General features: G+C 30.6%; 2 protein-coding genes across 2 annotated transcripts; both read left to right on the forward strand.

The window, feature by feature from the left end:
- Window positions 1–403: 403 nt before the first annotated feature.
- On the forward strand, window positions 404–28,371 carry LOC134691608 (scavenger receptor cysteine-rich type 1 protein M130-like). The gene is made up of 17 exons (XM_063552175.1): window positions 404–472; window positions 1,690–1,813; window positions 2,607–2,785; window positions 4,339–4,509; window positions 5,952–6,125; window positions 6,611–6,784; window positions 8,580–8,610; window positions 9,215–9,283; window positions 10,220–10,371; window positions 22,465–22,588; window positions 23,012–23,187; window positions 23,697–23,867; window positions 25,046–25,216; window positions 25,567–25,740; window positions 26,561–26,686; window positions 27,647–27,668; window positions 28,151–28,371. The coding sequence occupies exons 1-17, from the start codon at window positions 409–411 to the stop codon at window positions 28,293–28,295; spliced, it is 2,247 nt and encodes a 748-aa protein (XP_063408245.1). The 5' UTR covers window positions 404–408; the 3' UTR covers window positions 28,296–28,371.
- Window positions 5,955–12,738, forward strand: LOC134690674 (netrin receptor UNC5A-like). The gene is made up of 7 exons (XM_063550670.1): window positions 5,955–6,125; window positions 6,611–6,784; window positions 8,287–8,412; window positions 8,580–8,610; window positions 9,215–9,283; window positions 9,726–9,794; window positions 10,220–12,738. Exons 1-7 carry the CDS (start codon window positions 5,978–5,980, stop codon window positions 10,386–10,388), a joined length of 786 nt encoding a protein of 261 aa, XP_063406740.1. The 5' UTR covers window positions 5,955–5,977; the 3' UTR covers window positions 10,389–12,738.
- Window positions 28,372–72,089: the final 43,718 nt, after the last annotated feature.

The raw sequence follows: 72,089 nt of genomic DNA on the forward strand, positions 1-72,089 counted from the left end.
CCGTATTTGCCATTGCGTTGTCAATGGTTTTCATTTTAAAGAATTTAAATGTCCTTTTGTCTTTTTTTGCCTTTCTTTCACATGAATAACATTCTGATTATTGACTATTGCAAACAATAGATATTTAAAATCACTCCGGGGAGACCCCTTCCATTTCTAAGTTAGTCTGTATAAAAGTTGCATTTTAGTGTATTATATGCTTTCCTGATTTGCCTACGCAGCAATGCTTGTTTAAGTTGACACAATGTGAATGCCATCAATTGGCGACCATCCAGGATTTAACTCTACCTTGCTATTTTTTTTTAAATCCAAGTTATTTCATTTCAATATTAATAATTAATTAATTAAATATAATTTAGAAGAATATTGTTGACATGCTTCTGTGTTTCCTTTTTCTTTTGCAGAATAATGGTATTTTATAAAATAATATCTGGCGTTATTTTAGCACATTTAATTCAAGCACAGAGTTCGGGTGAGATTTGAAGTTTATTAACACTGATACCCTCTTTAAATACACATGTGTTTTTCGCGAGTTTTTATGGATTGCAAAATTTTCACAAATTCGAGCTGTTGAACAAAACTGAAATAAAATATCTAAACACGAGTTATAACGCTAAATTAACAGTCAGCACATGCAACGCATTGAAACTCATTGGTACATGTTTGCATGGACAGCTATGAGAAATAACTAAGGGCAATTTACTACCTTTTAATAGATTGTTCTGATAATTTAAAAAAAAGATTTGTTACAAATTGTTGTCATGTGTTACGGAAATTTATGATTTCCTAGCTTAAATAAATATCCCCAAATCGTGATCAATACCTAAGAATATGTCAAATATACGTATTTATTCATAATACTTGTGACAACACAAAAAAAATTCTGAAATAAGTCGTTACAATTCCGAACGCCAACACTGTGCCATTAAAAGCAACAAACAAGCACTCGTATAATCCAGTTGTAATCATTTAACACACCATACATCAACTGTTTACGAGTAGTTTACGGGGCTTACGAATTGGAATGGCTGAGTGATTAACGGGAAAAAAATCAATCCGTTGGCAATAGTATTGATATTTAAAAAATAAAATTCCTCTTTTCATGGATTACAACGAGTGTCAAAGGTTGTGACAATATAAAAAAGAAAATGTGGTATGATTGCTAATGAAACAACTCTCCACTAGAGACCAACATGACACAGAAATTAACAACAAGTTATACACAAATTTCAGCAGTAATCAATGGATGGTTCCGATTGACTATGAATTATTGGTCTGTACAGATTAGTCATAATCATCCGGAAGGGGACATACTATTCGTTACATGCTTCAATATAGTTTGGTTTTACAAATATCTATTTTAACGTTGTAAACCTTCATTGTTCATTGGTGTAGTGTGCATTGTTCAATACAAATCGTTTACAACGCTGACGTTAATTATTTGTATCGAATGAATGATGTTTAAAAAGGAAGACATCTAGGTTGGAAAGAGATAAAAGAAAAAACAGCATTGTTTTTCAATTATCATGAAATGATGATGAAAATTAAAATTGCATATCAATCTAACTGTAAAGCCAGTTTTAGTTTTAAATGTAAACATAAAAAGGTGACACAAGTTTTCACGGACTTCAAATTAGAGGAATTCGTTAAACTAACTAAGACAATTGATTGCAGTTATATTTGTTTTAGGGGATGTAAGGTTGGACAATTCAAAAAGGCTTGAAATTTATTATAATGGTGTCTGGGGTACAGTCTGTGATGATGATTTTGATGACAACGACGCTAGAGTGGTCTGTAGACAACTTGGATTTAGGTATATAAATACTGCAACTTAAATAATCCGCAAATGTTTTCACTTAGTGTATGTTAAATGTTAATGTTCTTACCTCATACCTACTCTAGTAGTTGAATACATGATAAGCGGTTATATCAAGCATATCATTATTGTAAAAAGAAAATGATATTAGTTTTAAAAGGAAATCATGTAGATTGTCAAGGAAAAATATACTTAATATTTTAAAGAAGATACGTGGTTCATTGTTCAAGTTAACAAAATTTGAAATTTAATATGTCTGTAGTTATCATTTCATCTTTCTTAAAACATGGTAATTCTATTATAAACTGTCAACGCAAGAAGGTCGTGTCATAGGTAATATATTGCATTCATTCACTTTTGATAGTATTTAAATTGTTTCTCTCTTTACGTACGTTTTGATTTTAATTTTACCTTTTCTCGCTTTTATTAAGAAAAATAATCACCAATATATACACTATCTATAGTTTTAAAGTCATTAGAAGAAACATTCACAAATAACAAAAAAATAAGAAATATCCCACTTTGCACGACGTTGTTGCTTTTTACTCTTGCCGTAAAACTGACAATATATGTCATTCCATCAATAGTGTGTAGCATCGTATTAAACGTTTAAGGAATACAATAATATCTAAAATAAAATAATGGTACATGTATGATTCGTATCATTTTTGACTGAGAAAGACCTTATTTCACTACATCTACTTCTCAATAGTTAAGGTGGATCAAAACTATTTCTGCCATATACAGTTTACATCAATTTTACATATATATACATTTTTATATTTAACAGCAATGGAATTTCATTAGGAAATGCAGTAGATGACGGCAGCGGTACAACATGGCTTGATGACATGAAGTGCACGGGAAGTGAAAGTAAATTAAAGTATTGTTCGCATGCAGGTTGGGGAGTAGAAAACTGTGAGCATTCGGAAGATGTTGGGGTTCTTTGCAACAACATTAAAAGTCCAGGTATAATGAATAATGAATAAAGTCATTTAAAATCTAGTGATCTCTGATTTTCTTTCAAAAGCATCAAACGAATCAGTAATATTTTATGTTGTGTTAGCTTAAACAACTTAGCAGACGATTATTACACCAGCAACCATATAATATTTCCTACCTCAACAGTGTTATATGAACTCACTCTCAAATGGTACGCAAACGAGCGATCAGCTAGAAACCTGGAGCTAAGGGGTCGACGTTTGTTGATTTTTTTGTACATTAATTACACTGTCAGTTTTCTCGTTTAAATTTTACCTTTGTCATTTCGGGCGCTTCAATGGCTCACTATGCGGTATGGGCTTTGCTCATTGTTGAAGGTCTTGCGGTGACCTATATCATGTATATAGCGCTATAGTTGTTTATTCATGTGTCATTTGATATCTGGTTGAGAGTTGTCTCATTGGCAGGCATACCACTTCTTCTTTTCTTATTCATATATGCATAATGTATAAACCAAGATTCAATTGTGTTTAAAGAAACAATCACCATGATAATGATTATGCTTGTAAATGATGTACTAGAGTAATTAAGTGTCCGAACCTAAATTTGAAGTGCGTCTCAATTCAAGTACAGAACATATTGATCAAGGGTTTTTATTCGCTACAAAATCTTTCTTCTCAAAAGCTTGTTATCTTGTACACCTACATATACTAACCAAATGTATGAATCTTTTACACAATTCCGTGTTTTGAGTTAAACGATTGGCTACATTACGGGGTTCCATAGTGCTTATTACTATTGGTTCTCGAGCAAGAGAAGTGTTATTCTTGCAAGGGAAACTGTGAAGTGGAAATGTAAATTTACTTTGCAACGTTCTTATAATCCGCACTATGCGTCATTTTGATCCAGTACCTACATATGTGATACAAAATGTGAAATACATGATATAGGACAATTACGAAATACTTTTCGTCAATCTGCCTCTGAAAATAAATGGTGTATAAAATTTATTACACACAGTGTTTTCATTTTGTGAAACTCTTGATGATATGCGGATACAAGATAGTCCTATCAGACTCAAAACAATGGAAGTTACTTTCTAAGGGACGTGGTATCATAATTAAAATTGGAGAATGGTCCCCAATAAGTATGATTATATAAAAATGCAATAATTATTGTGAAATAAAAATCCTTATGACACCTGTTACACTTTTGAAAGTGTATGATGCAGTATATGCTTGTCTGTTCTATATGGTTCTGATGATAATTGCATTTTGTCTACATTGGTTTGGCAATCCTATGTTTGTTTCATGTTTATTTTGATATAACTAGTATATAAAAGTAAAAAGATGTGCCATAATAGCAAACAAGACAGCTCTCAACTTGACACCAAAATGACATTAGAAATAAAAAGGCCTCGTTCATTCCGTACAATAAAAGGAAGACATCAACTGTTTAACAACTGTCACACTCAATTATTGTTAGTAGAGCTTGATGAAACATTTTTAGAAATATAACCACACAAAACTTTCATGATTTCTATAATATCGTATCTTTATTTATCGTTTGTAAATTATAAGTTAATGGTGGATGGTCAAGATGGGCACAGTGGACGACATGTAGCAGCAGCTGTAATGGCGGACTTCAGACCAGGTCACGTGGCTGCAATAACCCTTCACCTCAATATGGAGGAACATGTTGTCCTGGAGAATCATCACAGACAAAACAATGCAATAGTATCTCTTGTCCAGGTACATTGATATAACACGAGCATGATGCGTTAGAAACAATTTGAATGATCTTTGACAAATTAATATTTTCAGCGTGTTTATATGATTTATGCGTTGATGTACTTCAGAATTATTGAAAATTACCAATGACCAACTAAATGTTAAATAAATTAATCGAAAATACGTTTTAAATAGTTAATATTTGAGTTCATACGAAGTATGCTCTGACATCACAAGAGTGACCAGTTGTCAAATGTATTACAAATTTTAAAGGCATTGACATCAAAAAGAATTTTCTAAAAAAAAGAATTAGTCCATCCATGCGTGTGGTAAAACATGTCATGATACCAAACGGTATTATAATTTTACGAACAGTATGTTTAAAAACGAAAAATAGTGACTTTATTGTTCATTTTCTCCGGGTGAAACGTCATTCAGTCGAATTGTTCCTGGAAAAAACTTGTCGATTTAAGTGGCTATGTTAGTACACGGTTGTTGGAATAACCTTTATCAATTTTTGATACATACATTTGGTCGTTAGTTTTCTCGTTTGAATTGTTTTAAATTGTCTTTTCGGAACCTTTTATAGCTGACTATGCGATATGGGCTTTGCTCATTGTTTAAGGCCGTATAGTTGTTAATTTCTGTGTTATTTTGGTTTCTTAATAGGCAATCATACTACATCTTCTTCTTTTGTATTAATGGTTAATACTTAAACACCTATAATTCAACCCAGTAATATTCCTAAAATATTTATACGTTTCAGATTGGAAGTTTGATATTAAAGTATAGATTTATTTTTTGTGTTATTTCCAGGAAGGTTTCAAACACTCTTTGTATAAGAACAAAACTGCAAAAATAGCCGTAATAGATTAATATTGAGATTACATGCTACATGGATATAGTAATCAATATTGAGATTACATACTACATGTAAAAAAGAATATGTGATATGATTGCCAATGAGACAACTATCCACACAAAGACCAAAATGACACAAACATTAACAACTATAGGTAACCGTACGGCCTTCAACAATGAGCAAAGCCCATACCTTATAGTCAGCTAAAAAAGGCCCGGATACGACAATGTAAAACATTTCAAACGAGAAAGCTAACGGTCTTATTTATGTGAAAAAATGAACGAAAAACAAATATGTAACACATAAACAAACGACAACCACTGAATTACAGGCTCTTGACTTGGGACAGGCACATACATGTATATAGTTATCAATATTCAGAAATGACAGAAGGCTTAACATTAAACAAATTATGTCATAAAAGGAACATCAAATATGTCATTTTCAATATAAAGCTGCTATTTGCAGCAAAAAACTTATTCATATAAATTTTCATGTACAAAAGATGTATATACAAACTATAGTTTTTATTTTGTTATTTTATTTAGCAACATGCTTAGTTAGTGATTGCAATTTTCTGTTTTTTCATTTAATGAATCAGTTGATGGTAGTTGGAGCGATTGGTCCATGTGGAAATCTTGTAATGTAACATGTGGTGGTGGAAAGCAGTTAAGATTACGAAAGTGTGATCGGCCTGTTCCAGCATTTGGAGGTTTAAATTGCCCTTCAACTGATTCGGAATTTCGACAATGCAATACAGCAAAATGTATAAAAGGTATACAATATTTATGAGCAAAACAAGTACATATGTTGTATCTCTTGTGTTTGCATTTTGATGTGGTTTCAGTGAATGACCTTGTTTCATAACATCCGATTAATAGACATGATAATCACATTTGCCAAATAATGCGTTAAGCGGTTGTCGATTCCTGGATTCCGTCAGTACAAACTGTTTATACACACTGTTAAAAAAAATCTTACAAACATTAAATTTCTGACATAGACGCAAGTACATATCTAAGTACGTTCCTTTGTGAGTATTATAGAAGTTGAGACTTACATTCAATTTGTTAGATTTAGTTCAATTGTGGATAAGATAAATACATAATAAATGGAGAATAAAAATATCTTTTTTATTTAGTTGAGAAGTTTCTAATGAACGGGAGATAATCAAATGTTTATTATTTCCATCAATAATAATACAGGCTTTAAGTATTTGCGATATACATTTTCAATTCATTCGGAAAAACTAATTTACAGTAATTGATGGTAGTTGGTCAAAATGGACAACATGGACTGATTGCACAAGACGTTGCAATGGTGGCCTCAAGGAGAGAGTACGTAGTTGTGACAATCCTTCTCCGATAAATGGTGGATCGCATTGCAATGGTACCTCAACTGAAGCAGACCTTTGCAACACCATCTCTTGTTCAGGTAAATTTTATGGATGCAATTTCAAATTGGTGTCAAAAAAATAAATATATGATAATTAAGGTTGTATAAATATCATCATCGTAATTTATATGTACAATTAAAATATTTGCATGATTTGTCATTCATCAGTTCATATGATAAATCGATTCTTCTGTTTCTGTTTCATCGTACTCATTATAATTTTTGACTGAGACTGACAACATCAAATACACGTCACTGCATAATTTCTGATCAATATAACTAAACACATGAATGATTTAGCTGGAATAACATATGATTTCATTTTATTATTATTCATTGTTATAACACAAATCATTGGAATCAATGTATGAAATTCAAAAACTCGCAAGAGTCCATAATTGGATTAATAAAGTATTCTTATTCTTATTCTTAAATGTTGAAATACATATAATTTTACAGTTAATTAAAGTGGTTTCAATAAGTAAAAATTCAAAAATACTGAACTCCAAAAAAAAATCAAAACGAAAAGTTTATATTCAATTTTCAAAATCAAAACATCAAACACTACGTAAGTGTCTAATATTTTCCATAAACATAACATTGATAGTAAGTCCAGTTAACTGTGATAAAAAAAGACAGATGTGAAAGTATTTGCATTCGAAAAAAAAAAATCTTTTCAATAAAAGGCAATATGAACACTCGAGTGGTAAGCAATATTTCTTATTTGTTAACCTTTCGTATATTGTTATGAATTATTTGGTATATGTCTCTGACCGCTATTCCAATTGTTGAATGAATTTTCCTTTCGATCTTTTGACATGAATGTTTCAAAATTGCGATAAACTTGGTAACAAACATTATAAAATACGTTTCAATTTAGATTGCAAATGGTAAAAAGCACATATCTTTCTGTATGATTTATCATGTTTTGTAACAGACAATGGTATTGAATAATGAAACGGTCAATGAATCATTGTTCTATTATTTTGAAAATAGGTAAATGCGATTCTTGAATAAACCGACTTCTTTATATTTTGCCGAAGAATGTCTGTAAAGGCTTACTGTGGATTCGTTTATTTTCGTTGGTTCCAATTTTCGTGGATTTAGAAAAACTCGCATATTCGTGGATATTTAATTTCGTGGTTTTGCTGAAGTCTGCATTCAAACCTATAGAAAAATTACATTCGTTGAATATTTAATTTCGTGGTTTGACTGTGCCCACGAAATCCACGAAAATTGGTATCCAACGAATAATAATGAATCCACAGTATGTGATTGTATATCAGTATTTATTGTATGTTTAAATAGTATTATCTTATAAAGTTGAAACATATTCGTAATATATGATATTATAAGGACCCTTCTTGTATGAGTTTTAATGTAATATAACTTAATTACTAAACATTAGTTCGCACAATTAGTCTTTTGTTATAAAAATCGGTTAGTATGTTTAAATGAAATTATGGTAAGTTGTTTAAAATTCGATTTTTACAATTCTCAATCCCTAAATCTGATTCATTTAAATGATTTGTTTCCATAAGGTATAGAGACCAAAATGGTGTTAGCTTTACTAGTTGGAGGAGTATCTGTGGGATGTATTCTGATAACAATTGCCTTGGTGTTGCTTAGTATACATGTTGCTAGATGCACTAGAAAACAGAAAAAAGGTACTGTTATACATGTTTATATTGAGCTAATTCAATTAGTTAGTCTATTGTCCTTGTTATTTTTATACTAGTTTGATCAGAAAAGTGAAATGAATAAAAGACAGGCGTTTAACGAAGAATCGTATTAATTTCATGTAATATTTATCAATTGTATATGCATTTTGTAGAAGAGGCAGCATCTCGATTAACAGACGAAACGTAAGTAAGATTAATCTTACAAATTATAATTGGCATTGTTTTTACATACCCATCAACTGATTATAAATGTAGTGTCCGTAAATTATTCTAGACTGTTATATGGTGTTTTATGTAGCCATTTTTGTTTAAGTTACGAGTTTTGATCGAAAATGTCATAATGAATAGTTTTCCGATAATCAACATGGTAATAATAATCTGCGTAGAATTTGAAAATTGCAGTCGTAAGAGCAGAAATATTTTAAACTCTCCATATGACAAAACAGAACACTGTATGGGTTTCTTGATGTTTATTCTTTAGTTTCTATGTTGTGTCATGTGTGCTATTGTTTGTTTGTTTGCCTTTTCATTTTTAGCCATGGCGTTGTCAGTTTATTTTAGTTTATTAGTTTGACTGTCCCTTTGGTATCTTTCGTCCCTCTTTTATGATTGTGTGTTGGGTTTTGTCCACACTGAAACCATCTGATATTGTTTGAGCGCCCATCATACAATGATTAACCTTTAACGTTTAAATGCTGTTGTCACTTATTTTAATTCTTTCATGCATATGTATACATTCAATTTTTTTATTCACTCTTTTAATCTTTCATTACATTTTCTATTGAAGGGAAGAGTTGTACATATACCAAGCATCAGACCAGCCCACACAAGTAAATTCAACTTTTAAAGAAGACCCGTAAGTTGAATTTACCTCACATATATTTTGTATTTTCGCCCTTAACATATAACTTATACCTGTAAAGTTAACAAGCTCAATGTCAGTAGGATATTTAGTAATGTTATAGGTACATTTTGTTAGAATAGTAAACATGTTATATCAAATTTTCTGAGTGTGTGCAATATTGCTCTTGCTGGCAATGTGTATGACGTTAAACCTTATACAAATTTGATTAAGGCTTATCAAATGTAAAAATATTCTAGAGAAAAATTGAGAATAAAACGTTTTAATACCCTTATAATGGCATGCATTTTTTTCAGACGTTTTAACATTTTTTTTATTTGTTCATAGGTTGTTATAAAGCTATATTTTATCCATACTCAATATTATCTGTTATTCATAAATTTATCTGCACACACATTTTTTTCGATACACAATTTAATCTATAGAACTGTTTTAGGGAAGAGCTATACATATATCAAGAATCAGACCAGCCAATAAAAGCAAATACCGGCTTTAAAGAAGACACGTAAGAATCATTTTGTATTTCCTATTCTGTTCTTAAGCTTTTTTGAAATGTGATCGTTGTAAATAAGTAGTGCCATCAAGTTGATCTTTAAACTCATAGATATAGTATTATACTTCTTATTTTTTACTAGATTTGATAGAAATAGTTTTCGAATAAGTAACACAGTTATAATTGTTCTGAAAACCATTAAATAGGGGGTCGTGTGTGGACTGAAGAAACACCCACTTCGCCTTTCAAGCCGACTTAATAAAAAAAACATTGGTTCAGCATGTTCAGTGTATAGAATTAAATGAATAACTTCGAATAATAAGCATGTTTTGTATCTTTTGCTTTTTCTTTTTAATCACATAATACTACCTTATTATATGAAGATATTAAAATATTTGTCACATTCTTTAAATCTTATATATTCTTTTCTTTTATAGGGAAGAGTTGTACATATACCTAGAATCAGACAACCAGCCAACACAGTCATTCAACAATTCTGCCTACCGTCAGGATTTTAGTTCCAAGGATGTTGCTACAACAGGGGAGGATGTTGATCCATGTGATATTTATGAAAATTATGAAGAAAACTGTTATGCAAATTTTTAAGATGAAAAATGTTTATCTTAAACCGTAAGGAGTCGGTATGATTTAGACCATGACGTGTTTAGGTTAAAATCGGTTATGTTTTTGTCACTACTTTTTTTTCAAAGGCAACAATATATGGATTTGCAAACTATTTTTCCGATTTATATGACTCGAACATCTAAAAGTATAGTTGTAATCGAAAAACCTGACTATCCCTCCCTCTCTTCTGAGTTTTCAATTTTTATTTGGCCGGTATCAATGTGTATTTTTAAAGAATGCATTCGATTTTATGCTTTCCCTGAAAACGAGAGACAATGTAATTTGACAATGTTAAATTATTCTTAAGTCCTATATACAGATATATAAATGAAATGTGATTTGTCATTCATATTAACTTTGACAAATTATGTAAATGACCAGTTTAATTTATGGTGTAAAAATCAAGGAGGGTTATCAGAAGGTTATTAATCGCAATTGAAAACTGTTAATGATATACATCTGTATATTATATGTATAGAACTACATGCATATAGTGATTTTAATATATATCATGTATATTGCGGAATCTGTTGTATTACAAGAAATTTATCTACATGTATTACCTGTACTGTCGATTGTAAACTTAACAATTTCAAAATTATTAAGAATCTCATTGTAGAATATTGCCATGCTTGAGTTGACTATTTGTTAAAAAATGCTTTTATTAGTCTTGTTGATACATTGTATGAGCACCGCTGCTTAAAAAAAGGCATGTATGCAGAAACTGTATATATTGTTCATGCTTATATTTGTTTTAGCAATTATGTGTCATTGAGCTGACATAGAATATTAGCTGTAAGCTAAATGTAATGTTTCGTTTTTATATTGTAACTCGCTGAAAATACATGTACATGTAAGGAAAGCAAAAGTCTGTATAATTACTTGCAAATAGGTATAGAATAGACACAAATAGTATCAATTGTAAATATGATAGATACAAAATAGACAATTTAAAGAATTTGATTTTTTAGTGTATTTCAAAACACCAAGTCGTGTCCACCAGGAATACATGTAGTATATTGCTTTTTCAGTATTTGCTTTCCTAATGTTTTGTTGCTAGCGCAATCGAAGTGTCTTTGGTGTACGTTAAAACATGTATTGTATTTCAAATAAGATGCATGATATATCTAAAGATTTCTTGCACACATAATTTTTATTAATGTTTTAAATCATATATTTTCCGAAACACCTATGTGTTGCTGTATGAAAAGCAAGAGAGCAATTTGACTGTATTTGTACCTATCTTATTATTTAATGTACATGTAGAAGTGCTGTGCATTGATATGTTCCACCAGTAGTCAATGTTAAAGTAAGTTTTGGTACCAGCAAACGAGTTAAACCCATTGAATTCCATATGTGAGTCTCCAAAGTGAGGAGCCAGTATTGCAGTTGATGTCACGAGTTGTTGCATATCATATTTTGATTCTCGCTCATTGTTTTGTACATACAGTTGGTTGTAAGTTTGCTGGTTTGAATGGGTTTACATTTTTTTCGGATATTTTTATAAAGTACTATTTGGTAATTGGTTTGATTATTGTTAAAGGCAAACAAAGAACTGTAGATATTGACTTCTATACGATTTGGTCTTTGATCGAGAGCTGTCTGATTAGGACTCATTTTTCCTTCTTTTATATTCTCGTTTTAAAATAAAAAGAGAAGCATAAGTCCTTGGCATACTACCCCTTGGAATTTCATTGATTTGGCATGACGGTTACTGATAAAGGTTACTTTATAAAAAGCAATTCCAAATGTGCAAAATAAAATATTTGATATTCACCAAAAATATCCAATAAATACTTGATTCTGTTGTGTATTAGCTGTATATTTTCACCAACTTATCATTTTTTACTAAAATAGTCATTCCATCTAGACAGTTTTGAAAAGACAGAACATTAAGTAAACACATGCTGATTGAGTTTTTCAGTTATTTTCAAAACATATTACTGTTTTGATTGCAATTATTTAAATCCTGTCAAAATTATGTTCACATTGTTTGGAATTGAATTTTCCTGTAAAGAGAAAAAAAAACAATATTAATAGTATGAAAAAAGTGAACAATTTTGGATTTCTCCCAGGCAAAATATATACAGTTATTATTGATAACAAGAAATAATGTCTTTGGTGTATATCTTTTCAAAAAAAAATTGAGATCAATATGATTTTTGTTAGATAACCATGTATTTATAAGTGGTCCTCTATGCATTTTTTGTTGTTGTATATTATATCATAATTACAGTGACATTCATTCAATGAAGATATATGTTTGTTTTAATATTTATATGTTGTAAAATATGGTACGTACATGTATATAGTCCATGATTGAAAGCTTGAATAAAAGAGGGACAAAAGATACCAAAGGGACAGTCAAACTCGTAAATCTAAAACAAACTGACAACGCCATGGCTAGAAATGAAAAAGACAAGCAGAAAAACAATAGTACACATGACACAACATAGAAAACTAAAGAATAAACAACACGAACCCCACCAAAAACTAGGGGTGATCTCAGCATTCTCAGGTGCTCCGGAATAAACTACGCGCTCATTATAGTGTACATCTTAAAATTCATAAAATAATGAGATAAGAAACGGGGAATGTGTCAGAGGGACAACAGTATGACTGAAGAGCAAACAACAGCCCAAATACATATCAGGAGTTCATAAACTTTGCTCAGGGCTTGGAGCAACAAAAATCATGCATGAAAAATGAAATAAAACATATTGATTGATTGATTTTAGAGTATGAGTCGTACAAAAAAATGACTCGAAAGAATTATGACTTCAAGACCAAGTCTTCAACACTGTGAGAACGGTATGCATGCTGAAGCCAGCTTAAGCTGGCACTTTAAAAATGTACTAGTTCAGAGGAAATAGATGTCAATCTTAACTACGTAACATAATAATGTAAAAAACCATTACAAAACTTACAAGGTCAGTGGCTCCTGACTTGCGACAGGTACAAAAATGCAGCGGGGATAAACATCTTTTCTTTTATGAAATCTGTATCCTCTTCATATATTTATAGCCATTGTAAGATAAATAAACACAAAGCAACTCGTATAGTCAAATTCAATTTATAAAAAAGTATGATTTCGATGTCAAAATAGGTAACAGAAAAAAATAAGCAAGTGACAACGGTACATGTACATGCACTACTAGCAGTTACTTACATGTCAGCTACAGACTTTAACTGATCAACTTAATAACTGAAAGACTTATGATATCAGCATAAAATACAAGCACAATTCCGCACGATATGGTTTAAGTTTAAAACTATCATACAATTTACGAGAAGAACATAACCCGTGTCAGGCCAACAACAGCACGCTTGAGGACGAACCTTTTACATGTAGTTCATATTAATAGGGTTAAAGTATTACGTTGAATATGATACTTTATTTCTAGAAACAACAGTCGAGAAATAAACTAATGTTACGAAATATTTATCATTATGAATGATCAGTTATGAACATGGGGAAGGCTGAATCAAACTGACAACGCCAATGCAAATAATGCAACATCATCAAAAAGATAACCAAAGGTCTTCACAATCACAAACAAAATTACGCATAAAGTTGATGCAGTCCTTGACTATGCGACAGTAAATTTGGAGCAGATTTGTGGATTGTTTTTTTTGTGTTAACTTTAAAGATTTTTAGTCAAAACTTCGTACTTCGTAGACCAGACCGAGGTATACTATGTTATGACTGTTTCGGATAGAGGTAGGATATGTGAAAAAAGTATCAACGATAGCCTGTCTGGAATAACACTTCTGTCAATATGTTCGTTCATGAATATTTGCGACAGCACCAACTCTTTACAATGATTAAATGTTTTGCTAATCACAGCTAAATAAAAACATATTTTTGTTGATAGAAATACGGGTTTGTTGAAATCTTTGAAAAAAATGACTTACATCTTGGTTTTTTTAAGTAGGTACTCGTGTATCTCTTTTCTGAATTTGTGCATACAGATTAGACGTACTTAAATGAATAAATTAAATGTAGTTTGATACGCTAGGAGGAATATAAAAAACATCTAGCTACATTTAGAGAAATAAATGGCCTGCGGAAATGTAAAATTAATAATCGCAATTCAGGGAAAATCTGCACACAGATATGTATTAGATCGATCTTTGACAAGTCGCGTTATTTGCATTCACAAAACGAACCTTGTATTTCTTTGTTGATTTAAAGTAATTGAACATCTATAAATATACAAATGATGATACACTTAAAGATTGTTTAAGTGGCTTGGTTATTTCACTTAACACAACGGAAAGTGATCTTTATCTTCTTACAAATACAATAATTTCACTCCAAAACCAGTTTACAAGGAAGTAGACAATAAAATATCCATTGATAACGGGAATGTATCTAAAAATATAATATTAACTAATTTTACAATTATCAAAAGTAAGATAAATTACATAGTGAAACGTTACATATCTTTACATAAATTATTGAAAAACAAATCAATAAAAACATATATATTATATTTATCCCGTAATATCGGCCAATGAACGTTGCTAATTTCAACTACCAATTATGTATTTTTAATGCAGTTAAATCCAAGAGCTACATATACATGGAGCTGCAAAATTTTCTAATTTTTAAGGCAGCTCAATCCAAATTCAACATTGACATTGAGCTGCAAAATTTTCTTATTTTCAAGGCAGCTAAGTTCAACATATACATTGAGCTGCAAAAGTTTCTTATCATCTACATCCGATTTCACCTGGATAGATGCACGCTTGATAAAGCTAGTTGGTCTAGCGAAATATTGCGTTTATTTTCATCATGTTGTAAATATTTTAAACATTCTTATATTTAAATACTAAATAGTGTGTTAAAATTACATTGTTAGGCAATTTATAATTTTATTTGTGTAATTGAATTAATCTCTGTACTGATTAATCCACACTCCCATAGATTTGTATGTCATGTGCTGCTATTTATAGGCACTTACATTATTGTCTCCAGTAGCACGCATTACACAAGTGTTTGTGTAATCCATTCAAATCTATCGCTATCATTACAACATGGATAGCGCACAACATTTCAGGAAGCTGAGATCTTTTACTAAAAAGAAACTACAAACTGAACATCATTTATCAAACTTACAAAGCAGTTTGACTTGATGTTGTACCTATCTTATCATTTAATGTACATGTAAAAGTGTTTTGCACTGATATGTTCCACCAGTAGTCAATGTTAAAGTAAGTTTTGGTACCAGCAAACGTGTTAAACCCATTGAATTCCATGTTTGCGTCTCCAAAGAGGAGCCAGTATTTAAGTGGATGTCACGAGTTGTTACATATCATATTATGGTTCTCGCTTATTGTTTTGTACATACAATTGGTTGTAAGTTTGCTGGTTTGAATGGGTTCACGTTTTTTTTTGATATTTTTATAGCGTACTATTTGGTACTTGGTTTGATAATTGTAAAAGGCAAACAAAGAACTGTAGATATTGACTTCTATACGATTTGGTCTTTGATCGAGAGCTGTCTGATTAGGACTCATTTTTCCTACTTTTATATTCTCCGTTTTAAAATAAAAAGAGAAGCACAATTCCTTGGCATACTACCCCTCGGAATTTCACTGATTTGGCTTGACGGTTACTGATAAAGGTTACTTTATAAAAAGCAATTCCAAATGTGCAAAATAAAATATTTGATATTCACCAAAAATATCCAATAAATACTTGATTATGTTGTGTATTAGCTGTATATTTTCACCAACTTATCATTTTTACTAAAATACTCATTCCATCTAGACAGTTTTGAAAAGACAGAACATTAAGTAAACACATGCTGATTGAGTTTTTCAGTTAATTTTCAAAACATATTACTGTTCTGATTGCAATTATTTAAATCCTGTCAAAATTATGTTCACATTGTTTGGTAATTGAATTGTTCCTGTAAAGAGAAAAAAAACCAAACATGAATAGTATGAAAAAAAGTGAACAATTTTGGATTTCTCCAAGGCAAAATATATATACAGTTATTGTTTGATAACAAGAAATAATGTCTTTGGTGTATATCTTTTCACAAAATATTGAGATCAATATGATTTTTGTTAGATAACCATGTATTTATAAGTGGTCCTCTTTGCATTTTTTGTTGTTGCATTTTATATCATAATTACAGTGCCATTCATTCAATGAAGATATGTGTTTGTTTTAATATTTATATGTTGTAAAATATGGTACGTACATGTACATAGTCCATGATTGAAAAAAAAAGTGAACAATTTTGGATTTCTCCCAGGCAAAATATTTATACAGTTACTGTTTGATAACAAGAAATAATGTCTTTGGTGTATATCTTTTAAAAAAATGTTGAGATGAACATATGATTTTTGTTAGATAACCATGTATTTATAAGTGGTCCTCTATACATTTTTATGTCGATGCATTTTATGTCATGATTAATGTGACATTCATTCAATGTAGATATATGTTTTTTTAATATTTATATGTTGTTGAATATAATACGTACATGTACATAGTCCACTATTGATAGCTTGAATAAACTACGTTCAGTATAGTGTACATCTTACAATTAATAAAATAATGAAAATAGAAACAGGGAATGTGTCAGACGGGCATCAATCTAACCGAAGAGCAAACAACAGCCCAATGCAATACTCAGGGGTTGAGTTCATAAACTTTGCTCAGTACTTGGAGTACAAAGATCATGCTCGAAACTTGAAATCACACAAATTGATTGATTGATTTCAGAGTATGAGTAGTACAGAAAACTGAATCGAAAGCGTCATGACTTCAAGGCCTGGTCTTCAAAGCTGCGAGAACATTATGCATGCTGAAGACAGCTTAAGCTGGCCCTTAAAACAGATTCACTAGTTAAGGGGAAATATATGTCAACCTTAACATGTTAACTATGTAATATAATAATGTAAAACAAAAATACACAAAAAAATACAATACTAACAAAGGTCAGCGGCTCCCGACTTGCGACAGGTACTAAAATGCAACGGTGATAAACATCTATTATTTTGTGAAATCTGAATCCACTTCATATACATGTTTTGTATTGTAAAATAAACAAACACATAGCAACTCGTACAGTCAAATTCAATTTATAATGAAGTATGATTTTGATGTCAAAATAGCAACAGAAAAAAATCGAAGCCAAATAACAATGGTACATGCACATGAACTACTAACAGTTACGGACATGCCATCTCCAGACTTGAACTGATCTTCTTAATAACTGATTGACTTATGACTTCAGGATAAAAAACAAGCACAATTCCTCACGATAGGGTTTAAGCTTAAAAATATCATAAAATGTACGAATAGAACAAAACCAGTGTCAATCCAACGTACCTGTTACAAGTCGCTCATTTTAATAGGAATAAAGAATCATGTTGAATATGATGCTTTATATCTAGAAACAACAGTCGAGAAATTAACTAATGTTACGAAAATATTTATCATCATGAATAGTCAGTTATAAAACATGAAGAAGGCTGAATCAAACTGACAATGCCATGGCACATTATGAAACATCATCAACAAAAAAATCAAAGGTCTTCACAATCACAAAATAAAACGCATACAGGTGATGCAGTCCTAGACAATGCAAAAGTTAATTTGGAGCTGACTCGTTGACTGTTTTTCATATTAAACTTAATGAATTTAAGTCAAAACTTCGTACCTCGTAGATCAGACCAAGGTATACTATGTTATGACTGTTTCGAAAAGAGGTAGGATATGTAGAAAAATAGTATCAACGATAGCTTGTCTGGAATAACAGTTCTGTCAATATTTTCATTCATGAACATTTTCGACATTACTTACTCTTTACAATGACTAAGTGTTTTGCTAATCACGGCTAAATCAAATTATATTGTTTAAATGATAGCGATAAGGGATTTTTTAAATCGTTTTAAAAGATGGCTTACATCATCTTTTCTTTGAAGTAGGTACTCGTGTATCTCTTTTCTGAATAATTTACCATTGATTTATATAATTTAAACGTACTTGAATTAATAAATCAAATGTAGTTTGATACGAAATGAGGAATATGAAAAACATCTAGCTACATTTTAAAAATAAATGGCCTGCAAAAATGTAAAATTAATAATCGCGATATAGGGAAAACCTGCACACAGATTTGCAAAATTCCAGTACATTTGTAAGCTGTTTTGCTTCTAGGCTCAATACGACTGTACGAGAACCTAATTATGCTAATACATGTCAAATACACGTCTTTCATTTTATTATTTTTAATAAGTTGATGCAAATATATGTCACGTTTAACTTTGTAATGTATCTTTCTTTGGATAATTGTAAAATTAGTTAATATTCTAATCTAGAGATATTCCCGTAATCAATGGATAATTGTTTGCCTACTTCCTTGTGAAGTTGATTTGGAGTGAAATTCATTGTATTTGTAAGAAGATAGACATCACTTTCCGTTGTGTAAAGTAAAATAATCTAGTCACTTAAACAATTTATAAGTATCAACAATTGTACATTTATAGATGTTCAATTACTGTAAATCAACAACGAAAACAGGGCATTTTTTATAAATTCGAATAACGCGACTTGTCAAGAAGATGTAATGCTATTTGTATCTATCTAATGAGTTAAGCCTTTTCTACTGATTTTTTTTGTTCGTTAGTATGTTGTATACAATGTTGTACTGTTACACCACTGTCCAAGGTTAGGAGGAGGATTACAATTCTGCGAATATATTTAACCCCTCTACATTCTATATGTGTAAACCTGTCCAAAGTCAGGAGACTGTAATTTAAAGTGGTCGTCGTTTTTTGATGTGTAATAAATTATTTTTATTTTTATTTTTTGTACATTTATTAGACCATTATTCTTGCTTTTGAAAAGCTTTACATTTGTTTTTTCTATGTCTTGTATATATGACTATGTATTATGGATTAAACTTCCTGTTGCAGACATTACTCTTGTTAATTTTAGTATCATTTGGTCTCTTGTGAGAGTTGCAATGATACCACATCTTTTGTATATTTAATATAGATATCCTGAGGTAGTTAGGTTATTTCTACCGTTTCCAGATTAAGACATGATGTTCCGAAGTTACTGCAATGAATTAATCTCATTTCGCCAATAATCGAACAGTAAAGATTTAGAGAAAGATTAAAATAGTTTAAAATTTCTCCCAAATACTCATGTAATTACCACCTATACATTTCCTATATTTAATTGACACTTGATAGAAGTCGAAGTGCTCTTAAAAGTGTATATTTATAATTAGAATAAGAAATTAAAGGACCATCATATACATATTTTTCGTTATTTTGTTTATATGTTAACTGACATATTTGATAAGGAAGTGAACGACGACGGCTGCAAAATAAAAATAGTAAGTAAAAGAAGGACACACGAGATATTAAAGTAATACATCGAGAGAAAAAAACAGGCAACGCAATGGCCAAAAACACACGATACAACAATGAAAACTAAAGACCAAGCAACACGAAACTCAACCAAACTGGGGTGGGGGAGTGATCACAGGTACTCCGGAAGGGCAAGTACGGCCTTTTTGCTTTCATATTTTAAAATGTATCACAATAGGTACATTAACAAAAATATTTCGTGACACAAACCACTGAAGTGCAGGCTCTAATAATAGTAGATAATATGATATGTTACAACTAACGTTCAGTGATCAACATGAACAACGGCTTATGCGAACTTTATAAGATGGAATGATTTAAACTCAAACATATATGTTGTCATGATAGCAACCCTTTAAGCAGACTTAAACAGTATTGTGTACTGAATTGTACATAAACAAAATGATTTGTTCTGTTTAATCATTTATAAGAAAAAAGGAGAGATAGTAAAATCCTGCATTGTAGAAAACAGATATCCTTTAAATGTTTTGTCATATTTCAAGTTTTTGATGTTTCATATTAATGATATCAAAGATTATAAGACAAGATGCACTCTGTCTTTTCTTAACCAATTCAACAACGTGAGAATCATATTGATGTTATGTTGCTCACATTCATTTTATTGGAACAATAATTACTTTCTTAGAAATAGTGAATTGGAATTTCCCATTCTAAATTGATACTTGAAGTTATCAAATTTAACATATCAAAAGTTTTTCTCAATCATGAAGTTTATTATGTCTATTTTTAGGATAAGAATTATTCATTTCCTTTTCATAGAGTACAGTGAAATCAAAATAATCTACACGGAAGATGATATTAAAATATTTCTGCTATCGAGAAAGTAAGTATACTGTAATTTTGTACGTTACGTTACACAATAACAATATCTGCAAGCATACGAATTAATTTAATCAAAACGAAATTTTAAGTGTCTAATGTAATTCAACTTGTTATAAATACAATAGATATAAGAATACTCGTAAATGATCCAAGGAAATAACAAAAGTACGCACACAAATAAATAATTCATTAATCTGTTAAAGAGAAGCAAAACAACCGATTCAGTTATCGTCAACAAATTAAGGGAGCGCTTCTTTCTTATTTCGGATTAGATTGAAAATCAAATAATTGTGGAAATACAAACGATACCCAATTGCATAAATTGTATTCGGAATCGTTTCTGAGATTGGCACATTTTTTTTACATCCATGTAACATTTATGTTCAAAGCAGTGTTTTTACCTCGACTGATTTTTGTTAATGCAAACATCAATACTGTGTTTAAATTTCAAAAGAAATAATTCACAAAAAAGGTACAAGTATACAATGTATTCTGTAACAGAAAAAAAGAATAAGACTTGTATTTCATATAATGTACGATTATGATTCAGATGAATACACATTTGACTAACCAAGAAATTTGCTATAAGAAATCAAACATATCTTTTTTTTCAAAAGGCGGACTTTTTGAAATTTATTCACACGAGACGTTTCAAGTCCAGTATTTAAAAGAGAACAATGTATACGAAACCAAATAATTATGATTAATAAGGATATATATTTGGCACTGACGTTTTTTATCGTAACTTTTAAATATCATTCTTTTATTTGTCTTTATGAATGGTATTTTATTGGGTAGTCTGGTTTTGGTGATATTCGTTATATGTGACTCTGTACTTATGTATCCTGCAGTGTTTTACTATAATATTGTAATGAATTTCAGAAAAATGATTTTACTGATTGTCGTTGCTGTCTTTTTCGATGTACTTGTAATTGAAGCACTAATCAATGGTGAGTTTTATAATTTATCTCGTAACAGTTGTGTACGTATCAACTATAATTCAAATGTCATGTAATATGAATAGGCGTTAGTTGACACTACATGTACTATTTAAAAACAGAAACTTTCTGTTTAATCGTAGCCTAAAATCATATTAATCCTAATACCTGATATGATTTTTTTTTTACATTTAAATAAACGCAACGACAAAAGTAACACATTATTTTTTAGACTTTATTTTAAAGAAATAAAACCTTTATGTATGTCAATATGATAAATCAAGCATTTTTCTGTCAATTTCAGATCCCTTGTAGGCATCGAAGTGTTTTAACAAATTGTAATTTGCCAGACCGTTCGATGAAAATAAACGTATAATTTAAAACTAGGTGGTACTTGAATAAGGGTTCATATATTTCATTAGTAAGTTGTAGCTTATCACTAGTAATAAGTGCATTGTTGTGTTAGGGATACATTGTTTACAGTTATATAATCACATGACGACATCTCTTATGCATGTTATAAATATGCAAATGAAACGTCTCTTCAAACTCGGAAATAATGTGCGATTTCAAAATGTGTGTTAAGATGAATTTGCAGTAGATGGACAAATATGATGAACTACACTTATTTGATCTTTGAAAACAGTACGGAATTTTCTATGTGCCCGTTAATTTTCAAACTAATCTTTGGCATATGTGTTTCTGCTCAATTCGTTATGTTTTTCAACCAATGAGACACATACTTTTGATAAACAGGTCATATCAAATTAACAATAGCAAAAAATAACAACATCAAGCATTGAATCACATCGATGAAAGGTAACATGCGAACGAAAGATAAAACATTACAACATTTATATAATTTATACTTTTAGGTGATGTAAGATTGACAGATTCTTACAGACTTGAGATTTACTACAATTATGAATGGGGTACAGTTTGTGATGATAAATTTGATGACAACGCCGCCACAGTAGCATGCAAACAACTTGGATTCAGGTAAATACAAATGTCGCACTAGAATTGGCTTGAATTGAACTAAAATATATTTGTATGTATTATATAAAACTTTCATACTGTTGAACCCATTCAAAACGACTAGTTAAAGATGTGTATTTTCCTGTATTGAGTTAATATTTTCAGAGGAATAGTACTGATCCTTGAATAAACAATCCAAATAGTAAATAATTCTAATAAACTTTGCCTCAAGGCATAACATGATTTTCTTTATGACGGTTGTATTGTCGTGGATAAACACGTTTAGGTACATTTTGTTGTATATTTATACTTATAGCAGAAATCCATTTAGCTGATCGTTCCATTTATCTATGTTTTAATTCTAATTGTAAATGTAAAAGTTAAGTCGATGTAACAGAGAGAATGTATATGTATATGGATTGTTTTGGTTCTTTTCTTCATTAGTGGTGGTGTTTCATTAGGAAGCTTGGTGGAAGCTGGATCTGGAACCATAATGCTGGATGATTTGGAGTGCACAGGAAGTGAAAGTAGACTGTACGGTTGTCCGAGTAAACCATGGAAAGAACATGACTGTAGTCACAGTGAAGATGTAGGAGTTTTTTGCAGCAATCTTTATCCAGGTATGAGCATTCTCCGTTACTATGACATGCATAAATGTGGAATGCGACTTAAGAATTTTCAAAATATGCCATTTAGGTTGAAATCCAAAAACTAACAAACAAAAGAGGTGAACCATTTCCTAATTTGATAAAACTAGTGAAGCAAACGTTTGGTTCTTTCGTTTATCGTGAGTAAAGAAAAAAAATGACAAAACCTTTAAAGAAATTTTACCTGTTAATTCTTACCACAATATCTATAAAACTTCACTTGTTTAAATTATATCATTCAAATGCAAAAACCTGTAGATTTAAGTATTTAACCCGTATACAAATATTTTCCAAACAAATCTTGACAAGGGGACATATTTTTATAGAATTTTGTTGGTATGATTATCAACAATTTGAAGATCAGATTTAGTTGTAGTGATCTGTTTTAAGATATCGGATAATTTTGACACGTTTATACCTTTTAGCAATGTCAAATAAAATATTTTTTAATCATTGTTTCTTTGATTTTTTTTTTTTTTAAGTAAATGGTGGGTGGTCATCATGGGCACAATGGACTACATGCAGCAGAAGCTGTAATGGAGGGGTTCAAACAAGATCACACGCATGTAATAATCCATCGCCTAAATATAGAGGGTCATGCTGTCATGGAAACACACTGGAGACAAGATCATGCAATCATATCCCTTGTCCAGGTACATACGATTGATTTCTGCACATTTCTTATTTTACTGTTATTCAATATATAGAGAGAATAATTTTTATTGCAGTATTTGTGAATTTTACATTGGATCTTAAAAACTATTGATTGGTTATTGCTGGTAAAAAAATAAATTGAGTGCATGACGAATTGGAAGACTCCACGAATATTCGTGGTATTGATCAGGTGTTTTCTTATAATGATTTGCAGTACATTGCAAAACTAATGTTTTCTTCGTGTTTTATTCCTGACAAAATTCATAACATGTTTAATAAAAAAAATACTGCTTTAGGAAATAAGCTGTTTCATTTTTACTTTAAAATTATCTCAATTGAAGAAAATGCAGATTTAACATTTTTAAAAGTAATTGCACACTTTTTATCAACTTTATGAAAGGTCTCACCTAACGGAAACATATAAGAAAATAATGCAGACGTGCTTTGAATTGTGGAAGTAGTAATATAAAATAAAAAATCAAGACCGAAATTAAATCCTATGAAAATTATAAAAACAAATAAACACATGATTATCGCAGCATACATCAACGGAAATCAGATTTTCATCAGACAACGTTTATTCACCATGAAAAGTAAAAGGTTAACCATGGTACAATTTAGATTAGTAAAAGATTAAATGCTTAAATCCGGTCTGAATTTGTTCAAAATGTATATTTAGTTCATATTGCGTGGGTTTATATTACCGTAATCATGTACTCAAACCTACATGGGCAAGGAGATCTTTACAAGTCTGGAATTGAACAGCAATTGTTATATGTCGTTAAACACCAAAACTGCAGCCTACAAGCATCCTTTTAAACCACGAAATGTGGTATCCCATGATAAAAATTAAACTCACAGTACTATACCAACCGTGTGTATTAATTGGCGTTGTCTGATGTACGTAGAGAATCCTAATATGTAAAAATCAAAATAGTTCCATACATCTTATACCACCAGTATTAACTCATTTACTTCTTGTTTTTTTTAATAAACACGACAATCTTATCAACTGTTTAATAAATAGATTGGTTTTAAGTTATACAAAATCAAACAACATAATTTAGTTATTGTAAAGTAAACATATTTAATGATTACATTTTTGTATTGACACACCACAATTGTTTTTTTTTATTATAACTTAGATATCATGTTTATAATTCTATGATTTTTTAAGTTGATGGTAGATGGTCCACGTGGCAACAATGGACATCATGTAGCAGTAGCTGTGGGGTTGGGTTTCGGACCAGGATACGCCAATGCAACAATCCTTTACCTCAATCTATAGGTGTATATTGTTATGGGTCTCCATCGCAAACAACAAAATGCAAAACTGTTTCTTGTCCAGGTAAAACAACAAGGTGATACAAAACAAGCAATTGCAGCATGCTGTTCATGATATACTCATCGTAGAATACAAATTGTTGTATTCTCTCTAATAAGTTAGATCATCAAATTCTCTATTCATGTATGTCACAATGTTCATATGTTTCATGACGGAGTCTTTTGCAGCCATAAAATTCGCATGGAATTTCCCCTTTGGTATAGCCTCTTCATCCGCTTTGTTTGAACTCGGAATTATAGTTGTTTCATTGGCAATCATACCACTCCTGTTAATTTATATAAGCTTAAATGTTATTTAAACTAACCATATGTTTGCATTTTGCTCACTAGATATATTTGTAAATTGATTTGCAGTTGTTGTTGGCGAATGGTCACCATGGATGACTTGGACAGATTGTAGCAAGCCTTGCAATGGCGGTTTAAAAGAAAGATCACGTAATTGCACCAGTCAGTCTCCGTTTAATGGTGGTTTATATTGCAACGGAACTGATACAGGCGTCAAACTTTGTAACACATTATCTTGTTCAGGTGAATATGAACTTAGCAATGTAATCTTTTATCAATCATATAATGTATCTTTCTAAGATTATGTATTTGGACAGATATCTATTTTGAATTGTTCCTATTGCTTGTAAGAATCATACTTTTAAATTCTGTTTTTACTGTTTGGTCGTGTTTGTAGCTGTTGTTTTATTTCAAGCTGTTAGTACAAGACATGCCTTTCAGTATATTAGCTTGTTTTTTTTTTTATTTGTTCCGGCCAGATATTCGGAATATTCGGGTTTTATCCATGCAGTATAATCAAAATTAGGCTTGACAACGCTTCTTCTTTCATTGTATTGTGATATATTTTTTATAAAGCATTTTTTTTTTATTTAATGTTTGTATAGTTTTTTTTGGCAGAAAAAGGTATCGACATTAAACGTATGAACAATTTTGTAAAGGTTTATAACTCAAACAAAATTTGAAAGACCATTCTTTTTATTGCTTTAGAGTGTTCAGTTCTTTTGTTTATACTTTCTGATTATCAAGTTTTAAAACAAAATCATATGATTTAAAAACACAGCATCCAACATGATGTTAAACCATTTTAATAACACTTTCCAATGACTGCCATTGAAATAGTTTACGGCAGCCTTAAATTTGCTATCATTTTTAGTTGGTCTTTAGCCAAATAGAATTTTCCCATAGATGGCTGGCATGAATTACATTGATTCTAAAAATATACGATATACATTGTTCATGTGTCTTAACGCTGTTGTGTTAAATGAGTAGCACAATTAATAACTTTCTTTTTATAAAAATTGAAATAATGTACAATGGTTGAGTTATTTTTATATCTCATTAGGTATAGAGACACGCTCGGAGTTAGCTGCCATTGTTTCTGGAGTATCTGTCGGAAGCATACTGGTATCGGTAGCTTTCGTATTGATCTACATACATATGTGTGCTCGAAAGGAAACACCAAAAGAAGGTATATTTATCGTGTATTACTCAATTCAGCAATTTTAAGCTCATATACTGCATGATTTGTATACAGTCTGTTAAGTAATGAATAGTAACATCTTTTATGGAAAAACTGTTTTCCAAACATTACACATCATAATAAATTTTAGAATTCCAATTATCAGTTAAATGGTTATGTTTTTTGTTTTTGTTTTTGTGAAATAAGAGAATAATTTAAACATGCGAAACAAATATGCGTCAAGCTGACGTCATATTAGGAATTGAACGACCAGTAAAGTCATTTTGTTTCAAATAAGGCCAACTTTGATAAAACAAAAGGTCCGGAATTTCGTATTTTATATCGTCATGCACACATGAAGTTATAATACCAACGTTGTAAAGCTAGTTACAATTTGTAGATGTCGCTATATTTATGAGTCGAGACTCAAACAATGACAGCATTGTCAGATTAAGTGTGAAAGTGTAACAGAAAAAAACGAAAGAAAATACGTTGAGGTCTATGAAAGAACAAATAATTATCTTTTTTTTTACTTGACAAACCAGATGCATTTCTAAGACGAAGTGTTACTTTTAGTTATTGATTATAATTCAAATATCTTTGATTTTATTATTGTTTATTGCAACAAGCTTTGTTGTTACATAAAACAGTCAAAATGGCTTATAAGTAAACTGCAGATTCATTTTTTTAGAAAAAGGATAATTCTGTACATAAATCTGATTTCGGTGCTGATGAAAATCCTTCAGCAGATTAGATCAAGAAAAATTTAGCAAATTATCCACACCCTCTTCTGCAAGCCAAATATCCTAAGGATTAAGTTTGGAACGCATCATACTGATTTATCACGGAATAAATGTTTTGTTAGATTGCCAGTCAGCTTTTGAAATCAATATGTTTGTTGCAATTTAATTTGTGGTTTTATTAGTATATGTTACCATGTGTTTGAACATGTGATGTCTATTTTTGCAGGAATACCTACCAAAGGGAATGGGTAAGTTATGTTTATATTACATATACGTTGTATTATTTAGTCTTTAGCTTAGTTGAATAATTTAATACTACAATAGATTAGTCTGTGAGTTGGTCGAATCAGACTAATACTTGTTTACTTGTAAAAGCTTGTCTTTCACACAACAATTGCAGAAAATCTGCGTGAATACATATTTTTAGTATTTAAATTATTACCATTTGATGTTATTTATATGCTAAAAACTTATAAAAACCTATATTCTTAGGCAGTATCTATTGCTGTACAGGTTTCAAGATGATGGTTTATAACCTACAGTTGTTGAAAATCTGTTGGATTGTGGATGACCTACCAAGTTTTGTTTGATTTTGATTTCTTCCATTTGTTATAATTTATATTTATTAAAAAAATAATGGTCTTTTCTTACATTTCACATGTCTACATACTACATGTAAGAAACTATTTACGAAGATTGTTTTAATCTTCGATCATACTATATTTTACAGGGACGAAGTTTACATCTATCAAGAATCCGATCAACCATCACAAGCATTCAATAATGCCGCTTATAAGAAAAACAAGGATTTAAAGGATGCAATAAAAGATGAGGCAGATGCAGATCCGGATGATATTTATGAAATTTGTGAATAAAACAGTTATAAGACTTCACAGATATGAAAATTCGTAAACAAATACTATTGCTTATTACACAAAAGTATGACTAAATTTCCGCTGTAAAAACACTATGTACAGCGTACGTGATTTTGAAAATTCATTTGCAATTCGAAGTGTTATCAAGTTAAAAAAAACCTGTCGGTTTTGGTCAGAGAACATTTATTTTATAGTACATAAACGGTTTTGACCTTCTTTATTGTCCCTGTAGAAATGTATAGGTATAAACAAATTGTTTTTATGTGTTTGTATATAATGTAAAAAAGAGGTAATTTTGATAATTGTTGCATATACATGATATAGAATACTAAATTTAAATTCTCAGAATTTAATAAAATGTTAAAATTATGTTAAATAGTACCAAACAAGATAGTTAGGTACATTGCATTTATTAATTTCATGTTTGTATAAGGTCTGAATATTTTCTTTTATAATGCAAATCATTTGTCATATTGCTTTCGCTTATTATTGGTATATTTTGTATGATTGAAAAATATAGTTTGTTTTTGTTCTTTAAAATTCATCAAATCTAGGATTTTTTGGTTAGTGATATGTAATTACCGATGTTTATTAATGAAACGGTATATCACAGTTATAAACAGAGCATTGAAAATGTAAAATATTTAATTTGTAATGTTGTGTTTTATTAAATCAAAACAGTATTAGAATAATTCATGTTAAGCTAGGTCTAGTAAGTGCAATCATGATATTCTATTAAATACGAGATTTTTTAAACGGCTTGACAATTATTTTTCATTAGTGTTTTCCGCATTGAACTAAACATGTCTAGTAATATCGTAGTATTTTTTAAACTACAGTCGTATCGAACTTGTTTATATTATCTTAAACAATAGTTATCAAAAGTACCAGATTTATGATTTAATACGCCACACGTGTGCGTTTCCATTACATAAGACTCACCATTGACGCCCAGATCCAAATAGTAAGAAAGCCAAATAAGTACAAACTTGAAGAGTATTTATAACCCAAAATTAAAATAAAAACTTGTACCATATCACTACAAACTGCTCAGAGTCTGAATTGACCAGTTTTTGTGCTCGACCAGTAAAATCGAGCACACATTTTACTCGACTAGTCTCGACATTGTCTCGACTGGACTTAACTGTACTTAAGTGTACTCGACTAGGTCTCGACTTTACTTAATTAGTCTGAAATGGTCTTGACCAAGGCTCGACCTGTCTCGACCTGTCTCGACTAGTCTTGACTCAGTCTGAACCTGTCTCGACCTGTCTCGACTAGTCTCGACCCAGTCTGAACCAGTCTCGACCTGTCTCGACTAGTCTTGACCTTCAAATTTAGTTTTGACTGATAAAAAGAAGCCCATCTTACTAAATTAAATATTGATCTTACAAAATTCAACCTTATTAGGAAGTTTGATTACTGGCTGTGAAATAAAAAAAAAGAATTTTACAATAGGTTAATAAAAAAAAATCTTAAATAAATTCAGATAGGCATCTTTAATTTTTTTTATAATTTTTTCAAATCAACTTGGATTTTGTTCTAACTATGCAGCTATCTTAGATATATATATCAAGCTTACTGAATCCCATCTCATTTACTTTTTTGTTGTATTGCTGTAAAATTTAAGAATTAAAGTAATGTTGGTAAAAAAAGCTAGAATTGGCAATTCAGACAAAATAGAGATAGGCATCTTTAATTTTTTTAATAACTTTTTCAAATCAACTTGGATTTTCATCAAACTATGCATCTATGATCTATCTTAGATATATATCAAGCTTACTGAATCCCATTTCATTTACTTTTTTGTTGTATTGCTGTAAAATTTAAGAATTAAAGTCATGTCGGTAAAAAAAAGGTAGGATTTACAATTCTGACAAAATAGAGAAAGGCATCTTTAATTTTTTTAATAACTTTTTTCAAATCAACTTGGATTGTCATCAAACTATGCAGCTATCTTAGATATATATCAAGCTTACTAAATCCAATTTCATTTACTTTTTTGTTGTATTGCTGTGAAATTTAAGAATTAAAGTAATCTCGGTAAAAAAAAGGTAGGATTTGCAATTCAGACAAAATAGAGATAGGCATCTTTAATTTTTTTAATAACTTTTTCAAATCAACTTGGATTTTCATCAACTTATGCAGCTATCTTAGATATACATCAAGCTTACTAAATCATATTTCATTTACTTTTTGGAAAGATTAGAACTTGTTCTACATCTTTACTTAGGCACCACCCTCCCTAACAACAGGACAGGTTACCTACTGTTACTAAATGGATTCACACTAAAATATAGTTCCCTATGGTTCTCATGTATTTGCACATAATACACATATAAACTGAAAAAAATGGGTATATTATATATTGGAGCAGTTCATTCAAGAATGTATGTCGTTAAGGTATGTTGATGTGCAGGCTTTTTTAAAACATTTTGATTAGCTAAGTGGGTATTGATTCAACTAGTATGATTGACAACTGTCATTATCACTAAACAATCAGAGACAAGGTGGACCTTTAATTACAACGCCCCACCTCCTAAACTGCCAATCAAATTGACCACATTACCTATCAACCTCATTCTTACATAATTACACAAACCACTCCAATATGCATCTAATTCTTAATAAAGACCTCATAACTGAATACACAAATGTGTATATTAGATATTTGATATTTATAGGGGTGATAGATTTATTTATTGCAAATTACTTTTGATCTACATTACATAAAGTGATTCTGTAAATTATATCTGAAAGATAAATGATTAATGGATAAATAAGATCTTAAAAAAAATTAAATATGAATATATAAAAGGTATTCAAGTATGGCCTATAATTTACTTGATAAATAGCCAATAATCATCTGTAATTAATCAACAATTTAGATTAGTTCACTTTTTTTTTTATCAGGAATTGGCTTGAAACAGTTTTAAAATTTTAAAACTTTTAATTATAACTAACCATTGTTTTTTTCCCATCAATCATTACATGCATTATGTCTATTTTAGTCATTTGAATTTTTATTAAAAGTAAATATATATTTTTGCAATCAAGAAAGAATCCACATTTCAATAAAATAAGTTTTTTAATTGGTTGACGTTGAAAAAGTACATTTTCAATGCCCTGTGTTGAAAAATACTTTAAAAATTGATCAAAAGGCACTTTAAAACTTTTAATCTTCAATGCCATATAATCTCTGTTTCAACTTACAAAATGCCCAAAAACAACATTTTTCGATTTTTTTGCTGGCACTTTAAAGTTTTTATATAGCTGTTGGTCTAAATTTATGTCTTTAAAACAGATATAGTTGGTAACATTTACTAGAAATTTTTTTTTTTTTTTTTTTTAAACATGTTCAGAACAGGCAACATAATTTCCATAAAATATAAACTGCAGTTTAAATAAAATTGTGCAAATTTAGAGACCCGTATTATTTAATTTGAGCTCATTTTATCCTCATACTGAAAAAGCAAGTTTCCTTCTAAAGACAAAGGCAATTTTCAGCAATAGTGCTTTATGAATGTTAATTTTTCAGTCCACACCATACCTTAATTTGAAATAATTCAAACTACTGTTCTAATCTTTCTATGAGTGATATCCATCACTTTGATTTGTTGTATTGCTGTAAAATTTTAGAATTAAAGTAATGTTTGTAAAAAAAGCTAGAATTTGCAATTCAGACAAAATAGAGATAGGCATCTTTAATTTTTTTAATAACTTTTTCAAATCAACTTAGATTTTCATCAAACTCTATAACTATATTTGCAAAATTCTTGCTAAATATCTTACTAAACCATAAGTTGTTATTTAGTTTGGTGTATTTCTGTCAAATTTAAGAAATTTAATTAATCTACATGTACATGTAAGTCAAAAAGCTTTGATATTAAAAATATATCTTCCTTACATATAAATGATATCAATTTTTTGTTTTAAAAAAAAAGGTGTCTTTTTTAAGATTTCATAACTTTTTCAATTCAGCTTAAACAAAATAAACACCTGTTTGGTAAAACAAAAAATTAATATCATGAATTTTCATTACAATCCTTGATAACCTTTTAAAAAAAGAAATGTGTTCCAAAGTTACAGTAAAAATTTATTTTAATCAAATCTTAAAATATTTTTTTGTCAAATTTAATGACATGGCACTATACATGGTTTAATTACATCAGTACACCTGAGTTTTACAGGTAAAAAGAAAGCCCTACTTTTGTTATACTCGTGTATTACTTATCTAGAGAATTAAAAAAGCCTTGCGATTTAGATTTAACAGGATGTTGCAACTTTAAATAAATGTTATTTAGGATTTTAAACTCTCTGGAAGATGTGATCTTTTTAATAAGTTTGCCCCAAGCAAAAGGTATTGCTTTATAAATCACCACAAATCAGAAGAACTATTTTAATAATTTCTTTAATTTTTCTTTGCTTTTTGATATATTTATATGATATATATATATCAAGAGGAATAAAACATTAAAGGAATTATATAACTAATTTATATATACTTTTTCCAAAATTATGAGGAAAGATATAATTCTAATATTGTAGGTTTTTTACCTACATGTAGATTAATTAAATTCTTAAATTTGACAGAAACACACCAAACTAAATAACAACCTATATATAGCTATGGTTCAGTAAGATTGTTACATTACCAAGATAGCTTTATAGCTTGAATAAAATCCAAGTTGATTTGAAAAAAGATGTTAAAAAGTTTAAAGTGTACTATCTCTATTTTGTCAAAACTGCAAATCCTTGCATTTTTTACTCAGATTGAATTAATTCTTAAATTTGACAGCAACACACCAATCTAAATAACAACCTGGGATTCAGTAAGATTAATACATCAACAAGGTAGCTATATAGTTTGAATACATCCAAGTTGATTTAAAAAAAAATATTAAAAAAATTAAAGTGTACTATCTCTATTTTGTTTGAACTGCAAATTCTAGATTTTTTTACCTAGATTAATTAACTAAAAGCTAAATAACCTGGGATTCAGTAAGCTTGATATTTATCTAAGATAGCTGCATAGTTTGATCAAAATCCAAGTTGATTTGAAAAAGTTATTTAAAAAATTAAAGATGCCTATCTCTATTTTGTCAGAATTGCGTATTCCTACCTTTTTTTTACCCAGATGACTTTAATTCTTAAATTTTACAGCAATACAACAAAAAAGTAAATGAAATGGGATTTAGTAAGCTTGATATATATCTAAGATAGCTGCATAGTTTGATGACAATCCAATTTGATTTGAAAAAGTTATTAAAAAAATTAAAGATGCCTATCTCTATTTTGTCTGAATTGCAAATCCTACCTTTTTTATACCGAGATGACTTTAATTCTTAAATTTTACAGCAATACAACAAAAAAGTAAATGAAATGGGATTAAGTAAGCTTGATATATATCTAAGATAGCTGCATAGTTTGATGACAATCCAATTTGATTTGAAAAAGTTATTAAAAAAATTAAAGATGCCTATCTCTATTTTGTCAGAATTGCAAATCCTACCTTTTTTTTACCGAGATGACTTTAATTCTTGAATTTTACAGCAATACAACAAAAAAGTAAATGAAATGTTATTTAGTAAGCTTGATATATATCTAAGATAGCTGCATAGTTTGATGACAATCCAATTTGATTTGAAAAAAATATTAAAAAAATTAAAGATGCCTATCTCTATTTTGTCAGAATTGCAAATCCTACCTTTTTTTTACCGAGATGACTTTAATTCTTAAATTTTACAGCAATACAACAAAAAAGTAAATGAAATTTGATTTAGTAAGCTTGATATATATCTAAGATAGCTGCATAGTTTGATGACAATCCAAGTTGATTTGAAAAAGTTATTAAAAATATTAAAGATGCCTATCTCTATTTTGTCAGAATTGCAAGTCCTACCTTTTTTACCCAGATGACTTTAATTCTTAAATTTCACAGCAATACAACAAAAACGTAATAGAAATGTTATTCAGTAAGCTTGATATATATCTAAGATACATGCATAGTTTGATGACAATCCAATTTGATTTGAAAAAGTTATTAAAAAAATTAAAGACGCCTATCTGAATTTATATAAGATTTTTTTTTATTAACCTATTGTAAATTTTTTTTTTTTTTATTTCACAGCCAGTAATCAAACTACCTAATAAGGTTGAATTTTGTAAGATCAATATTTGATTTAGTTAGATGGGCTTCTTTTTACCAGTCAAAACTAAATTTGAAGGTCAAGACTAGTCGAGACAGGTCGAGACTGGTTCAGACTGGGTCGAGACTAGTTGAGACAGGTCAAGATTTGTTCAGACTGAGTCGAGACTAGTCGAGACAGGTCGAGACAGGTCGAGCCTTGGTCAAGACCATTTCAGACTAATTAAGTAAAGTCGAGACCTAGTCGAGTACACTTAAGTACAGTTAAGTCCAGTCGAGACAATGTCGAGACAAGTCGAGTAAAATGTGTGCTCGATTTTACTGCTCGAGCACAAAAACTGGTCAATTCAGACTCTGAGCAGTTTGTAGTGTATACGACAAAGGTTATCTTTAATGTGTGATTCGATCTTAAAACAGTCTATACAACTGAAAAAATCAATATTACTTGTTTAAATGGTCTTTTGTTATTGTTTATAGTTTATTTTGTTATGTTGTGTCACATACTATACATATGTACATTGAAGTGGTATGGTAATTGAAATTTGAATTGAATTGAATAAAAGTTACACAAATTTAATCATCTTCAAATAGTCTAGTTGTACCACTAAAGAAGTACACATAATGAGACTTAGACTAATTTTGTAAATCTTCTGTCATGTTCTTTCACAAACAAAAACTGAATAATTTTCGTTGCCTCTTTTAAGGTCATACTTCCATTGGAAAATGATTCCATTGATTCACAGTGCATGGAAAAACTTAGTAAACATCCATCTGAATAAATTCTACAAAAAAATGATTTCAGCGTTCGATAAACGTACTTTCCATTTCCAAATGGGAAAATGGAAATCAGGCTTTGGTAAACTTTACAGACGCCTTCGCAAGTTGGTTGACCGTTAAAGAATAGCCGATCAAGATTTGGGCAAAACTATCAACTGCTGAACGAACCCAATTCCTGTGTTATCTGTTTTCAACTTAAATAATCTTTGATATAATTTTCATTAAACCGGATTAAATTGATTCAGAAATCTATAAAAACTCGGCCATAACAACAGCAAAACTTTTTGTCCAGCAGAAACTTAAACTCAAACTGCAACTTGTATAATCTAAATGAATTTAAAAAAAGGAGCTAAACATAAATGTTTTTCCTCAAGTATAAGTAAACATTTTTAAAGAACACATCATAATGTAGCAATAATTAGTTTTGTCTTTTTGCATGCATGACGAAAACATACAATTTGAATTCAAATAATTCTTTCTTAACGCTTGGAAGAAAGTTTTCAGACGCAGATAATAATGAACCTTCCGGGATATCGTGTCAAGTGTCAAATACAAAAACCCTATTTATAATTGATGATTTTAAGCGAGAAATGATACAATATTCCTGTTATCTTACCTCATGTCGAAATAAAAACTTTCTTAAATTACTATCGATAAATCTTTCTGAACGACCACATGAACACTCCACGTGAATTTGTGTGCATAATATATTTACATTTAGAGCACAATATATTTACGAAAATCATTAACAACTTTATATCGATCACACGCAATATCATTTGTGAGCACTAAATATAATCTGAGCTCAAACAACATCATATTGTCGCATGAACTACATTGTATAGTATGTATCTGCATATATCCTAAACAAGATTTAATGAACTTAATCTACTTTCCTCTTTAATTAATATCAGTGTTTTTTTTTTAATCTTTAACATAATGGGCGAAGAACACTTGCATAACCTGTCATATTCCGAACTAGTTTCAAGAATTGTCCGAAGGAAATCGTGGATTGACATAGTTTTACAGCTAGCTTAACCTTTGTAAGGGCTTTTAACTAGTTAATGAACTGATTAATAACATTGTAATATACATTTATTTTTTTATGTGTTGTAACGCTAGTATTTTGTGGGGCCCATTGTAGCTTGATGTTCGGTGTAAGCCAAGGCTCCGTGTTGAAGACCGTACCTTGACCTATTGTTTACCTTTATAAATTGTTACTTTGATGGAGAGTTGTCTCATTGGCACCTATACCAACGAATGATTAACACATTAATAAGATAGAGAGTTTTCTAGAACCGTTCAAGAATAAAATTGAACACTGATCAAAATCTTAAGTTTAGCTATAACAAAAGTAGACCATTTTCTGTTTCTCAACGGAAGACGACAACGACATCAATTTACCATTAATAACTCCCAGTAACATTTAATAAGATACTGAAAAATTATGTATAAAATAAATATCTATTGCAGCCAGCAGTTCCCTGTTTTGTACTTGTTTCCACTCGAGTACCGTAGAAATATAGACAGAATATGTTTGTCTCTTTTAACCTTAAGTTTGACTGGCTTTCTGGTGTTTTCGGCCCTCGTTTACATTACAGCCCACGTGCATTTGTTTATTCCCACGCTTTAACGGTGGACGTGTGTATTGGTTGGTCATTTCGATCCACAATCGCCTACGTGTCTACTTGTACACGGTATGTTGTGTGCATTTGATGGACATCTTCAGTCCATGCCATTCGACGGGTCCACGTTATAGTGTGGAATTCACACCTACTGCTGTCCACGGTTGATCGGGTGTCAATCCATGAACCTAATAGTACGGTAAATTGGTTGCCATATGTTTATTGATTTGTAAATGTATTGATATACTCTTATAACACTTGTGCATGAAGTAATGTATCTGATGATCAAATATTGGAAAATTTTTGCATTGTTTTGTTGTTTTTTTTTTTGCATTTGTTTTAGCTTAATTACTTGTATACAATTAAGTTAGTATTGTTTTGGTGTAATTTGGTTTACTTTAAATGGAATTGTCCAGTTGTCGTTTTAAAACTGTTGTCGTAAATACTGACCTTGATTGATGTGTAGATAAAATAACCAAGGTGACTCATTCTTTATGTCATAAGGCGCTGAAGCCAATTAAATAATATGTGTTTGAAAAACTCATCATAGATGACGATAGTTGCCATTTTATATTTGCACCAGAAGTTCTTTATTATTTGCGGCTCTTGCCACGTGCTTACAAGTCATCAGTTGTTCACTATATGCGTTTAAACAAATTAAGTTATCCAGCAAGTCTCCGGATTTGAAGAACTGATTTGGCCACCACATAACAATTTCAAGTTTATTTGCAATTAACACATTGTGTATATGTTAAGTATGTTTAAATGAACATATGTTTTCAGAGTTTAGGAATTCATTCGTTAAAGGTTAGAAAATACAGACAACATTTAGATGTTTACGATGTGTCCTACATTTTGACTTTAGTGGAACCTTAAAAAACATTGTGCTGTGAAATTTCTTTCGACATTTTGAACGTTGATGCATAGTTGTTTATATATGAGTTTTATGATAATTTAAAGGCATTTGAATCACGGTGTTAATCGTTAAAGTAACTTTTTCAGAATGCAAAAGTTAACGATACTTCAATTATTTTGAATTTGTAGCTTTGCTAATATGTGTTGAGTATTCACAAGAATAGTCACAAATGACAGAATCATAATCGGTGTATGTGGTAGTTGAACATTTTTTGTTGCGTGCAAGGTAATACTCCAATTCTTGATAGTTTTCAACTTTTGTGTGTGCACATGTATGCACCTCATACTATCGCCCATTTGATCATTGTGATGGTAGATAAGTCAATGTTTATCTGTTTTCTTAGAAACTTCTGACGTATATTCGGGCATACAGACATGAATGAGGGTATGGAGGCAGTTATGTGTTCTTGTTTTATTTATATTCTGTCAATCGAGTAATTATTATTTAATCAGTGTTTTTTTTCTTTTGTATTCGTTTAATTATTTTTTGCTCAAATGTCTTTAATGCTCAATAATTTGGTAAACATATAGTACAGTGTATTCCATATAGAAAATTAACAACGTGCATACAAGGTAAGAAATCAAGCATATTAAGATCATGATTGAAATTGCAAGTTGTAACAGTTAAAATAATAATGTCTATATATAAGGGTGTGGGTCGATTACACAAAATGGAGAATAACGGTTATTAAAAATGAAAAGAGAAAAACATGCGAAACATATAAGAATAATTACCTTCTAGAAGTAACAATAATTTTAGAGCAGTATTTTAAGAATTAGGTAATACAAATGCTTATTATCGAAACAAATAAAGTACAGAATAAAGGAAATATAATATATATTAATAAGTTTGTTTGAAAAAAAATCCGAAGACATTTACAGAATATGCGCTATTCTTTAAAAAGGACAAATAAAATTGCTATGAACTTTAAAGAATACAAAAATAAAAAATGATTTACAGACGCTCATATATGTCTCTGTGTAAAAACAAATTCATTGGTTAACATCTTAATTGTCAATTATTTTCATTATCATTACTCAGGTGATTGTCAGGTAATAAATCACACAAGATATATACGTTGTTTTACAGTCATTGAGCTGTTTCTCGATTACAAGATAGAGTAAATAAAGCACTTTGAACCTATGAAATTGTGATTTATGGTATTTCGCTGTCTATTTTTTCCTATCCTTTAATGTACCTCTTAATTTTAAAAGGGCGTGTCTAATTAGTCATATACGAACAACTTTAAGTAAAGAGAACCTGCAACTTAAAGACCTACAACTAGTAAATACAATCGAGGTACAATACTATAACAACAGATATTCTCTATGAAATTAGATCGCTTCATTTATCTTAGTTAAATGTTTAGCGTTACTATTATTTTGAAGAACAATAAAAAGTACATGAACAGGTTTATAAGTTAAAAAAACCCAGAACAAATCAGAAATAAAGGCAACAGTAGTATACCGCTGATCGAAACTCATAAATCCATGGACAAAAAACAAAATCGGGGTAACAAACTAAAACCGAGGGAAACGCATTTAATATCAGAAGAGAACAACGACACAACACTGAAATGTAACACACACAGAAACGGACCAAGTATTAGAAAAAATCACACGAGAATAACAAATATAACATCAAAACCAAATACATGAATTTGGGAAAGACAAGTACCGTGACACGTCTTATCGCAATCTGAATTTACATTAAAAAATAAGAGAAAACAAACGACGCAACGTAAAAATGTAACACACACAAAAACTTGCATACGAAAATTAAGGTTAATTGGAGGACAATTGATCTTTAATGAGACAAATGAGACAAATGTTCTACATATGGAAGATAGCTACGTCAGCAAAGTCATGCGATGTCTAACATAGTTCGGTAAGGATTAACATCGATGCAAACATGATGCCCTTCCAATTTCCCAAATTCAAGGTTTACCAAATAATTCCCTGCTGCAATTTTAGAAAATATATTTGTAAAATGAAGTTTTGGTATAGGTGGTTTATTTTTGTTCTTTTAATATATTACGTTATTCGTACACTGGTAAATATAAACAAGTAAGCATGGTGGCTCATCACTCAGTTACGTTATGTCATTGGTTGATTCGATAGAAAAGTGGAGCAAGGGAAAATAAATCTTGAAATAAAAACTGCAATATTTATAGGTATTATGAAAAATTAACACATTTTTTTCAAAAGATTATTTAATAGATAATTCACACAGCCCTTAGACTTACTTGATTTTTTTAAACATAGTTCTTATATGGGGTATATTAAATGGCTTAAAAAATCTCAACGATGCTTGTGGCTTTCCATGCATGATTAAGTAGCAGTTGTAATTATATAATTAGATATACAAGTCTCGGTAATCTTTTAGTGGCATGTGCACTCATACACGTACAAGATTTATCAACAATACGAGCATGTAGCTTGCTTGTTTGTATATGAATATGGATTTATAGACACATTTCACACATAAGCCTATTCTGAATTATTTTTCATGATTGATATTAAAAAGATAACATGAAAAATAGAAGAATTAAACTTAAAAAAGAGCTAAGGTTTTTCATTGTCTTGTATAACGTCAGCAACTTTAATTCAGTGATCGATATTCACACATATATGAACATGTTTTGCTAAGGGTTTGTCTCCTCCATACGTATTTACTTCTCCGAATCATAGTGATAACGTCACAATATCCAATTGGTTCTTTATTGTTTTCCCACCTGAAATACTTCATTGTAGATCCATCGTTGTAAGTCCATTTTCCTCGTACCAGTTTACCTTGTATACATATTCCATGAAAATACACTTCTCCAATGTCAGCTGAAATAAATGTCAGCCTGTAATTATTAACACTCAAGAAAGGAAATCCTTAAGAAATTATTGTATAATCTATGCAGAACTTAATTTAGTTGATGGATGTAAAATAAGTGTTCAAAATGTCATTACCGCGGAAACATCAATTTTACACATATTACATATGCTGCACTCCGATCTTCGTTGAGTTGGAGAAGAAAATCGAAGTATACTAATTGCCGTTGTGAAGTCAACCCTTCACACAGTCGCAACTACAAATATCGCAAACCATAGGTATTTACCCTTCCTTGATTGTAACACTGATACACATAATTTATTAACGATAACGCTCGACGAAATTTGTTCTCTGGAGTATAAATAATCAAAAAAGTAAATAAATTGTAACAATATCGAAGATGAATGATTTAAATGATATTATTCGAAAATATTTGATGCCGCCTGCTTTTGACCGACTGACTTAAGAATTTGTTTTCCATGGGGAATAATCTAACAAGCATTGCTTAAGATCTCTGATAAACAGCATTGGATATTCTGTTTGCAAAATCAATGTCCTTAACTAGCCAATTTTACTGATATTATTATTATTGGTGTTATAACACAGCTTTTACGCACCGTTTTTGTCTAATACGTGGCGGCCCATTTTTTTGGAAGAGGAAGCTGAAGTGCCCAAAGAAAACCACCGACCACCGATAGGAAAACTGATAATTCTAGTCAATTAAGATTGGAATCGATAGCACTCGCACGAGCGGGGTTCGAACTCAAAACCTCTGTACCACTTGAATCAAGTATGAGACACTGACAGAAATGTTTCAAAGATAAAGATGGTAAAGGGGTGTCTTAGATGACTCTGATTTAAACATAATGGGAACGAAAATACTGATATATTATCTTTTTACATGTAGTGAAAAAATTATAATGATTAAGAAATTGATTGCGAATGATTGAGACTGGATAATTATGTTGATCTTATGATTTGTTGGTATAAAAAAATAAGTTTTCTTTTCTTTTTCCATCAATATGAAAAGAAACAGCCATCCTAATAATGTTTGTTCATTACTATATCCTTTTATATAAGCAAAGTCAAAACACAATTATGATAACATTCTTATGTATATTATGTAACTGTTTCGGTATGGTAAACCCTTTGCCTTCAACATGTTCAAACATTCGACTGAGATAATTTCTGATAAAGGAACATCCAGAATAGAACGTTGGACGCATTAAAATATATAATATTAAGTTTACCTGTAACAAGCTTAATATAATCGTGTCTTTCATCGGAATCGATACGCATGAGCTCACTCCGTTATCGGTATGATCCGTGTTTCCATTAATATCAAGCACAGTGTGGTTTTCGCATGTGCGTTATCGGGTAAAGTTTTGATGTGTGTCTTCTTAATGTAATTGTTATCAACTGGATTTAACGTATGGGAATATATGCATTTTCAGTTTCATTTACTTTATTACATGTACCTGTAACAAGCTTGATATAATCCTGTCTTTCATCAGAGTCGATACGCATGATCTCACTTCCGGGACACACAGAATCTTCACCAATATTAGATGCTTGAGTTGGCGGTTCTAATTTATAACACAAGTGCAGTTCTCTGTAGTAATAGAAGTTGACCAAACAGCGACCACAACCTGGAAAAATGTTAAATAATGCAATAATAGTAATTAATGCATTATGGAACAAAATACCGAGAGCTAAAATAGTTCTGTCGTTAAAAGATGTTTATCAATAAACAAGAATAGAAGAATATGTGAGATGTTCATCGCCGAAAAAGTCTCAAAACTGTTATGAACAAAAGCATATACAACGTTAGTGTAAATTTGCTCAAGTCACAACGATTTTAAAATGGTTGACAGATTTTAAATGCTATTTCATTCAAACAGGTTCCTTAGTTAAAAAGGATGAATTTGTAATTAAAACAAATTTGTACGGACTGTTAACGTGGGAATATATAACTTGCGTATCGCTAACCAATCAAAGAGACTCGAGTTACAATGACATTTTAAGTTGGTTATGAGTTTGTAAACATTGTTATGATCTATCAAGTGAAATAACTGAGACAGAGTTATACAAAACACAACACTATTAAGTATTATAAAATTGTTACTATCTTTCAGTTGCTGTAACTGAGACAGGACTATACATAACACAACATGATAAAGGTGTTAGAACAGAATTACTATATATCAAGTATATTCACTGAGACAGGACGATACATAACACACTATGCTAAAGGTGTTATAACAATGTTACTATCTTCCAATTTAAATAGCTGAGACAGGACTATATAACACAACCCGATGCAAGTATTAGAACATTGCTACAATCTATCAAATGAAATAACTGAGACAGGACTATACATAACACAATATGATAAACGTACTAGAGCATTAATATTTTCTTCTATTAAATGCAACATAAAAGACAGAGATATACACAGCAGAGCATTATATATGTATCGAAATTTTACTAATCTGGTTCACCATTTGCTTTTGTTTTAGGGGGAGGGATATCTCAGATATGTTGTTATTTGTTTATATAACCATGATAACAGAGGCCTGCATTTTTCTGAAGAACAGAAGTTATGCATTCAATGTACTTGTCCGGTATTTTTAGGTCGTGAAAATTAAGCCAATGGAATGAGTTACTACATATCCAAAACAAGAAAAGCTATGGTAATGTAAAACAAACCATCTAAAAGAAATTAAATGTCTTTTCCCTAGAACCCCACCTGAAAATATTTTGACTACAAAGGTCTTGATGAATATAATATATAAAATTTCAATATCATTCTACATATTCAAAACGAAAGGTAAAACAGTCCAAAGTGATATTCAAGGAAGATAAATCACTGACGAACCGTTGCAAGACAAATCGCATAGTTTTAAATGTTTGACACAATACATATATTTTATATAGACTTACGCTCTTTTGAAAGGTAGAATTTCCACCCTTTCTCTGATAAGGACATCACGGAGTAGGTGAAGGGATCTGAGTGTAAAATACACGCTCTTGTTAGGTTGTTGTAAAATAATGATAAACAACGCGTATCTGATATACATTTTACACTGCATTCTACATATCTAACATCATAGAAGACTGCAATGGCGTTCTTTACTTCGTACTTGTTGTCATAGTCAGGTTGACGATGTGCTGAGATCAATCTTGATTCACCTTTTACAGCAATGAACATCGTGATCATCAATATAAATATGATAGATATATTCATTCTTGTCAATTCAGAAATCATTTCAATATGATTTTTATCAATAGTTCGTGCTGGAAATAGTATTTGGTTACTATATGCTTACGTTATACGATGCGTATTAAGTGATGATTGGTCTGTTCTAACTAGCAAATATAATTAGCTATATGATTTAGAAAAATTTAAAAAAAATATTGAATATAATACGAAGAGATCGATTAATATCGACAGGTACACATACAAAATGATAATATGTAATGTTGTTCTTCTGAGAGTATCATAGCGGAGCATAGGAAATAGAAGTGATGAAAACAACTAAGCTGATTTATTATTTTCGAATGACAAATTTTAAACACTTTCAGATGATTGGGGGTATTGATATTTGGGTTAGTATTTCCTTCTGCAACTCATTTGTTTTTTAAATTCATAATTTTATTTGATTTGTTTATATCGAACAGCGGTATATTACTGTTGCCATTATTAATCTGCCAATGCGGGGTCAGACTTATCATTTGATAATCCAATAATTCGACAGTTCTGAAAATCGACAGTCCTACAAAACGACTGCCTCATAGTCCGACAATCCAATAATCCGACAACCCGTTAATCCGACGCGCAGTCACTAGTCTCTAAAAGAATATGCCTATAAAGACATGGAAGTTTGTTAATTAGTGTACTTTTTTCACACTGAACATTATCAAATTAGTATGTACTTTTAAATTCCTTCATTATCCGAAGAACCTCTCGAAAGCTACGAGGGTTGTAGTGGCATCCATGTACACTCCCTATCAGGAGTGTTAGAGATTTGTCACTAACGAGTTTTCAACAATGTACAGTTGTGATATACCAGAATTGATTTCCCCTGCTTTATTTTGTTAAATTTGCACTTTGCAAATAATTGTGCAGAATTTATCGCTGTTTTCAAGGACGTATTGTGTTAGTCATGCGTCCTTTGTTTCCAAGTAAAGAAATACTTGATGGGTTTATTTACAACCACTTTTGCTTATTTTACAACTGTATCCGTCATCTGCCTTTCTATTACATAAGAACGATATTGGTTACAATGCAAACGGGTATTGCATGTATCTTCAAATACATATCAAATTAGCTGAATGGTATACACTAGCATTCTATATAAAACGTTTTAAGTAATGTTCGGAAATCTTAAAACTTTGCTTTTAGGTATAATCGATAAACAATACCAAAACAAATAGACAAAGTACTCACGTCACATGAAATAATCATGATAATTGAAAGCAATATTGGTGTACAATTACTAATTTAAATTGATTTTTAATGTTTTAACGCGACTTCTAAGCTCCGCTTTTGGCCATGTCGAGGCAGTTAGTTGTTGGAGGAAGCTGGAGAGCCCGAAAAAACAACCGATCTCCGATAGGAAAACTGACAATCCTATTCAGTTAGGATTCGAGTCGAACATGGCGATTGAACCTGCACGAGTGGTGTTCGAACTCACACCTCTCAGTGTTAACTGGCTAGTGATGACAGTAGTAACTACTTAGACCACTCATCGAGGCCCACTACAATTACTAATATTTGTCATGTTTATGGTCGGCTTACTTATATTTCTTTTATGCACAAATGCAGTGCAAGCATTTTCTTTTTGTGTTCAAATAAAAAGAAGTACAAGTTTTGAAAAGAAATATCAAATGTTGTTCTTGTGAGAATAAAAGCTCTTGACAGATCACAGGGAATATAAATGATAAAACCAAAAATCTGGATCAATTATTATCAGTCAGGGGCATTACCTAAACAAGTCATTTTTTTAAATTACCTACACTGGTAATTTTTTATAAAAGTTACTCAAAAGAGTTATATAAAATTTCATCAGAAACATGGGCTACATAAACATTGAAGAAGTTTAAATAAGTTTTTTGATTATCTTATAACATGAAATTAATAAATAACTTGATTTAAGAGGAGCATACAGACATAAGGTTAATTTTAAAATATTGAAAAAAAAAAAAAAATGTGACTTATTTGAGTTATTTTTGAAATAGTTAATTATAACAGATATAAGAAGCATGTGTAGTTGTTTAAAGGTTACATCTTATAGATAACTTCAATTCTCAATTAAATCACATGTTTTTATCTATTTATATATGTCTACCTTCAAGATTTCTAAGGAAAATGGATAATTTAATAGTCCCAAGAGACCAATCTTTGACCAAGAAGCGTCAACATTAAATGAGAGTGCGTCGGAAAGATAATTAGTGTTTAATGATCATTAGTTATTATACTTTGTGGGAAAAATATCCAGATGTCTGACAAAATTTGTTTATGAAAGTAAAATGAGTATGAATAAAACCACTTTTCAAGAAAATACGAAAAATTACTTATTCAAGTTATATTTCAAAATAGCCTCGTTTTCGAAATAACTTAAATAACTTATTAAGGTAATTTTAAAAGTTACTTGTTTAAGTAATGCCCCTGACTGATTATTGGATGACAATTTGAAATATTTTCTTTGAACTGATAATCGAGGGTTTGATTTCAGTGACAATTTTTTTTTTCTGCAAATTATATATCTTTTGTACAATTCATAATTTCAATTAGTCACTTATGTTTAAATCTTAAACCATTTTCCGGTCAGGAGTCTAAACCGCTTGAAAAAAAACACCTGACATTGTGAACCTTTTTACGAAAATACTTTGTTGCTCAGTAACCTTACAATTGTAATGCAAGTCAATTGACAAATACTTGTTGCTTAAACATTCCACAATTGTTGTGCATTCATTTGATTTTAAGCAACAACATCAACATAAACTATTTTCGCGCGTAATTGAGTCGGTTCTGTTCTATATATCATACCAACATAAATGACTATGGAATAATTTCGAGTATATTCATTCATTTTTAGAATAATTAAATATTCGTGTACAGTTTTTTTTTGTACAGTGAAAGCTGACTAAACCGAATGAACTGCAAACCTATATAAACCCAACATGTTTGTAAGCACCGTCATATCAAATTATGTGCGTTGTGAACCTAATAAAACCTAAAGAGGTTTGGTTTACATATATTTAACTGTATTATAAAGCGTTTTGAAAACTTTGCAGCCCTTGTTGCCTGGTATGATTCGACACTACTATAGTATTTTGACTGTTTAAGAAAGATTAAAATGGTCCTCTTATATTGAAATGGACATCTTGGATTGAGATGATCCTTTTATATTTAAATAGTACTCTTAGATTGAGATGGTACTCTTATATGTAAATGGTACTCTTATATTGAAATGGTCCTCTTAGATTGAGATGGTACTCTTATATTGAAATTGTCCTCTTAGATTGAAATGGTCCTTTTAGATTGAGATGGTACTCTTATATTTAAATTGTCCTCTTAGATTGATATGGTTCTCTTAGATTGAGATAGTACACTTAGATTCAAATGGTACTCTTAGATTGAGATGATACTCTTAGATTGAGATTGTCCTCTTAGATTGAGATGGTCGTCTTAGATCGAGATGGTCATCTTAGATTGAGATGGTCCTCTTAGATTGAGATGGTCATCTAAGATTGAGATGGTCATCTTAGATTGAGATGGTCCTCTTAGATTGTTTTCCATTCTTAACCAAATATATATTTTGACATGAGGTTTAGTTACAAGAAAATTGTCTCACTTTAGAAACAATTTTTTTATAAAGTTTAATTTTGAGTTGAAGTTAAATCGTCCAACGTATCCCAAATTATCATCAATAATCTAGTTGACACTTGAAACGATATTCCAGGAAGCTACGTTTTAATTCTGAATTGGAAACAATATGCTTAACAAGAAGATTTTGTTGCAATCCTCATCTTCAGTCATCATTACAAAAAATGTATAAATGTCCGCCTTTTAGAAAGAAAAAAAAAACACATTACTTCTGTATTAAGTTGATGTACTTCAAAAATGATTAATTGATTAAAAATCTTATTTGTAGCACTTTGGTAGCACTTTGGATCCTCAATGCTCTTCAACTTTGTACTTGTTTGGCTTTATAACTATTGTGATATGAGAGTCATTGATGAGTCTTCTGTAGACTAAACATGCGTCTGGCGCACTAAATTATAATCCTGGTACTTTTGAAAACTATTCACAAGTTTTGTACTAAGATGGATTATGAGATCAAGTTATTGTTTAAACAGATTGTACTGTATTATAAAGCGTTTTTGAAACTTTGCAGCCCTTGTTGCCTGGTATGATTCGACACTTCTATAGTATTTTGATTTTTTAAGAAAGATTAAAATAGTCATCTAATATTGAAATGGTCATCTTGGATTGAGATGGTCATCTTGGATTGAGATGGTATTCTTATATTGAGATGGTCTTCTTATATTTAAATGGTACTTTTAGATTGAGAATGTCCTCTTAGATTGAGATGGTCCTCTCAGATTGAAATGGTACACTTAGATTGAGATGGTCATCTTAGATTGAGATGGTCATCTTAGATTGAGATGGTCCTCTTAGATTGAGATGGTCCTCTAAGATTGAGATGGTCCTCTTAGATTGATATGGTACTCTTAGATTGAAATGGTCCTCTTAGATTGAGATGGTCATCTTAGATTGAGATGGTACTCTTATATGTAAATGGTACTCTTATATTGAAACAGTCCTCTAAGATTGAGATGATCCTGTTATATTTAAATGGACCTCTTAGATTGAGATGGTCCTCTTAGATTGAGATGGTACTCTTAGATTGAAATGGTCATCTTAGATTGATATGGTACTCTTAGATTGAGATGGTACAATTAGATTTCAATGGTACTCTTGGATTGAGATGGTCTTCTTAGATTGAGATGGTCATCTTAGATTTAAATGGTCCTCTTAGATTGAGATGGTCCTCTTAGATTGAGATGGTACTCTTATATTGAGATGGTCATCTTAGATTTAAATGGTCCTCTTAGATTGAGATGATTCTCTTAGATTGAGATGGTCCTCTTAGATTGAGATGGAACTTTTAGATTGAGATGGTACTCTTAGATTGAGATGGTACATTTAGATTTCAATGGTACTCTTGGATTGAGATGGTCTTCTTAGATTGAGATGGTCATCTTAGATTTAAATGGTCCTCTTAGATTGATATGGTCATCTTATATTGATATGGTACTCTTATATTGAGATGGTCGTCTTAGATTGAGAAGGTCCTATTAGATTGAGATGATCCTTTTAGATTGAGATGGTCATCTTATATTGAGATGGTACTCTTAGATTGAGATAGTACCTTTAGATTGAAATGGTACTCTTAGATTGAGATGGTCATCTTATATTGAGATGGTCATCTTATATTGAGATGGTCATCTTAGATTGAGATGGTTCTCTTAGATTGAGATGGTCATCTTATATTGAGATGGTCATCTTAGATTGAGATGGTCATCTTAGATTGAGATGGTCATCTTAGATTGAGATGGTCCTCTTAGATTGAGATGGTCCTCTAAGATTGAGATGGTCCTCTTAGATTGATATGGTACTCTTAGATTGAAATGGTCCTCTTAGATTGAGATGGTCATCTTAGATTGAGATGGTACTCTTATATGTAAATGGTACTCTTATATTGAAACAGTCCTCTAAGATTGAGATGATCCTGTTATATTTAAATGGACCTCTTAGATTGAGATGGTCCTCTTAGATTGAGATGGTACTCTTAGATTGAAATGGTCATCTTAGATTGATATGGTACTCTTAGATTGAGATGGTACATTTAGATTTCAATGGTACTCTTGGATTGAGATGGTCTTCTTAGATTGAGATGGTCATCTTAGATTTAAATGGTCCTCTTAGATTGAGATGGTCCTCTTAGATTGAGATGGTACTCTTATATTGAGATGGTCATCTTAGATTTAAATGGTCCTCTTAGATTGAGATGATTCTCTTAGATTGAGATGGTCCTCTTAGATTGAGATGGAACTTTTAGATTGAGATGGTACTCTTAGATTGAGATGGTACATTTAGATTTCAATGGTACTCTTGGATTGAGATGGTCTTCTTAGATTGAGATGGTCATCTTAGATTTAAATGGTCCTCTTAGATTGATATGGTCATCTTATATTGATATGGTACTCTTATATTGAGATGGTCGTCTTAGATTTAAATGGTCCTCTTAGATTGAGATGGTCCTCTTAGATTGAGATGTTCCTCTTAGATTGAGATGGTCATCTTCAATTTAAATGGTCCTCTTAGATTGAGATAGTACTCTCAGATTGAGATGGTACTCTTAGATTGAGATGGTCCTCTTAGATTATGATGGAACTTTTAGATTGAGATGGTACTCTTAGATTGATATGGTCATCTTATATTGATATGGTACTCTTAGATTGAGATGGTCGTCTTAGATTGAGATGATACATTTAGATTTCAATGGTACTCTTAGATTGAGATGGTCATCTTAGATTTAAATGGTCCTCTCATATTGAGATGGTCCTCTTAGATTGAGATGGTCCTCTAGGATTGAGATGGTCATCTTAGATTGAGAAGGTCCTATTAGATTGAGATGGTCCTCTTAGATTGAGATGGTCATCTTAGATTGAGAATGTAATCTTAGATTGAGATAGTACCCTTAGATTGAAATGGTACTCTTAGATTGAGAAAGTACCCTTAGATTGAAATGGTCCTCTTATATTGAGATAGTACCCTTAGATTGAGATGGTCATCTTAGATTGAGAAGGTCCTATTAGATTGAGATGGTCCTTTTAGATTGAGATGGTCATCTTATATTGATATGGTACTCTTAGATTGAGATGGTCGTCTTAGATTGAGATGATACATTTAGATTTCAATGGTACTCTTAGATTGAGATGGTCATCTTAGATTTAAATGGTCCTCTCATATTGAGATGGTCCTCTTAGATTGAGATGGTCCTCTAGGATTGAGATGGTCATCTTAGATTGAGAAGGTCCTATTAGATTGAGATGGTCCTCTTAGATTGAGATGGTCATCTTAGATTGAGAATGTAATCTTAGATTGAGATAGTACCCTTAGATTGAAATGGTACTCTTAGATTGAGATAGTACCCTTAGATTGAAATGGTCCTCTTATATTGAGATAGTACCCTTAGATTGAGATGGTCATCTTAGATTGAGAAGGTCCTATTAGATTGAGATGGTCCTTTTAGATTGAGATGGTCATCTTATATTGAGATGGTACTCTTAGATTGAGATAGTACCTTTAGATTGAAATGGTACTCTTAGATTGAGATGGTCATCTTATATTGAGATGGTCATCTTATATTGAGATGGTCATCTTAGATTGAGATGGTTCTCTTAGATTGAGATGGTCATCTTATATTGAGATGGTCATCTTAGATTGAGATGGTCATCTTAGATTGAGATGGTCATCTTAGATTGAGATGGTCATCTTAGATTGAGATGGTACACTTAAATTTAAATGGTACTCTAAGTTTGAGACGGTACTCTTAGATTGAGATGATGCACTTTAAATGGTACTCTTAGATTGAAATGGTTCTCTTAGATTAAGATGGTACTCTAAGATTGAGATGGTAATTTTTGCCTCAGTTATTTCAATATAAACATATATAAACTTACCTTAATGAAGCTAATACTAAAAATGACCAATGACCTGTCCTCGATCTTTTTTTTTTTTTTTTTTTTTTTTTTGAAGTAATCATACTTTATTGATATTTTTACATTTGTTAGTGGATACATCAAATACCGGTACCTTATCCCGGCCTCGTTAACCGTTAGTAGCATATAATTAATTTGATTAGTATTTGTTAGTTTCTTAACTGTAATATATACATTCATAAATCATTGTAAATTATAATATATCCAACTAAAAACATTATCAATATAGAATGATCAATAAATCTGAATAGATAAAAAAATTAATAAATTATAAAGAATAAATAAATTAAAAAAAAAACAAAAAAAAAACACAGAAGTTTTGAATTTTGGAAAAAAATAAAAAAAATAAAAAATAATAAATATATTTTACTTGCAGGATATATTTATTCAAATATTTGTATACAGGCAATAACTTAGAGGAACCTACATGTAGTTATAAACACAGACAAAACATCAAGCATATATATAAAACCAGCATATAACAGTATTAAATTATAACATAGGTGGTGGTGTGGATAAGGAAAGGAATGTACGTATAAATAATTCTGGTACATAATGTACCAATTTTTGATAATAAACTAGTCTTCTAAAATCGGAAGCCATGGGTCCCAGCAGATATTGGCCTTATGGAAAGGTTTTCTTTTAAAAAATAAATTCTTTTCTAGTACCAGAGATTCTTTGAGGTAGTTTTTAAGTCCTGTAAAATTTACAATATTTTCACAGAGTTTAGTTCTGTAAATATAGAATTTTGTCAGGAGTATTATTAAGTTTTTTATCCTGTCATTTCCATTGTTACCTAAATTTCCAAATAAAATAATATCTATATTAACTGGAATCAATATTTGTGTTTGGTTATAAATCCAATCACCAAGTTCAATCCATAAATCTGAAATTTTATGGCATGTCCAAAATATGTGCTCAATATCTTCAATAGCTTCATTACAGAAAGTACATTTATCTGATTGTTTTACCTTAATTTTAAATAAAAATTCATTTGTGCCTATGATTCTGTGCACTATTCTGTACTGGAACCAATGAAGTTTAGAGCTTTTTGTGGTGTAGAAAGACATATTATGCACCTTTTTCCAATCAAAATTTTTTTTTAATCTTAAAGACCATTTTTCTTCACAAGTAGGCCTAGTATTACTTTTTTCTAAGAAAATATTATACATATCTTTTGATCCTTTAACTGACAAAAAAAATGTTCTAATATTATTTGGTAGAACTGGTCCATGAACTTTATAAAGATTTTCTATAGAGATATTATGTTTAAGTGAATTTTGATATGATTTTATTGCTGATATAACTCCATTATAAACTAGAAAGTTAGATTTAATTTCATAAATATTTTTCCATTGTTCAAACGACATTAATTTACCCTCATTATCTACCAGATCGTTAATTAACAAAATACCGTTATTTGCCCAGTCTTTATAGAACACAGATCTGCTACCTATTTTAATATTTTCATTATTCCAAAGTGAAACTGTTAAAAATTCTTCTTCATTTTTTGGTTTAAGTTTATATTGCATTTCTGTCCATGCTTTAAAAACATCTTTCCAAAAGGGGTTTTTACATTTGTTTGGTGGGCCTAGAAATACTAGATCTTCAATATTAATATTTTCTGTACTTTCTATAAGTTTTTTGAGTTTTGTATTGTTTTTTAGCAACCGTCGGACCCACGTTAATTTTAACCCTTTTATATATTCTTCAATGTCTAACATTTTCAGCCCCCCAAATTTATGTTCCAGACATAATATTTTTCTTTTAATCTTGTCAGGCTTGTTTTCCCAATTAAATGAATATAGTGTATGAATAAGTTGTTTAAGAGTAGTATTGCATGGTGTTGGTAATGTTAGAAATAGATGATTTAATTTTGAAATAATTAGTGTCTTGATAATTGTTATCTTTCCCACTGGAGTAAGTGTTTGTCTAGACCAAATATTGATTATATTTCCAATTTCTTTTATTTTAGGATAATAGTTCAAAGATTCCATTTCTTGCAAATTGACAGAAAAGTTTATTCCTAATAGTGTAAACTTACTGGAACCCCATTCCAATCCCCACTTTACACACATGGTATCTTGACTATATTTTTTCTTTCCTATCCACACCACCTTAGTTTTGTCTAAGTTCATTCGGAGACCAGACATTTCAGCATATTTATGTAATAAGCGGAGAGATGCGTCAAGGGACTCTGGTGTACCGTCAAGAATAATTGACGTGTCATCAGCATATTGAGAGATCAAATATTCAGTGTCATCTATTTTAATTCCCTTTATTTCTTTATTTTTTCTAATTAATATTCCAAGTATTTCTGCACATAAAAGAAATATATAAGGAGATAAAGGATCCCCTTGTCTACAACCCCTTTGAATTTCAAAGAATTCAGATAAAATACAATTTTGAGAAACTGCAGAACTTATATTTTTGTAAAAGGTTCTCACCCATTGTTTTATAGAGGGGCCGAAATTGAAAAAATCTAAAACTTCTTCAATGAAACTCCATGATACAGAATCAAAAGCTTTTTCAAAATCTATGAGAAGGAGCAGTCCTGGTAAATCATTTAGTTCTGTATGAAATAATATATCGTAAATAAGACGAGTATTCTCCCCTATAAATCTACACGGAATAAAACCAGTCTGATCACTGTTAATAATTTGAGGTAGAACTAATTTTATACGCTCAGCTATGCAGCTTGATGCTAATTTATATGTGGTATTTAGTAAACTTATTGGTCGCCAATTTTTCATGAACTGTCTAGGTTTATCTCCCTTTGGTATACAGGTTATAATACCTTGTCTTTGAGTTATTGATAATTCCCCCTTTTCGTATATCTATCCAAAAAAACTTGAAAAATTCATTTGTGAAACCATCTGACCCAGGGCTTTTTTCATTTTTCATTTTTCGCAAAGCTGTTGTTAATTCATCATAAGTAATTTCACCCTCCAAAGATTCTCTGATGGTATTATTTATTTTTTTAATATCAGTATCAGGGATTTCATTTTTTAGGTTGACCTTATTCAAACTTTCTGTTTTAGTATAAAGCCTTTTGTAATAATTGTTTGCTTCTTTTAATATTTTATCTTGCTCACTGATAGTGTCACCTTTTTCATTGACTAATTTTGGAATAGTTTTATTTATAAAATGTTTTGTTTCTAAATTTAGAAAAAAGTTTGAAGGTTTTTCTCCTTCTTCTATCCATTGCATTTTGGATCTGATGTAAGAACCCCTCATCTTTTCTTGTCTTAATACTTTAAGCTCAGTTTTCTTTTTTTCAATTTCAAAAAATATTTCTTCTGACAATATTTGTTCTTCTAGGTTTTTAATATCTTCTAATAGTATTCTTTCTTTTTTATCTTTTTGTTTCTTCCTAAAAGAAGCATATGCAATTGATTTTCCTCTAATTTCTATTAATAAAGTTTCTAAAAAGAGTTGATCGGTTATAGTAAATTGAATTTCTAAGGCATTTATCTTTTCTAATGTTTCTCTGTTATATACTAGTGATGCATATTGTTCTTTTACTTTATTTATAGTCTCTTTAACAGCAGCTGAATATTCAATGTCATGTAAAAGTGAATTGTTAAATTTCCATAGACCTTTACCAATTATAAAGTTATTCATCTTTAAATGTAACATTATTGGGGAGTGATCTGATCTATAACTGTTAAGAATGTGTATATCATGTACATGTTGATTAAGGCTTTGCGATAATAAAAAGAAATCCAATCTTGCTTGTTTAATGGGATTATTTTTTCTCCATGTAAATTTTTTTTTGTTCAGGGTACAATTCCCTATAGGGATCTGTTAAATCATAATTTTCTATTATATTTAAAACTTCCTCTTTGGCTTTCGGGTTATTTACATTTTGGTAATTATAAGTATCAAGATTTTGGTTTTGGACTTAATTATAATCTCCAGTTATTATAACTGATTGGTTGTTCAAGTCTTCTATTATATCACTTACTCTAGAATAAAATTCAGGTGAATCTTTATTTGGACCATATAAGCATATCAAAGTTATTCTTTTTCCTTCAATTTCAATATCAATTCCTAACAGATTTCCTTGATCATCTTTTTTTATCCTATGTATGTTGTATTCAAAGTTTTTGGTAAAAAATATTGCTACCCCTCTTTTGTTTGTTGCAAAAGAATTGAAAATACAGTCTCCTCCCCATAGATTTTTTATTGATATTTCTTCTTTTTCTGAAAAATGTGTATCTTGTAAACAATATATGTGGCAATTTTTTGCTTTTAGATAATCCAAAACATCTCTCCTCTTCTCCTTTGAATTTAAACCTTGACAGTTGTATGAAACAATTTTTATACCATTATCACTCATTTATCATTTATTTTTATAGCTGAATAATAAATACATGAGATTTGATAAGTGTAATGCGATCGATTCTCCCATAGTATTTTATATAAATAAGTGATAGTGTAACTCTGAAATCTTGATATCTATATCCCTAAATGAAAGCTGAATACTAAAATTTATGATAATTTATGTCACCATCTTCATGATCTGACGGTGTTTATATATTGCAACTTGCACGATTCGCTCGTGTATGTAACAATGTTTTATATTTTAACGAGAGAAATTTATGTATTACTGAAAAATTATTACACCAGGGTTTTCGATATCACGAACTAGTCAAAACATTTACTAAATTTTATCATCGGTGTAAGGACATTATTCGTAAATATAGCTCAACATGCAGACTTCTTATACGTTCTGGTATTGGACATTTAATTTTTAATGGACATATTCTTTATAAAGCACAAAGGTGTCAGTATTCACCTCAGAAAGTAACAAAACCTTTGAATAGACTTATTAAGAAGGGATATGTTTACGATACTGTTGTCAGGTCATTAAAGATTGCATATTTTGGCATTAATATTGATTCACTTATAGGGTCTTTGCATCGGAACTAAACACATTCATTAAAAAAACAGTTATTGGAATGACACGGGTTATGTTTTTCTCATATTTGATATAATTGTTTGATACTAAACCCCTAACGGGAAGGATTGTTCCTCATGTTCATATGATGAAATTTTAAACTTTCTTTTTGTATAAATTTATAAATGTATATTTAAATGGATTATTTTTCATTTTTAATTAAACATATATTTTGACATGAGGTTTAATTACAAGAAAATTATCTCACTTTAGAAACATTATTTTTATAAAGTTTTATTTTGAGTTAATTTAGTTGGCACTTGAAATGATATCCCGGAAGCTTCGTTTTAATTATGAATTGGAAAAAATATGCTTAACAAGAAGATTTTGTTGCATTCCTCATCTTCACTCAAAATTAATTTTTTTTTTTTTAACAAAAATCATTAAAAAGTCGACCAAAAACAACAGCAAAACATTTTGTCTAGCAGAAACTTAAACTTAAACTGAAACTGTTATAATATAAATGAATAAAAAAGGGCTAAAATAAATGTTTTATCCAAGTTCAAGTATACATTTTTAAAGTACCACATCATAATGTAGCAATCATTAGTATTGTCTGTGTGCATGCATGCCAAAAACATACAATTTGATTTCAACTGTTTCTTTCTTCGCAGTTGGATGAAAATAGAGTTTTCAGACGAAGATTATCATGAAACTTCCGGGATATCGTGTCAAGTGTCAAATACAAAAAACATATTTATAATTGATGCTTATTAGCGAGAAATGATACAATATTCATGTAATCTAACCTCATGTCAGAATAAAACCTTTCTAAAATTACTATCGAGAAATCTTTCTGAACGACCACATGTTCACTCCACGTGAATTTGTGTGCATAATATATTTACATTTAGAGCACAAAATATTTACGAAAATCATTAACAATTCTATATCGACCACACGCAATATTATTTGTGAGCACTAAATATAATCTGAGCTCAAACAATAGCATATTGTCGTGTGAACTATAGTATGTACCTGCATATATCCTAAACAAGATTTAATGAACTTAATCTACTTTCCTCATTAATTCATATCAGTGATTTTTTTTAATCCTTAACATAATGGGCGAAGAACATTTGCATAACCTGTCATATTCCGAACTAGTTTCAAGAATTGTCCCAAGGAAAACGTGGATCGATATAGTTTTACAGCTAGCTTAACCTTTGTAAGGGCTTTTAACTAGTTAAAGAACTGATTAATAACATAGTAATATACATTTATTTTTTTATTTGTTGTAACACTAGTATTTTTGGGGGCCCATTGTATCTTGATGTTCGGTGTAAGCCAAGGCTCCGTGTTGAAGACCGTACCTTGACCTATTGTTAACCTTTATAAATTATTACTTTGATGGACATTTGTCTCTTTGGCACCTATACCAACGAATGATTAACAAAGTAATATGATAGAGAGTGTTCTAGAACCGTTCAAGAATAAAATTGAACACTGATCAAAATCTTAAGTTTGGCTATAACAAAAGTAGACCATTTTATATTTCTCCACGGAAGATGACAACGACATTAATTTACCATTAATAAATCCTAGTAAAATTTATTAAGATACTGAAAAATTATGTATAAAATAAATATCTATTGCAGCCAGCAGTTCCCTGTTTTGTACTTGTTTCCACTCGAATACCGTAGAAATATAGAAAACATATGTTTGTCTCTTTTCACCTTAAGTTTGACTGACTCTCTGATGTTTTCGGCCCTCGTTTACATTTCAGCCCACGAACATGTGTTCATTCCCACGCTTTAACGGTGGGTGTGTGTATTGGTTGGTCATTTCGATCCATGATCGCCCACGTGTCTACTTGTACACGGTATGTTATGTGCATTTGATGGACATCTTCCGTCCATGCCATTCGACGGGTCCACGATATCGAGTGGAATTCACACCCACTGCTGTCCACGGTTGATCGGGTGTCAATTCATGAACCTAATAGTACGGTAAATTGGTTGACATATGTTTATTGATTTGTAAATTTATTGATATACTCTTATAACACTTGTGCATGAAGTAATGTAGCTGATGTTCAAATATTGTGAAATTTTTGCATTGTTTTGTAAATGAATTCGGATACCTTAGCTTAATTACTTGTATTACTAATATTTTAGTTAACAAGAACATATCTAAATATATGAAAAAGGTCATGGAAAGACCTTGTTAATTACCTAAAAAATGCTTATTTCAGGTTTCACTGACTAAAAGTAAAAATATAGGACATTTCATAAACATACTTAACATATTCACACTGCTGTAAATAAACTTTAAATTGTTATATGGTGGCTTACTGGTTCTTGGGGTACACACTTAACTTTTTCCAAAATGATCTGGAAGCCTACGAAACGACTTTATTTGAACAAAATTGGTATGGACGAATACTGTTACATGTATTTCAGTACAAGCTAATGTTTTGTCCCATGTTTCAATTGCATACGTGTCCATTTTCTGTATCGCACCTTAGATTTTCTTCCATCTAAATACATGAAATTAACTTATAATCGTAAATCAGTACATTTTCTGAAAAACCAACATTAGCTTGCACTGCATTACATGTTACAGTATTCGTCCATACTAATTTAAACAAATTAAATTATCCAGCAAGTCTCCGGATTTGAAGAACTGATTTGGCCACCACATAACAATTTCAAGTTTATTTACAATTTACACATTGTGTATATATTAAGTATGTTTAAATGAACATATGTTTTCATAGTTTAGGAAGTCATTTGCTAAAGGTTAAAAAATACAGACAACATTTAGATGTTTACGATGTGTCCTACATTTTGACTTAAGTGGAACCTTAAAAAACATTGGTTGGTCATTTCGATCCACGATCGCCCACGTACTTGAACACGGTATGGTATGTGCATTTGGTGGACATCTTCAGTCCATGCCATTCGACGGGTCCACGTTATAGTGTGGAATTCAGACCCACTGCTGTCCACGGTTGATCGGGTGGGCCGATGTCAATCCATAAACCTAATAGTGTATATCAATTTGTGCTGTGAAATGTCTTTCGACATTTTAAACGTTGATGCATAGTTGTTTATATATGAGTTTTATGATAATTTTAAGGCATTTGAATCACGTTGTTAATCGTTAAAGTAGCTTTTTCAGAATGCAAAAGTTGACGATACTTCAATTATTTTGAATTTGTAACTTTGATAATATGTGTTAAGTATTCACAAGAATAGTCACAAATGACCAAATCACAATCGGTTTATGTGGTAGTTTAAACATTTTTTGTTGCGTGCAAGGTAATACTCCAATTCTTGATAGTTTTCAACTTTAGTGTGTGCACATGTATACACCTTATACTATCTCCCATTTGAGCAATTCGATTGTAGATAAGTCAATGTTTATCTGTTTTCTCAGTTACTTCTGACGTATATTCGGGCATACAGACATGTATGAGGATATAGAGGCAGTTATGTGTTCTTGTTTTATTTATATTCTGTCAATCAAGTAATTATTTCAATCAGTGTTTTTTTCTTTTGTATTCGTTTAATTTTTGTTTTGTGCTCAAATGTCTTTAATGCTCAATAAGTTGGTAAACAAATAGTACAGTGTATTCAATATAGTAAATTTACAACGTACAGACAAGGTAAGAAATCAAGCATATTTAGATCATGATTGAAATTGCAAGTTGAAACAGTTAAAACAATAATGTCTAAATATAAGGGTGTGGGTCGATTACACAAAATGGAGAATAATGGTTATTAAAAATGAAAAGAGAAAAACATGCGAAACATATAGAATAATTACCTTCTAGAAGTAACAATAATTATGGAGCAGTATTATAAGAATTAGGTAATACAAATGCTTATTATCGAAACAAATGAAGTACAGAAAAAAGGAAATATAATATATATTAATAATTAGATATAGGAAGATGTGATGTGAGTGCCAATGAGACAACTCTCCATCCAAATAACAATTTAAAAAGTAAACCATTATAGGTTAAAGTACGGCCTTCAACTCGGAGCCTTGGCTCACACCGAACAACAAGCTATAAAGGGCCCCAAAATTACTAGTGTAAAACCATTCAAACGGGAAAACCAACGGTCTAATCTATATAAACAAAACGAGAAACGAGAAACACGTATATATTACATAAACAAACGACAACTACTGTACATCAGATTCCTGACTTAGGACAGGTGCAAACATTTGCCGCGGGATTAAACGTTTTAATGGATCCAAACCTTCTCCCTTTTTCTCAAACAATAGCATAACACCACAACATAGAAAAACATACGATAAAATATCAATTGGCAGTCTTAACTCAATCAAAAAACGTATGATTACACAATGAACGAATAAATTTGATCTGCGATATCTGAATACAAATGCACAGTTAATAAAATATTAGAGACAAACATTCATGACCAAAAAGCTAACCAAAAAATTCAAACACACTGAGAAATATTTAACCAATCAATGTTCACTTTAGAAAAAAAACGGTTTTTTATAATCTTTAAATTTATACAAATGTTGTAAGAATAAGTGAAAAATTGAAGATATTACAAATAATCAAAGCTGGTGTACAGACAAGATCCATATAAATAAAAAAATAACAAAAAAACATTATTAACAGTATCAACAGGTCGAATTAACAAGAAAATACGATTTGAAAGTACTCGCAGTTACTGACAGCTAGTTAAAAGCCAAAACCAATTAATAGTAAAAAATCATGCATCAGAGACTAAAATTGACTAAAACACATCACAGGGATTTAGTATTTTAACGTCATTAATAGTCAAAGAAGACATGACTTGTGCAATGCCAAAAATAAATGTATAGACAGGTAGTAGTATAGTGAAGAGCGACTTCTATAGAAATAAAAAGTTATCGTGTCGGTGTCTCTATACATCTCGCCTCTAAAGATAATGAAATTTAGTTATGTTTTAATTTGCTAATGACAAAATCAATATTAGTGCCAATGTGAACTATATTCAGAGATCTAATTACAATATTGGTACGATAACCCTTACTTATAAGTTTGTGTAAAGGTTCGATGAGTTCGCCAGGATCACATAGTGATTTCCTCGCTTTAAGTACAATATTACCATAAAATTTAGGATGTGAAATACCATTTTTGATAAGCTTTCTACAGGTATAGCCAAATTTACTTATCAATTCTCTGTATCTATGAAAGAATTTAGTAAAAGTTTTAAGTAATTTATGTTATCGAAATCCCTGACACAACAATTTACCAGTGATGCATTGATTCCGTTCGTTAAAATCTATGACATCAGAACACACACGGGCAAACCGAACGAGTTGCGATATATAAACACCGTATGATGGAGCCAAAGGCACATCGCCGTCTAAAAAAGGAAAATTAACAATGGGAAATGAATAATCGTCTCTTTTGTCGTAAATTTTAGTGTGAAGTTTCCCGTTTGAAATTAAAATAAGTTTGTTTGAAAAAAAAATCCGAAGACATTTACAGAATCAGCGCTATTCTTTAAGAAGGACAAATAAAATTGCTATGAACTTTAAAGAATACAAAAATTAAAAAAATGATTTTCAGACGCTCATATATGTCTCTGTGTAAAAAAAACATTATTGGTTAACATATTGATTATCATTACACAGGTGATTGACAGGTAATAAATCACACAAGATATATACGTTGATTTACAGTCATTGAGCTGTTTCTCGATTACCAGATAGAGTAAATAAAGCACTTTGAACCTATGCAAATGTATAATGGTATTTCGCTGTCTGTTGTTTTTCCTATCCTTTAATGTACCTTTTAATTTTAAAAGGGCGTGTCTTATTAGTCATATACGATTAACTTTAAGTAAAGTGAACCTGCAACTTTGTATTTGTTTGGCTTTTTAATTGTTTTGATCTGAGCGTCACTGATGAGTCTTATGTAGACGAAACGCGCGTCTGGCGTATTAAATTATAGTCCTGGTATCTTTGATAACTAATTAAAGACCTACAACTAGTAAATACGATCGAGGTACAATACGATAACAACAGATATTCTTTATGAAATAAGATCGCTTCAGATATTCTTTATGAAATAAGATCGCTTCAGGTATCTTAGTCAAATGTTTAGCGTTACAAATATTTTGAAGAACAATGAAAAGTAAATGAACAGGTTTGTAAGTTAAAAAACCCAGTACAAATCAGAAATAAAGGCAACAGTAGTATACCACTAATCAAAACTCATAAATCCATGGAAAAAACAAACAAAATCGGGGTTACAAACTAAAACCGAGGGAAACGCATTAAATATCAGAGGAGAACAACTACACATCACTGAAATATAACACACACAGAAACAAACCAAAGCATCATACAAAATTCCACGAGAATAACAAAATTAACATCAAAACCAAATACATGAATTTGGGATAGACAAGTACTGTGACACGTCTTATCGCAATGTGAATTTACACTAAAAAATAAGAGAAAACAAACGACGCAAAGTTAAAATGTAACACACACAAAAACTTGCATACGAAATTTTGAGGTTAATTGAAGGACAGTTGATCTTTAATGAGACAAATATGAAAAATGTTCTACATATGACAGATAGCTACGTCAGCAAAGGCATGCGATGTCTAACATAGTTCGGTAAGGATTAACGTCGATGCTAACATGATGCCCTACAAATTTCCCAAATTCAAGATTGACCAAAAAAATCCCGGCTGCAATTTTAGAAAATATATTTTTAAAATGAAGTTTTGGTATAGGTGCTTTTCTTGTTCTTTTAATATATTACGTTATTCGTATACTGATGAATACAAACAAGTCAGCATGAGGGCTCATTTCTTAGTTACGTTATGTCAACGGTTAATTCGATAGTAAATTGGAGCAAGGGAAAATAAATCGTGAAATAAAAACTGCAATATTTATAGGTATTATAAAAAATTAACACATTTTTTTCAAAAGATTATTTAATAGATAATTCACACAGCCCTTAGACTTACTTGAATTTTTTAAACATAAAAATATATAAGTTCTTATATAAGGGTATATTAAAATAATGGCTTAAAAATTCTCAACGATGCTTGTGGCTTTCCATGCATGATAAAGTAGCAGAAGTAATTAGATATACAAGTTTCGGTAATCTTGTTGTTGCATGTGCACTCATACACGTACAAGATTTATCAACAACACGAGCAGCTTGCTTGTTTGTATATGAATATGGATCTATAGACACAGTTCACACATAAGCCTATTCTGAATTAATTTTCATGATTGATAATAAAAAGATAAACAGAAAAATAGAAGAATTAAACTTAAAAAAGAGCTAAAGTTCTTCTTTGTCTTGTATAACGTCAGCAACTTGAATTCAGTGATCGATATTCACACATATATGTACATGTTTTGCTAAGGGTTTGTCTCCTCCATACGTATTTACTTCTCCGAATCATAGTGATAACCTCACAATATCCAATTGGTTCTTTATTGTTTTCCCACCTGAAATACTTCATTGTAGATCCATCGTTGTAAGTCCATTTTCCTCGTACCAGTTTACCTTGTATACATATTCCATGAAAGTACACTTCTCCAATGTCAGCTGAAATAAATGTAAGCCTGTAAGTATTAACACTCAAGAAAAGAAATCCTCAAGAAATTATTGTATAATCTATGCAGAGCTTAATTTAGTTGATGGATGTAAAATAAGTGTTCAAAATGTCATTACCGCGGAAACATCAATTTTACACATGTTACATATGCTGCACTCCGATCTTCGTTGAGTTGGAGGAGAAAATCGAAGTATACTAATTGCCGTTGTGAAATCAACCCTTCACACAGTCGCAACTACAAATATTGCAAACCATAGGTATTTACCCTTCCTTTATTGTAACACTGATACACATAATTTATTAACGATAACGCTCGACGAAATTTGTTCTCTGGAGTATAAATAATAAAAAAAGTAAATAAATTGTAACAATATCGAAGATGAATGATTTAAATGATATTATTCGAAAATATTTGATGCCGCCTGCTTTTGACCGACTGACTTAAGAATTTTTTTTCCATGGGGAATAATCTAACAAGTATTGCTTAAGATCTCTGATAAACAGCATTGGGTATTCTGTTTGCAAAATCAATGTCCTTAACTAGCCAATTTTACTGATATTATTATTGTTGGTGTTATAACACAGCTTTTACGCACCGTTTGTGTCTAATTCGAGGCGGCTCATTTTTTTGGAAGAGGAAGCTGAAGTGCCCAAAGAAAACCAACGACCACCGATAGGAAAACTGATAATTCTAGTCAATTAAGATTGGAATCGATAGCACTCGCACGAGCGGGGTTCGAACTCAAAACCTCAGTACCACTTGAATCAAGTATGAGACACTGACAGAAATGTTTCAAAGATAAAGATGGTAAAGGGGTGTATTAGATGAATCTGATTTAAACATAATGGGAACGAAAATACTGATATATTATCTTTTTGCATGTAGTGAAAAAATTATAATGATTAAGAAATTGATTGCGAAAGATTGAGACTGGATAATTATGTTGATCTTATGATTTGTTGGTATAAAAAAATAAGTTTTCTTTTCTTTTTCCATCAATATGAAAAGAAACAGCCATCCTAATAATGTTTGTTCATTACTATAACCTTTTATATAAGCAAAGTCAAAACACAATTATGATAACATTCTTATATATATTATGTAACTGTTTCGGTATGGTAAACCCTTTGCTTCCAACATGTTCAAACATTCGACTAAGATAATTTCTGATGAAGGAACATCCAGAATAGAACGTTGGACGAATTAAAATATATAATGTTGAGTTTACCTGTAACAAGCTTAATATAATCGTGTCTTTCATCGGAATCGATACGCATGAGCTCACTCCGTTATCGGTATGATCCGTGTTTCCATTAATATCAAGCACAGTGTTGTTTTCGCATGTGCGTTATCGGGTAAAGTTTTGATGTGTGTCTTCTTAATGTAATTGTTATCAACTGGATTTAACGTATGGGAATATATGCATTTTCAGTTGCATTTACTTAATTACATGTACCTGTAACAAGCTTGATATAATCCTGTCTTTCATCAGAGTCGATACGCATGATCTCACTTCCGGGACACACAGAATCTTCACCAATATTAGATGCTTGAGTTGGCGGTTCTAATTTATAACACAAGTGCAGTTCTCTGTAGTAATAGAAGTTGACCAAACAGCGACCACAACCTGGAAAAATATTAAATAATGCAATAATAGTAATTAATGCATTATGGAACAAAATACCGAGAGCTAAAATAGTTATGTCGTTAAAAGATGTTTATCAATAAACAAGAATAGAAGAATATGTGAGATGTTCATCGCCGAAAAAGTCTCAAAACTGTTATGAACAAAAACATATACAATGTTAGTGTAAATTTGCTCAAGTCACAACGATTTTAAAATGGTTGACATATTTTAAATGCTATTTCATTCAAACAGGTTCCTTAGTTAAAAAGGATGAATTTGTAATTAAAACAAATATGTACTGACTGTTAACGTGGTAATATATAACTTGCGTATCGCTAACCAATCAAAGAGACTCGAGTTACAATGACATTTTAAGTTGGTTATGAGTTTGTAAACAGTGTTATGATCTATCAAGTGAAATAACTGAGACAGAGTTATACAAAACACAACACTATTAAGTATTATAAAATTGTTACTATCTTTCAGTTGCTGTAACTGAGGCAGGACTATACATAACACAACATGATAAACGTACTAGAGCATTAATATTTTCTTCTATTAAATGCAACATAAAAGACAGAGATATACACAGCAGAGCATTATATATGTATCGAAATTGTACTAATCTGGTTCACCATTTGCTTTTGTTTTAGGGGGAGGGATATCTCAGATATGTTGTTATTTGTTTATATAACCATGATAACAGAGGCCTGTACATTTTTCTGAAGAACAGAAGTTATGCATTCAATGTACTTGTCCGGTATTTTAAGTTCGTGAACATTAAGCCAATGGAATGAGTTACTACATATCCAAAACAAGAAAAGCTATGGTAATGTAAAACAAACCATCTAAAAGAAATTAAATGTCTTTTCCCTAGAACCCCACCTGAAAATATTTGGACTACAAAGGTCTTGATGAATATAATATATAAAATATCAATATCATTCTACATATTCAAAACGATAGGTAAAAAAGTCCAAAGTGATATTCAAGGAAGATAAATCACTGACGAACCGTTGCAAGACAAATCGCATAGTTTTAAATGTTTGACACAATACATATATTTTATATAGACTTACGCTCTTGTGAAAGGTAGAATTTCCACCCTTTCTCTGATAAGGACATCACAGAGTAGGTGAAGGGATCTGAGTGTAAAATACACGCTCTTGTTAGGTTGTTGTAAAATAATGATAAACAACGCGTATCTGATATACATTTTACACTGCATTCTACAAATCTAACATCATAGTAGACTGCAATGGCGTTCTTTACTTCGTACTTGTTGTCATAGTCAGGTTGACGATGTGCTGAGATCAATCTTGATTCACCTTTTACAGCAATGAACATCGTGATCATCAATATAAATATGATAGATATATTCATTCTTGCCAATACACAAATCATTTCAATATGATTTTTATCAATAGTTTGTGCTGTAAATAGTATGTGGTTACTATATGCTTACGTTATACGATGCGTATTAAGTGATGATTGGTCTGTTCTAACTAGCAAATATAATTAGCTATATGACTTAGAAAAATTAAAAAAAAATATTGAATATAATACGAAGAGATCGATTAATATAGACAGGTACACATACAAAATGATAATATGTAATGTTGTTTTTCTGAGAGTATCATAGCGGAGCATAGGAAATAGAAGTGATGAAAACAACTAAGCTGATTTATTATTTTCGAATGACAAATTTTAAACACTTTCAAATGATTGGGGGTATTGATATTTGGGTTAATATTTCCTTCTGCAGCTCATTTGTTTTTTAAATTCATAATTTTATTTGATTTGTTTATATCGAACAGCGGTATATTACTGTTGCCATTATTAATATGCCAATGCGGGGTCAGACTTATTATTTGATAATCCAATAATTTGACAGTTCTGAAAACCGACAGTCGTATAAAACGACTGCCTCATAGTCCGAATATAAATGATAAAACCATAAATCTGGAACAATTATTATTGGATGACAATTTGAAATATTTTCTTTGAACTGACAATTGAGGGTATTGATTTCAGTGACAATTTTTTTTCTGCAAATTATATATCTTTTGTACAATTCATAATTTCAATTAGTCACTTATGTTTAAATCTTAAACCATTTACCGGTCAGGAGTCTAAACCGCTTGAAAAAAAAAACACCTGACATTGTGAACCTTTTTACGAAAATACTTTGTTGCTCAGTAACCTTACAATTGTAATGCAAGTCAATTGACAAATACTTGTTGCTTAAACATTCCACAATTGTTGTGCATTCATTTGATTTTCAGCAACAACATCAACATAAACTATTTTCGCGCGTAATTGAGTCGGTTCTGTTCTATATATCATACCAACATAAATGACTATGGAATAATTTCGAGTATATTCATTCATTTTTAGAATAATTAAATATTCGTGTACATTTTTTTTTTTTTTGTACAGTGAAAGCTGACTAAACCGAATGAACTGCAAACCTATATAAACCCAACATGTTTGTAAGCACCGTCATATCAAATTATGAACCTAATAAAACCTGAAGAGGTTTGGTTTAAATATATTTAACTGTATTATAAAGCGTTTTTGAAACTTTGCAGCCCTTGTTGCCTGGTATGATTCGACACTACTATAGTATTTTGACTGTTTAAGAAAGATTAAAATGGTCCTCTTATATTAAAATGGACATCTTGGATTGAGATGGTACTCTTATATTGAGATGATCCTTTTATATTTAAATGGTACTCTTAGATTGAGATGGAACTCTTATATGTAAATGGTACTCTTATATTGAAATGGTCCTCTTAGATTGAGATGGTACTCTTATATTGAAATTGTCCTCTTAGATTGAAATGGTCCTTTTAGATTGAGATGGTACTCTTATATTTAAATTGTCCTCTTAGATTGAAATGGTGTTTTTAGATTGAGATGGTACTCTTATATTTTAATTGTCTTCTTAGATTGAGATGGTCCTCTTATATTGAGATGGTCATCTTAGATTGAGATGGTCCTCTTAGATTGTTTTTCATTCTTAACCAAACGTATATTCTGACATGAGGTTTAGTTACAAGAAAATGGTCTCACTTTAGAAACATTATTTTTATAAAGTTTTATTTTTGAGTTGAAGCTAAATCGTCCAACGTATCCCACATTATCATCAATAATTAGTTGACACTTGAAACGATATTCCAGGAAGCTTCGTTTTAATTCTGAATTGGAAACATTATGCTTAACAAGAAGATTTTGTTGCATTCCTCATCTTCACTCATTATTATAAAAAATGTATAAATGTCCGCCTTATAGAAAAAAAAACCACATTACTTCTGTATTAAGTTGATGTACTTCAAAAATGATTAATTGAATACAAATCTTATTTGTAGCACTTTGGATCCTCAATGCTCTTCAACTTTGTACTTGTTTGGCTTTACAAATATTTTGATATGAGAGTCATTGATGAGTCTTATGTAGACTAAACATGCGTCTGGCGTACTAAATTATAATCCTGGTACTTTTGAAAACTATTCACAAGTTTTATACTAGTATGGATTATCAGATAAAGTTCTAGTTTAGCTGAATGGTATACACTAGTATTTTATATAAAACGTTGTAAGTAGTGTTCGGAAATCTTAAAACTTTGCTTTTAGGTATAATCGATAAACAATACGAAAACAAATAGACTAAGAACTCACGTCACATGAAATAATCATGATAAATGAAAGCAATATTGGTGTACAATTACTGATTTAAATTGATTTTTAATGTTTTAACGCGACTTCTTAGCTCCGCTTTTGGCCATGTCGAGGCAGTTAGTTGTTGGAGGAAGCTGGAGAGCCCGAAAAAACAACCAATCTCCGATAGGAAAACTGACAATCCTAGTCAGTTAGGATTCGATTCGAACATGGCGATTGAACCTGCACGAGTGGTGTTCGAACTCACACCTCTCAGTGTTAACTGGCTAGTGATGACAGTAGTAACTACTTAGACCACTCATCGAGGCCCACTACAATTACTAATATTTGTCATGTTTATGGTCGGCTTACTTATATTTCTTTTATGCACAAATGCAGTGCAAGCATTTTCTTTTTGTGTTCAAATAAAAAGAAGTACAAGTTTTGAAAAGAAATATCAAATGTTGTTCTTGTGAGAATCAAAGCTCTTGACAGATCACAGGGAATATAAATGATAAAACCAAAAATGTGGAACAATTATTATTGGATGACAATTTGAAATATTTTCTTTGAACTGATAATTGAGGGTATTGATTTCAGTGACAATTTTTTTTCTGCAAATTATATATCTTTTGTACAATTCATAATTTCAATTAGTCACTTATGTTTAAATCTTAAACCATTTACCGGTCAGGAGTCTAAACCGCTTGAAAAAAAAACACCTGACATTGTGAACCTTTTTACGAAAATACTTTGTTGCTCAGTAACCTTACAATTGTAATGCAAGTCAATTGACAAATACTTGTTGCTTAAACATTCCACAATTGTTGTGCATTCATTTGATTTTCAGCAACAACATCAACATAAACTTTTTTCGCGCGTAATTGAGTCGGTTCTGTTCTATATATCATACCAACATAAATGACTATGGAATAATTTCGAGTATATTCGTTCATTTTTAGAATAATTAAATATTCGTGTACAGTTTTTTTTTGTACAGTGAAAGCTGACTAAACCGAATGAACTGCAAACCTATATAAACCCAACATGTTTGTAAGCACCGTCATATCAAATTATGTGCGTTGTGAACCTAATAAAACCTGAAGAGGTTTGGTTTAAATATATTTAACTGTATTATAAAGCGTTTTTGAAACTTTACAGCCCTTGTTGCCTGGTATGATTCGACACTACTATAGTATTTTGACTGTTTAAGAAATATTAAAATGGTCCTCTTATATTAAAATGGACATCTTGGATTGAGATGGTACTCTTATATTGAGATGATCCTTTTATATTTAAATGGTACTCTTAGATTGAGATGGAACTCTTATATGTAAATGGTACTCTTATATTGAAATGGTCCTCTTAGATTGAAATGGTCCTTTTAGGTTGAGATGGTACTCTTATATTTAAATTGTCCTCTTAGATTGATATGGTCCTCTTAGATTTAAATTGTTTTCTTAGATTGATATGGTCCTCTTAGATTGAGATAGTACACTTAGATTTAAATGGTACTCTTAGATTGAGATGATACTCTTAGATTGAGATGGTCATCTTAGATTGAGATGGTCCTCTTAGATTGAGATGGTCCTCTTAGATTGAGATGGTCCTCTTAGATTGAGATGGTCATCTTAGATTGAGATGGTCCTCTTAGATTGAGATGGTCCTCTTAGATTGAGATGGTCCTCTTAGATTGAGATGGTACTCTTATATTTTAATTGTCTTCTTAGATTGAGATGGTCCTCTTATATTGAGATGGTCATCTTAGATTGAGATGGTCCTCTTAGATTGTTTTTCATTCTTAACCAAACGTATATTCTGACATGAGGTTTAGTTACAAGAAAATGGTCTCACTTTAGAAACATTATTTTTATAAAGTTTTATTTTTGAGTTGAAGCTAAATCGTCCAACGTATCCCACATTATCATCAATAATTAGTTGACACTTGAAACGATATTCCAGGAAGCTTCGTTTTAATTCTGAATTGGAAACAATATGCTTAACAAGAAGATTTTGTTGCATTCCTCATCTTCACTCAACATTAAAAAAATGTATAAATGTCCGCCTTATAGAAAAAAAAAACATTACTTCTGTATCAAGTTGATGTACTTCAAATATGTTTAATTGATTAAAAATCTTATTTGTAGCACTTTGGTAGCACTTTGGATCCTCAATGCTCTTCAACTTTGTACTTGTTTGGCTTTATAAATATTTTGATATGAGAGCCATTGATGAGTCTTATGTAGACTAAGCATGCGTTTGGTGTACTAAATTATAATCTTGGTACTTTAGAAAACTATTCACAAGTTTTGTACTAGGATGGATTATGAGATCAAGTTCTAGTTTAGCTGAATGGTATACATAAGTATTGTATATAAAACGCTATGAGTAATGTTCGGAAATCTTAAAACTTTGCTTTCAGGTATAATTGATGACACATTCCCCATTTCCATTCTCATTTTATTATATGAATTGAAATTTCCAAATTTGATTACTGATGCAGGAGAAGTCAACGTGTTATGATATAGACACCGTAAGTTGTGTATTTAAAAGCCTTCAAACGTACTCTAAAAAAATGTGTTTTTTTTCATTTTTAACCAAACATATATTTTGACATGAGGTTTAATTACAAGAAAATTATCTCACTTTAGAAACATTATTTTTATAAAGTTTTATTTTGAGTTAATCTAATTGACACTTGAAATGATATCCCGGAAGCTTCGTTTTAATTCTGAATTGGAAAAAAAATACTTAATAAGAATATTTTGTTGCATTCCTCATCTTCACTCAAAATAGAATTATTTTTTTTTATCAGAAATCATTAAAAAGTCGACTAAAACAACAGCAACACATTTTATCTAGCAGAAACCTTAACTTAAACTGAAACTTTTATAATCTA

The sequence above is a fragment of the Mytilus trossulus genome, chromosome 11, assembly GCF_036588685.1.
Source record: "Mytilus trossulus isolate FHL-02 chromosome 11, PNRI_Mtr1.1.1.hap1, whole genome shotgun sequence".
Classification (NCBI taxonomy): domain Eukaryota; kingdom Metazoa; phylum Mollusca; class Bivalvia; order Mytilida; family Mytilidae; genus Mytilus; species Mytilus trossulus.

Bases quoted from the DNA above. Each gene is read 5' to 3' on its own strand.
- LOC134690674 (XM_063550670.1), top strand. From the start codon at position 5,978: ATGTGGAAATCTTGTAATGTAACATGTGGTGGTGGAAAGCAGTTAAGA. The intron at 6,785-8,286 runs GTAAATTTTATG...TGTTTCCATAAG, and splicing joins CAACACCATCTCTTGTTCAG to GTATAGAGACCAAAATGGTG. The intron at 8,611-9,214 runs GTAAGTAAGATT...TTTCTATTGAAG, and splicing joins TCTCGATTAACAGACGAAAC to GGAAGAGTTGTACATATACC.
- LOC134691608 (XM_063552175.1), top strand. From the start codon at position 409: ATGGTATTTTATAAAATAATATCTGGCGTTATTTTAGCACATTTAATT. The intron at 25,741-26,560 runs GTGAATATGAAC...ATATCTCATTAG, and splicing joins TAACACATTATCTTGTTCAG to GTATAGAGACACGCTCGGAG. The intron at 26,687-27,646 runs GTATATTTATCG...CTATTTTTGCAG, and splicing joins AAAGGAAACACCAAAAGAAG to GAATACCTACCAAAGGGAAT.